Source organism: Myxine glutinosa, chromosome 6 (genome assembly GCF_964187855.1).
Source record: "Myxine glutinosa chromosome 6, kmMyxGlut1.1, whole genome shotgun sequence".
In the NCBI taxonomy this organism is placed as follows: domain Eukaryota; kingdom Metazoa; phylum Chordata; class Myxini; order Myxiniformes; family Myxinidae; genus Myxine; species Myxine glutinosa.
In genome coordinates, this window is record NC_136266.1 from 41,708,238 (window position 1) to 41,780,326 (window position 72,089).

The window sequence follows — 72,089 nt, forward strand, 5'->3', positions numbered from 1 at the left end:
GTTACCAAAAAGTTTCTTCACCAATATGTTTGTAAAGGTGTGTAATAACATGTGTTAAAATGTTGAAGGTCAACTCCCGTGGGAAACCCAGAAAAAAAGCTGTTGAATTCGGGTACCGAAAAATTATTTTCGAGAATTTTTATTTTTTTTAATCGGCCCTTAAGTAACTTATGAGGGGTCAAATAAGGGTTTTTCATGATTCTGAGTTGATTGTTAACATTTATATTTCAGCACAGACACTCCTTTGTGGAAAAATAATTTCTAAATATATGTCATTTTCTACTTTGCAGGACATGGAGTCTAGCAATATGGATGAAGACGTTACTCCACCTGTGCTCAATTGCTTCATCTGTGCACGCTCGGATACACCAGCTGAAAGGCTCATACAGGCAACTCCAAAGGGATACTCAACTTTATTGAAACAAGCAGAAACTGTCGAAAATGTTACTGTTGTGGAACGTATGAAGGAGGCTCAAAAGGAAGGAAAACTGAGGTACCACCAGAAGTGTAAAAATGATCTGTACAACAACTTTGTTGCAACCACCAAGAAGTCAGCTCAAGCATCAAAGGCAGAGAAAGAGTCATCAAAGTTGAAGAGAAGACGCACTACTTGTGAGTTCAGTTCATCAACTGGCTGCAGTTCTAGAAGATCACAGTCAGTTGACCTCCTGTATAAGGATGTATGCATTCTTTGCAACCAACCAGCCCAGCTCTACAAAAACAATCCAGCACAAGCTAGAAAGAAATACAGAGTGCCAGATAATTTGACTGCAGATACACTGAAGGCAAGCTTGCTGAAGACAGCACGGAGTCGCGGGGATGACTGGGGCACTGAAGTCACTGGACGCCTGGAAGGGATCAACGACTTGGTAGCAGAAGAAACACTGTACCATTTGCGATGCAAACTTATGTTTGCGAGAGGTGACAGTTTGTCCAAGACTGATGAGGAAGGAAAAAGGAAGAGAGGACAGAGGAGTATTGATGAGGAGCGAGAGGCAGTTTTTATTGAATTCTGCGAATGGTTAGACTCAGAATTAGAGCATGGGGTAATGAACATGGACCAAGTCCATGAAAAGCTGCAGGAGTTTGATCAGTCACCAGAGAAGAGCCTTTCTTATTCAAAGCATTGGCTAAAGATAAAACTTCTAGAGAAATACGAAGACACCTTGTATTTCACAACACAGGAAAGAAGGGCAGATGTACTCTGTCTCAAAGATGGCACCGACAATATTCTGCGAGAGCATCATGCTCATCTTGACCATGGAGATGAGAAGACTCAGATCATAAAGACGGCACTCAAGTTCATATCCAATGATATTGCCTTGATTGATTTAGGTCCAAAGTCATACCCCACCACACACAGTATGACTGCCATCGATAGTCAGCTGACACTCGTTCCTGCAAGCCTTCAGATGTTCTTGAGACCGATTGTAAAGACAGACGAAAGAGTTGCCGTTTGGGGGCAGAATTTTATTAAGGCCTGTCGACCTCGGTCTGGAGTATTGCCACACCAAATGGGGCTTGCCATACAACTTGATCATAGATTTGGGTCAAAATGGATGCTCAACAAGTTCCACCGGCTGGGATACACTGAGTCTTACACGGAGACACAAAACTACAAATACTGCTTTCTTAATAGTAGGAGTGGAGATGATGTTCCAGATACTTCTGGCACTCTTGACACCATTGTGGAGGAAACCGATGAACAGATCAATGATGAGGTTGCGGTTGATGCTGTGCTTGAGGATCAATCAGTGATGACAGCCAAAGTGCCAGCCAGTGAAAGTGAATTGTCAAGTAATGATCAGGTGGTCTTTATGGAGGTTGGGGAAACAAACAATGCAGTCACTCAGTTTGTTGGAGACAATATAGATTTAAACATTGTCTCTATTCACGGAAACACTCCCTTTCACTCAATGGGCTGGATCGAAGTCACCTCTCCGGCACCACCTTTGCCAGATCCACAGACAACAGCAGCTTTCCCACGGGTGAAGTTGAAGGCACTCGACAAAGCTAAGATCCTGAGAGGAACTGAAGTAAAGATTATTCCATTTACGAACAGGAAACAGATAGGAACGAACGCGATCATGTTTCTCCCCCTCGCTGAGCTTTCCTCCTCCCTGGCTCATGATCAGCCACTCCTCACTCCAGGTGACACACTCTGGGCAGTGGGGTGGGTGATCAAAGCCAACGATCCTGAGTTCCCACACTCCAACTGGAATGGCTGGATGAAGAGAATCCATGCTAATGATGCAAAGCAGAGCACACAGATCGAGTTCCTCCCAGTTATTGAAGGAGACCCTAATGACCTCAACACCACTACTTCACCACTTCAATACTCTGAAATTCGGTACAACATGTTCTCAAGGAAGGCAGCGGCAGGAGTGATCAAACCAGAGACTCTACCTCCAACAGAGGGTGCAGCTGCACAACATTCACTCCGTGCCTACCTGCAGACCCGGGACTGGATCCTTCTACAGAGCATGTCTCTGAACCCCAGTGACGATGGATGGACAATAGGTGTGCATGGGTATGAGCCAGTTCCAACACTGGACCCCATGGCTCCTGAGGAGCTATTGCAGTTAACGAGCTGTTATTGTCATGGAGATTGCAGCAACCGGCGATGCAGCGGCAAGAAGAATGGGGTCACGTGCATCTCGGCCTGTGGAGTCTGTAATGGCATTACATGCAGAAACTGCAGTCATGATGTTGTTGAGTCTGAAGAAGACATAGACAATGACTGTTGAAACTTCTGACATTGTGAATGAGAAATAACTCTTGAGTATTATATATGTATGTGAAATAAAAGCTACTTTGTGTGTAAATGTAAAAGTGAAAATATAAATGTTAACAATCAACTCAGAATCATGAAAAACCCTTATTTGACCCCTCATAAGTTACTTAAGGGCCGATTTAAAAAAAAAAAAAATTCTCGAAAATAATTTTTCGGTACCCGAATTCAACAGCTTCTTTTCTGGGTTTCCCACGGGAGTTGAACTTCAACATTTTAACACATGTTATTACACACCTTTACAAACATATTGGTGAAGAAATTTTTTGGTAACAATTTAGTTAACAGATTTGTGAAATATCTCATAAAATGCCCTTACTATTAGAACACCTTAACATGGGAAGGGTCTTTAAAACTTTCGCTTTGCATTTCCGAGCACAATCCACATTTCCTTTGAGCCGCAATTTTGTCTGAGCGTGGGCAGCAAATTTAATCGATCGAGATGGTATAACATTTTGTCCACGTACTGTTAAACTGGAGGTTTGTGGTAATAAAAAGGCGATTTTGTTATAGTGTTAACATTTATAATTCAATCGAAATAAAATAAAAGTTTTAAAGGTTTTGGATTTATTTTTTGGAGATTTACCACCGTTGATTCACCGTCTTTTACACCACCTTATTTAAAACATTAAATTACTTACTTGTGCCCGTTTGTGTCCTTTATGACATCTCTAAAACAGTAAGTTTCCTATTTGGAATGTTTTTCCATTTTGTTTGACTGACAGACTAAAAACTTTATCACTCTCCTCTCCACCAATGTGCACACGATCGGGACGAGATTCCATGTGTTTTGCCATTTTCAGAGCCAAAGTACTGCTAAACTGGAAGGTTGTGTTCCAAATCGTGTTCTACAGTATTCAAAATCTAAAATTCAATTCTCGAATATATAGCTGTTTATACCCATGTAATCTGTTGTGATATTGATGTGATCACTCCTTCATTCCTCTTTCCTCCCGTCTCTGGAACAAAGTCCCTCACTCTCTTGAATCCCACTCCTCCCTCAAGGTCTTTAAAACAACTGTTCACCACCATCTCTTATCTTCCCCCATCCAAAACCTTGAGTTCTCTTCTACCCCCGTTAATTCACCCCCAGACGCACTTTTATTGAATTACCGACTTATTTCCTGGAAGTTCTAGCAGAGTCAGATCTTCTGATGTCCCTGATCTCTGCTGTTGTACTTGCGTGCTTCCCTCTCTCTCCCCATCTTGTCTCCCGCTCCCTTTATTGTACGTTTTGTATATCCGTTTTTTTTTTTTTGGTGATTGATATTAGCTCTTACACAAGCCTCGATCTTGTATACAAAAAATTTTTTTGTGTGCTCTCGTTGAAAGCAATGTTTGTGTCATTGTCATCATACAAACACAGCAACATAAAATGGGTATTTTGAACATTGATTGCACTTTTGCACACTGGTGAGGAAACTGCTGTGGCCCGACATCGGACTTCATATATGCTGTATATTAAAGTAGCCGGATTTCTCCGTCCGTCCCTCCGCCTGTCAGGCTCTTTACACAGGGACGTCATTACGGCGTGACAGCTGGGACGTCATTACGTCTAGAGTTAAACTAAACCACGACATAATCATCCCAACGTCCAGCAGTCAACCCTCCCGTGCTTAAATCTATTTAAAAAGATTTTTGTTTGTTTACGATGGGTGCATTGGGGGGATGAAATGTGCATCGACCACGATATCTGGGGGGGAGGGGGAGGGTTCACATGGAAAGAGAGGGAAGCACAACAACAGCAGGAAACAGGGACATCGAGAGATCTGTGGAAGAGAGATGGCTGGGCGGGGTACACTGGATAAATAAGATGGACACTACTATGACTTTCAAGAAAGAAAATGGAATCTAAAGGAGGTGTGTTTTGGGTGGATTAACGGGGGGTAGAAAAGATCAAGGTTTGGATGGGGGAAGAAATGACATGGCAGTGAACAGCTGTTTTGAAGAGCTGGAGGGACGAGTGGGATTGAAGAGAGTGTGGAAGTTTGTGCCAGAAGTGGGGAAAAAGGGGAATGAAAGGGCGAAGGTGAGCCGAGTCTTGATTTTGGCAGTTTCGCCAGATGGTTGCTGTTATGTTTGAAGAGGAGTGTTATGTTTGACTATGGTGTTTGCTACTCCGAGAGCAACATGTTTATGAGCTGCCCTAGGGGCAGCGCTTTTTGTATGCACGCTTTGCCATCTTGATAAAAGCTCTCCTGCACGGTTTGAGTTGGAATTCAGATGTGGTTATTCTACCCTTGCAAATGGCCTCCCACTCCCCCTCCCCCTCCAAGGCACTAAGCAGCACAGAATGGCACAGGCCTGATGATGGCCTCAAAGGTAGACCCTGATGATGAGGCAGGAGAAATATGGCAACTGAGATGGGACGAAGTTTTCTCACCATTTGCTTGAAAGGCGAGAGATAATGGTGTTGTGTGTATCTCGTTGTTTTACTAGGACTACCATGTTATGATAAAATGAGTCCATATCCATATTCTTTCTAAATAAATGAAAACGCATCAAAATCTTCACCTTACAATAGAGCACACCACTTTTTCCATTACCAAATGTGCCAATATATCGACAGTTTGAAAAATGTAGTATCGCGTTGACGATAATTTTTTTTCAATATCTTATCTTGACGATAATATTGAGATACCACCCAGTCCTAGTGTCAACCCACTGTTATGTTCTATCTCACGCTGAAGGTCGATCGAGGTCGAGAGGGGTGTCGAGAGGAGTGTCGAGAGGGGTGTCGAGAGGGGTGTCGAGAGGGGTGTCGAGAGGGGTGTCGAGAGGGGTGTCGAGATAGAGAAAAGGCAGATAAGTAGAAGAGAGACAACATCAGATCTCAAGTTATGATCTGAAAAATTATTTTAGAAAGGCACATGACCTTTGACCTGTTCAATCTAAAATTGAATCGGTTAATCTTTGTACGACAGTCCATAATTGTGTCATGCATGTTTGAAATCTCTTGAGTGATTCACAAGTTAACTGTAGTAACAGATTTTCAATTAAAGGGCACTTGACCTCTTGAGCCCAACATTTAATCGGTTCATCTTTGTATTACAGTCCATAATTTTGCCACTTTTGTTCAAAATCCCTTCAGTGGTTCACAAATTATCACAGCAACGAAAATCTGCAACTTTCAGTGAAAGGTCACAAGACCTTTTACACTTTGAACCCAACACCTAACCAGTTCATTTTTGCATCATAATAAACCTTTTGTACCAAATTTGGTTAAAAGAAATCCCTTCAGTGGTCCACAAACAAAGAACAGGTAATTACCTCCGCCACCAAAGGTGGATGGAGGTTATGTTTTCACCCCTGTCTGTCTGTTAACAATATAATCTCAAAAAGTTGTGGATGGATTTGGACAAACTTTGGTGGAGAGGTTGTTTTGTAACAAGGACTAAACGATTCGATGTTGGTGAAGATCTGAATATGGATACGGATATGAGAATTATTTAATTTTTTTCATGATTCTTCACTATTGAGTGATAGGGCTAAAACCAACATTTAACATGATATCTCAAAAGGTTATGAATGGATTTGGATGAAACCTGGTGGACAGGTTGTGTGTGTGACAAGGAGGAATCGATTCAATTTCGGTGAAGATCCGGATCCAGATCGGACTAGTATAATTTTTGAAGTGATTCTTCACCACTGGGAGATAGGGGCAAAAACGATACAAAGCAGGATATCTCAAAAAGTTATGAGCAGATGATTTTGATTAAATGTGATTCTGTATTGTGATTTTCTGGTTTACTCTGAGACACAAAACGTAAACTGTTCACCTGGTGGAGGTATGCTCTCTACTGAGTACCGTTCTAGTTAGAGATTGCAATACTTTCCCTTCGTGAGATTACTCTCCTTGTGTTGTGGTGCATCTGTGTTTTTGTCCCATTTTGTCATTTGATCCACTGCTCCCTGGTGGTTGTTATGCTCTTCCATGAGCCTCGATACCTGTACAAAAAAAAGTAGAGAGATTCAATAAAAAGGGTCAATTCAATGAGCCAGAAATAAGGCACAAATATCAACAAAAGCTTTTATGTACAGATCTAGGTATACGAACACCTATACAACTACATTAGCAAACAGCGAATAATACCATTATATACAAAAGAAACATCCACTTGGATCAAAGGAATGCAATGACAAATGACTCAAATATAAGTTTATTAACATGGACGGAGTTGCTGCTGCTGATACAGCATTTCGTGGCAAGTTCTACAACTCGGGAACATTCCACTTAACGCTATTCAGCACCAGCGGCCGATTAAGCTGGAAACTTCTCGATGGCGTTAACAACAGACGCGCTTTGGATGGGGATGCGTGGAGCTTCAGATTCACTTGAACAAACCCAAGACGGAAGTATACCCGTAATTCAACAACTCTGTGGTACGACGTGGTGCATTAGACAATGCCATAATTGAACCATGTACACCTGCAAGCACACAGAGATACCAAAGATTTAGCTGTGAAAGGGGAAGTAGGAAAAGTGAGCAAGTAAATGCCATATAATCCGGTGATGCAACGAAGAATAAAATACTGCATGGCATTCTTGAAATAAATTTTATTGGGACTGATGCAGAAAGATTTTTTTTTATAAACTAGAAACACTCGCTCCATTTGGGAGCATTTGAGAGTCCTCCCACCCTTAATCCTCGCAGGGTGAGGGGGGTTTTGTTTTTGTGCCCATGATCTTACCCTCGGTACTATCACCACCTATGCAAAATTTAGTGGAGATTGGCCCAGCCCTATTTGATTTTTCTATGATTTTTCAGATGCACACACACCTTATTATCGTAGGATTTAAGTGACCGGCAGGATGGCCGAGAGGTACGCACGCTCGCCTCTAAGCTGGCTAGCCTGGGTTTGAACCCCGACCAAGCTATAAACGGTCTTCCTGGTGTTTCACAGGCAGGACGATTCATCAATGTGTCCCGTCTGCCGACATTAGTTGGTAGACTTTTAAGATCCTCCAGTGAAGAGTAGGCGAGCTATCGCTGGCACCCTGAACAAATTCCTGTCCTGACTTCCTGTGTGGGAGCGGCAACCCATCGAGGATTGTAAGCCTCATCATGGAAACTTCTCCAGCAGAACCGACACTGTATAGAGCATGGTCGAGCATGGTACATGAGGAAAGTGACTGGGATACACTTATATTATTATTACAAAACTAGTATACATCGGTACTTCTTTTTTAACTCCATAGCTGTAATAATATGGTGTATTCAAGATTTGCTCTTTCATAATTGTTGATATATGATGGAAAACATCACAACACCTGAACAACAGCTCACTCTCCACCCTTTCCTATATTGGGCTAATGTTGTGCATCTTCCATTAGATTCTTCCATTCAATTTGCTTCCATCTGGTTCTTGGTCGACCCACTGACCTACTCTTCCATCCTGCTTTGGTACATTATTTTCACCCTTCTTTCTTCCTCCATTATATAAATATGTACCAACCATTTTCGTCTAGACTTGCATATTCTTACACTCAATGGATTTTGTTTGAGTCTTTCTATCTCGTTGTACAGCAACACATGTTAGACATGTCAGAAAGTTTATTATCCCACAAGATAAAAAAGCAGATAAAGCGAAGCTTAAAATGTTCATTTTGAGCAAAACAAAGAATCACAAAATAAACACGTGTTTACCTACCCCAATTCCAGTACTCCCGAACTGTTTCACGAGATGAAGATGGAGATGGAGCCTGAAGGATCAAAATATAAAACTCTTAGTACGTAGACAACATACCTTAAAGTGCAGGTGCCTAAATAAACAGGTAAAAAATAATAATACATAAGTAATTTTGTGATATCCTCACTGTCACAACTGCCATCAACAAAAGCAGTTCCTCATTAAATATTTGATGTTTCTCTTTTTTTGCACAATGGCAGTCAATAAGGTATGACAATAGCTTCGAGCGAGGGTATTCATTGGTATTTATCAGAGGTTTGATCGCCTGCACCCTGCCCTCTCTGCGGTGTTCTGCACGAAGGCACCCCAACAGCAAGGATTACACTATGGTATACCTTTAAGCCTCTCATGGGATAGGGCAGGAATGCGCAACTTGCTCAGGGTATGGCAATAACTTGCTGACTCTGTGAAAGACAACGTGGGATCTTTAATGTCCGCCAACTTCTTCTTTTGTATAAAGCGCATGGCTAGAGGTAATATTTGCCGAGGGTGCAGCTCTTCCACTGATGCAGCACCCCCTGTAGGTTAAAATAGGTATTTGGAATTTGTTTAAATGCCGGCGGCAACTCAACTACTCTTTTGTGAAAAACACCGTGGGATCTTTAACATCCAGCAACTAACGCTGACAGATGGGGCACCAAACTTAACCTCCATCTGAAGGACGACACATTTTGTGATGGACCGGGCAGTAGCCGGGTCGGAATTGAACCCAAATTGAAGAGCTCTTGGGTACGTGCAACTTCTGCACCATCTTGTGAGACCTGCCCCGACACCAAGTGTATTGTTGCGGATATGGGACTTGGCCTCAATATCCGCTTGTAAATACTCCCCTATTTCCCCAATACTCCCCAACTATCCCCAATCCCCCATTCCCTAGTCCCATTGCCTGTAAATAACACTCTGTAGAACCGACCTTCCCTTTTTTCCCCCATTAAATGTCGTGCCCAGGTCCACCGCATCTCACGTAGACAACTTTCGGACATCTTGCTAGTTATTCTTAGTCTATGTCAGTTAAGGACTCGTTTCCATTAATTCTGACTCTTCGTTGCACCAGAATGTGATCGTATGGCACCAGTAGTGAGTTTAGGACCTCCCCTTACCTCCTCCCATCTTCCCCATGTCCACTGCAACAACAACTACAACAACATCTGCAACAACAACTACAACAACAACTACAACAACAACTACAACAACAGAGGGGCGCGGCGCGGCATGCGGGGAGTGTGCGTCCTCACACCGGCGTGGTTAGCCGCCATTGCCCATGCGCTCCACGGGGTTACCACGAAGGGGCTGGCTGTCAGCTCCTCGTCAGGGGCGGAGCCAGTAACCCCCCCCCGCACCCAATAAGAAGGGCGGACCGATTCCATCTGGGGCGGAGCTAACTAGCCGAGGGCGTGTCACTCCCCGCCGGATATACGCAGCGACTTACCGGACGTGACGTCAGATGCGCCCCCAGCTTGAGAAGACAAGTCACCACCTCCAAGCGCTGAGTGAGACCTCCCGCATCTTTGGACTGGACCGGGTCGATTTTGCCCCTGAGCCAAGGTGCACCTTGAGCCATCGAAGACCTGCCCCTCCTTGCCATCAATCCCCGTGTGAGTCAGTTTTGTCCCGTTTATCTGTCGTCTGTCGGGGCTAATATAAGAGTGTGTCTAAGTGCCTGCCTTTCTATGCTGTCCCTCTTGTCGTTGTAATCTGACCTTCCGCCCTAATATAACCTCCTCCGGAGGTCTTGAGAACCGTATCCCTGGTGTCGTGTCATTTTAATCCCAGCCGTCGTGTCCTTTTTCCTTCATTGATTTAGCGTAGCGCGACTCGGCAACGTTCGAGTATAATCGGGTAACTTGTGCGGACACGGCGGCCATTCCGCTCGGCCCACCATAACATCAAAGTCGTGTCTGTAACAATTGGTGTCAGGAGTGTCGGATTCGGACCTGGGACTAAATTTGTTAGGCCCAAATTTTGGGAAGTAGAATTCGATCCGGAGCGCGTTTACGCGCTCGAAATTATAAAGGCGAAATTTGATCGTGTTTTACAAAATATAAAAACCCGAATTTTGAAAGTCGCGCTATGGCGGATCAAGACAGCTGGGGTCCGGTAGAGGAGAGTGAGGCAGGGTCGGTCCAGGACCAAATTGAGGGACGCGAGGAGAGCGAAGCAGCGAGGGTAGCAGACGCACAAATTAGCGTCGTTGCGCCCGACATTGCGGGTGCGCAAAATGGCGCCTCGCTGGTCGCGGCGCCCGCGACCGTGGCAGCGCCCCTGGTGGATTCGAACCTTTTCCTCCTGCAAATGAGGGCCTTTATGGAACAAATGGGAGACCAAATTGGAGGTTTGAAAAACCGGATGGATGCTCAGAGTGAGCGATTGGAGGGCCAAATGGGGGTAATGGGAAACCAATTGGGGGTAATGGGAAGCCAAATGGGGGTAATGAGGGACGAAGCGAGGGGTACCGGTGAGGGGTTAGACAATAATTTTAAGGAGTTAGACAAGAAATTTGGGAAGTTAGACAATAATTTTGAGGGGTTAGACAATAATTTTAAGGAGTTAGACAATAAATTTGGGAAGTTAGACAATAATTTTGAGGGGTTAGACAACGGGATAAAAGAGGTGAGAAATGGGTTAATGGGGGTAGAAAACAGAATGGCCGCTCAAGAGAATCAAATGGAAGGGATGCAAAAGGGGTTAGAGGGGTTAGAAAACAGGATGGAAGGCAAATTGAGGGACATGAGGGACCAAGCGGAAAGGGAAGTTAACCAAATGGGGCAGCAGATAGAGGGGGTCAGAATGGGGGTAGAAACCAAACTGGATGCTCACAGGGAGGAAATGGAGCAGATGAGGGTGGCATCTGGGCAGGAGATGCAAGTGATGGGAGAGGAGATCAGAAGAGGAGTGAGTGAGGAGGTCGGAGGAGTGCGCGAGGAGGTGAGGCACTGTAAGGAGCGCATGGAGAAGGAGGTGAGAAAGGGGACTGTAAAATTGCAAAGTGGTATAGAGGAGTTGACGCTGGGAGTAGAACAACTGACAGTGGGACAAAAGGAGTTGGGGGACCAGGTAAAGAACACAGCGGTAATAGAGGGTTTAAAATCGACACAGAAGGAGATGAAAAAGGACGTAGGGGTAATTAAAAAAGAGTGTCAGACGGTACATGAGGACCTGACGAGGAAAATGGACAAGGTGGTAGAGGTGATGGAGGTTAAAGAGCGGGAGGTGCGGGAGCACATAGAAAAAAATAAAGGGGAGTTAGAGGAAGAACTTAAAGGGGCGCACGAAGAGATGAAGGAGGTGAAGCAGAAATTAGAAGAAGTGGAAGAAGGGGTGAGCGAAATTAAGAAGCGACGGAGAGAGGATAAGAAAGAGATAAAGGAGGAAGTAAAAGAATTGGTCCAAAGTCTGTGTTCGGATCGTGATGATGTGCTCATTAACCGGATGAGGGATTCGCAGGTGATGGAGGAGAAGCGAAGAGAAAGAGGACCCGGTGTAAGTGGTGACCAATATGGTCGTGCGTATGATGCGCCAGGTGATTTAATAAGCTTGGGGGTCGAGATAGACCCGGATGTTCGTGAGAGGCCACGAGTGAGGTGTATGGCTGGTCCGGAGGGTATGGAACGAGAGGTGCGAGGTGTGAGTGAGCAAGGTTGTGGTGGTATGGAATGGGTAGCGGGTTGCGGAGGTGTGACCCACGCATCGACACCAACAGGGGTAGTTGTTGGAGGGACCGGGGAGGCACGAGAGCCCCTTGGGGGTAATGTACTGTGGGGGCCCGGCCGGTTCGGCCCCGCGCTGACCCCGCAAGGGGCGACGCACGGGGTCCGGCAGGCGGGCAACGACTCGCATGCGAGGTGGTCCCACAAGGTCCCACTCGCGCCGTATGACGGCAAGAGTGATCTACGCGCGTACCTGGCGCAGTTCGACTGTGTGTGTAAGGGCAACGGTTGGGGTGAGGACGAAGGTGGAGTACACCTGGTGGCCGCATTGCGCGGCGCGGCGGCGGAGGTGCTGACGGCATTACCGGCGGGTGCTCTCACCCTGCCAGCCCTCCGCGACGCCCTAATTAATCGATTCGGCATAGAACAGCAGAGCGAGCTTGTTAAAGCTCAGCTCGCGCTGCGAAAGCGCAAGCCCCAGGAAGCCATCGGGGAACTTGCCCACGACATTCGCCGCGCAGTGGGGATCGCACATGCTAGCATGGCAGCGGATTCCCGGGAAAGCCTGGCGCTGGACCATTTTATCCAGGCCCTCCCGGACATTGAGCTCCGGCAACAGCTCGCCATGTGGCGCCCGCAGACTCTGAGCCAGGCGGCTGACGCTGCGGCCCGTTGGGAAGCAGCGAGGCCCCTGGCCCGGGGGGGCGAGCGTCTCGCAATGGCGGTCCGCCAGGTGGGACCCCCGATGGAGGGCGGACCCCTTAGGGGGCCCGCCCCCGACGTGGGTCCTGACCTGGCGGGCATGGTCCGGAGGCTGGTGGACCAGCGCCTGGCGGGACCTGGACCATGGCAGGCGGCCCCGGAGGTGGCCCGCGGTGGACCACGAGCGGGTAATCCAATTCGGACCTACAGGGGGGGAAATTTGGAATTCCGGAGACAAGCACCTTACCAGGTGAGGTGCTACACTTGCAACCGTCTGGGTCACCTGGCGCGGCACTGTCGAGCCACGCGCCGGGATGATCCCCGGCGGTTGAGGTCCTCAACTCCGCCCAGGGGGGAGCGGGTTAGCCGACCCCAGACACCCCCCCGCCAGACCCCGGGAAACTAGAAGGTGTCGGGCACGTAGGGCGGTGTTCGGCAGAAGAGGATGGAGGAGAGCCCTCATTGAAGCGACAGGTCATTTATTGTGGCCAAATTGGAACCGGTAGCCTGACAATTCGATGCAAAATTGCCGGCGTGGGGGTAGACGCCGTAGTGGACACAGCAGCTAGCGCCACGATCATCAGCCCTGTGGTCCTTGATTCGAGCGCAGGTGGCTGGGATAAGATCCAGCGCCTGCAAAATTATAGTTTGCAGCTTGCTACCGGGGTAACGGCCCCGATCATAGGGCGTGGTTCTGTGACCCTCAAGTTAGGGTCGGTAAGGAGGGAGATAGATGTTTGGGTGGCGGAGGTGTGCGACCCATGTTTAATAGGGTTGGACCTGTTGACTGCCAGCGGCTGTAAAATCGACTTGTGCCGGGGGATCCTGCAGGTGGGAGTAGAAGAGCTGCCGTTAGGGGGAGTGAGCACGGCCGAGAGAGCGGAGCTGGAGGCTTCCGAGGCCGTGACCATCCCCCCAAGGGCCGAGGCGATAGTGCCGGCCCGGTGGGCAGCTCGCCCAACATGGCAGGAGTCCTGCGGCCTGGTCGAACCGGTGGCAGCGCAGTCCATACCGGGTTTAATCGTGGGCCGCACCCTTGTAAAAACGGACGGACCGGTAGTGGCCGTCCGAGTAATAAATATAAGTACAGAACCACGCACTATAGTAAGGGGCACGAGGGTAGCTGGCTGCACCCCAGTTGAGGAAGTCGCGACAGTGAGGGGCGAGAACGTCCAGCCGAGCCGACCCCGGGGGGAGCCTTCAATAACAAGTAGGAATTGGCCCGATCCCATTTGCGAGATGGTAAATCGTAGTAGCGTAGAGTTGGGAGGTACCCAGAGGGAGGCCTTACACAAACTGGTTGGGTCCCATTTGGACCTCTTCTCCCTGTCCACCGAGGATATTGGACGTACGGGCCTGGTGAAACATCAGATCCACACCGGTGAGGCCCGGCCTATTCGTCAGGCCGCCCGACGGCTCCCTTGGAGCAAGAGGGCGGAAGCTGACGAGCAGGTTGAAAAAATGCTCGACGCAGGCGTGATCGAGCCCTCGGGAAGTCCTTGGATGTCACCTGTTGTGCTGGTCAAAAAGAAGGATGGGACCACGCGGTTCTGCGTGGACTATCGCCAGCTAAACAACGTGACACTCAAGGACTCATATCCCCTGCCAAGGATTGATGACACCCTCGATGCCGTTGCGGGCTCAAATTGGTTCTCGACTTTGGACCTCAAGAGTGGGTATTGGCAGGTGGAGATGGATAGGGCAGGGAAGGAGAAAACGGCATTTTCCACAGGTAAGGGACTGTATCAGTTTACTGTGATGCCGTTTGGTTTGTGTAACGCCCCCGCCACCTTTGAAAGATTGATGGAGCATGTACTAGGCGGCATGCCATGGCAGTCATGCCTGGTGTACCTGGATGACGTCCTGGTACATGCCCAAACGTTCCCCCAGGCAGTAGCTAATTTGGACCAGGTGTTCGGGTGCCTCAGACAGGCAGGGTTGAAGCTGAACCCGAGTAAGTGCACTTTGTTTGCAAGAGAGGTGGCCTATCTAGGTCACGTGATCGGCCGCGAGGGGGTAAAAACGGACCCAGACAAAATTAAAGCGGTAGAGGAGTGGCCCGCACCACGTACCATCAAAGAGGTGCGGGGATTTTTGGGACTCTGCTCCTACTACCGGCGCTTTGTGGCGAAATTTGCGGAGTTGGCCCGTCCCCTCCACCGGCTTACGGAGAAGGGGACGCGATTTAATTGGACACGGGAGTGCCACGAGGCCTTCCAAAAATTGAAGGGGTGTCTGACATCCGCACCCCTTCTAGCGTACCCCACTAGCAACGGGGCATTTACCCTGGACACGGATGCGAGCCAGGAAGGATTGGGCGCAGTTTTGTCTCAGACACAGGAGGGCGTGGCGAGAGTGATTGGTTATTATAGTCGGGCCTTAAGTAGGCCCGAGAGAAATTATTGCGTCACTCGCAAAGAGTTATTGGCTATGCTGGCTGCCATGAACCATTTCCACCCGTACTTGTACGGGCGGAAATTTTTGGTTAGAACTGACCATTCCTCCTTGCAATGGCTCCTTCGGTTCAAGGAACCAGAGGGCCAAATTGCAAGGTGGTTTGAAAAGTTGCAGCAGTACGATTTTGATGTGGCCCATAGGGCCGGGAAGGCCCATGGTAATGCGGACGCACTCTCTCGGCGTCCTTGTCTGGGGGAAAACTGCAAATTTTGTGCGAGACACGAGGAGAGGGAACAATTGGGCGATTCGGACCCGACCCTCGTTGTCCGGGCAACCCGGGTGAGAGGGCCAATTTTGCCACTAACCGCAGATGAGGAATTCGGAACTTTGGCATGGAGCACGGCCCAGCAGGAGGATCCTGTCCTGGGGCCAGTATTCAATTGGGTCAAATTGGGGCAAAGACCAAAGGGGGAAGAGGTCACCCCCCTCGGGGCACAAACAAAGGCATATTGGGCTCAGTGGCAGACCCTGGAATTGAAGGATAACATCTTGTATCGCAAGTGGGTGGAGGTTCCCTCTGATAGAACTTCCTGGCTGGTGATCGTCCCTGACAAATTCAAGAACGTCATATTGCAACAGGTGCATGGTACCCGCTCCGGCGGCCATTTGGGCAGGACAAAGACAATATCGCGGGTACGCCGGAGGTTTTATTGGGTGAATATGGGGCGCGACATACAGGACTGGTGTCGGAGATGCGACGCCTGTACTGCCAAAAAGGGACCAGCACGGAGGATGAGGGCCCCCCTTCAATTACACCAGGTGGGGGCCCCCCTAGAGCGGGTGGCCATGGATATCTTAGGCCCACTACCCCGCACCCGCCTAGGTAATAAGTACATCCTCGTTGTGATGGACTACTTCACCAAGTGGCCGGAGGCCTACGCCCTCCCCAACCAAGAAGCAGGGGTGGTAGCGCAGGCCTTCGTGGAAGGATTTGTGTGCCGGCATGGGATTCCACAGGAGTTGCACACCGACCAGGGACGAAATTTTGAGAGCAAATTGCTAAAAGATGTGTGCAGTCTCCTGTCAATTCGGAAAACAAGAACCACGCCCTTGCGGCCACAATCTGACGGGATGGTGGAACGGTTCAACAGAACATTGATACAACAACTGGCACTGTTCACCGCCACCCGTCAGGATGACTGGGACGAACATCTCCCTTATTTGCTTATGGCCTACCGAACCAGCCAGCACGGGGCCACCGCATGCAGTCCAGCGTTGCTTATGTATGGGCGGGAGTTACGGGCTCCCGCCGACTTGCTATGCGGTCCCGTGCCAGACACAGTGGTTAACCCGCCGAGGGAGGGGTACGCACGTCACCTAGAGGAAGGCATGGAGCTAGTCCATGCCTTCGCCCGCCGCCAACTCCATCTGGCGGGGGAAAAGATGAAGCGCAGGTACGACGACCGGAGCCAGGGGAGTCAATACGCTCCGGGGATGAAGATTTGGTTCTTTAATCCCCGGAGGCGGAAGGGAAGGTGCCCAAAACTCACCTCCCCCTGGCAAGGCCCAGGAGTCGTCCTGTCGCAAATCTGTGACGTGGTCATTAAGATCAAAATGGGGCCACGAGCCCTCCCTCGGATCGTCCACGCCGACCGGATAAGGCCTTACACCGGCGAGCAGGCGCCCCCGTGGATTGCCTCGGCTTTAGATGCCGAGGCGGGACCCAGTACCTCTGAATAAGGGGGGCTTATTAGTGCCAGAGGACTGGGGAATTGAGGAGCGATAGGCCCGGTGGGTAAGGGTGGCATCCCTGCCACCCTTCCCATGGTGGGGCAAATGCACAATAGATTATGGGGTGTATGGCAGTGAAAACTAGCCCGGGTGGGTTAGGTTATATTGTTAGGGATCTAGAAGAGATTGACATTAGGTGACGTTAAGTTTAGTTAGTGACTGATACCTGTAGTGGGGACGCAGGTAGATTAGTAGGGATGATAATGACGTGGGAGCGCAATAGTTTAAAGGGACGACTGGGACGCGCAAGTTTCAGAAGGGAGTAGTTAGCTGAGATGATGCCGTGTGTGTGAGAATTGAACAGGTGTGATTGCACAGGTGTGCAACTGGACAGGTGTGTGGAACAGTGTGTGAGTAATGAGTGTTGTGGATCAGCGCGAATGCGCTTGGGGAGAGAAGGGTGCAGGTGGCACCAGGTGTGAGAGCACAGGTGTGCAGGTACAGGTGTGTGGAGAGAGTTGGAGTAAGTGGTACGGAGTGGTGTGCATGGTGCGAAGGTGTGGATGGGGGAAGAGTGGACCCCTTTCACGAGTACCCGGGGCGGGTAGTGTAAGTGTTAGGTAGAGGGTATAGGTAAATTGTGGTTGGATATTGGCATCTGTGGTGCGGGTGACAGAATGGTATTTGGATGGGTGCATTAGTGTTGTGGAAATGGCTGGGCGTGTAGCCTGTTAGTGTGTGTAGTTGGTTGGGCACTCCACCACTGTGAGGATGTCGGCCAGGTGAGGCCGCAGGTGGGCTCTGGGAGCCGGTAGTTGTGAGTGGGTGCCTGAGGATCCCGGGTGTGGATCGGGCAGCCCAGTGCCAGAGAGGGCACCGAGTGGGGAGAGCGCCAGAGGGCCTTCCCCAGGTAGTTAGGTTAGGGTAAGGAGCAGGTAAGCTCGGAGGCAACTGCAGTGGTGGAGGTGTGCAGGTGGGTAGACCCACTGGGAGAGGTACACGCCACAGCCCAGAAATTGTGCGAGGGCACCGGGAGATGAATCGGGGGAGTGAGACCCCAAATTGAAAAGCACCACAGTTTGGCCAATGGGAATTGGTTTTTAGAACCCATAGTGTAAGAGGGCCAATGGTTTGGCCGGAGAAAGACCCCGGGAAGTGTAAAGTTGTTAAAGTCATTTAGGAAATAGTTAGGATTGATGAACCTGTCGCACCATACGCAGCCACTTACCTGTGGTGATGATGATGACTCCACACCTGTGTTTTCTTTGTTTTGGTGCAGGAAATGAGAATTGCTGTGAGGATTTGTGAGACGCATCACGACGTGGATGAGACATTGGGGTGATTCCATCTCTCCCTCCTTAGGAGGGACTGATGATGAATTGGTAATGGCAAATTTTGATGTTCAGTTGGAGATGGCAAATTTTGATGAGAGTTGAAAATGGCAAATTTGATTGGTTAGGAGGGAGAGAAGACGAATTTGGTTTATGGGAGGAACGGGGAAGACAGTAGGGATGTTTGTTGATTTGTAAAGTAGATGTTTATGGGTAGTGTTGTGTTTTGTGGATACAGTAAGGGGTAAGGGAGGGGCCATGTAGGTTACCTGGTGGGGGGGGGGGGGCATACGGTAGGAACGTACCTGTCTCACCTGGTTCCCATATGCCCCCAGTGTGCATTACCTTGTATTGCGTGCACTTTTGCGCCCTTACCACCTTACTCACTTGTCTTTTCTTTTGTCTCCCACCTCCGAGGATCTGGCTTTGGGGTAGAGAGAGAGGAGAGAGAGGTGCTGGCTACGCAGTTGTGGGCCTGCACTTTCGCTGCTTGCTGCCTGGATCGATACACCATATGGACCGCAATGTTGGTGGCCACCCACAATGGACCGCAGTTCTTTTGCGGCCAAGCACCACCCGTGGATGGACCTATGGGTCAACGTGGCACCTATGCCATACAGGTGAACCACTTTTAGTTGACACCACTGAAGGCCACAATACAGAAATGGACGCGGTTGGCGCCTTTCTTTATTTTTAAAGAAGCCAGAAGGCCAAGTGCACCACACGAAGAGCAAGAGACACCTGCAGGGTTAGGGGTTCTTGAATTTATTTTTATTCATTGAACAATGGTGACTGCACCGATTGGTGCTGGGGTGGTGTTTTTGGTGCTTGGAAGGGGTGCTCTGCACGTTATTAAAGGCCGTAAGGCCACAGAGCACTCGTGGGTTGGTGTATCGATGCTGGCATGCGTGCTCTCTCTATGCATAACATCTGCATGTGTTCCTCCAAAAACAGGTCCTGGATCGTAGTGTAAATATCAGCGTAGTCTTGTAAATAATGCTCCCTACCGGCTGTATGTTTAGTTTGCGAATTCTTTCCGGATTCGGTTATCCTGTGGGTGTGTTTCTGTGAGGAGAAGGGTGCAACGTCGCAGGGGGACATATTTACTCATTTGTGAATATCTGTAAAACTGTCGCACTCAGGGTAGAGTTAATAGTAGAGGGAACTACATCTGAGTGCCACACTAAAATAGGTAAAAATTTATCGGGTCGGGACGCCCCGAGGGTAGAGAAGGATGCAATGTTGCGGATATGGGACTTGGCCTCAATATCCGCTTGTAAATACTCCCCTATTTCCCCAATACTCCCCAACTATCCCCAATCCCCCATTCCCTAGTCCCATTGCCTGTAAATAACACTCTGTAGAACCGACCTTCCCTTTTTTCCCCCATTAAATGTCGTGCCCAGGTCCACCGCATCTCACGTAGACAACTTTCGGACATCTTGCTAGTTATTCTTAGTCTATGTCAGTTAAGGACTCGTTTCCATTAATTCTGACTCTTCGTTGCACCAGAATGTGATTGTATGGCACCAGTAGTGAGTTTAGGACCTCCCCTTACCTCCTCCCATCTTCCCCATGTCCACTGCAACAACTACAACAACAACTGCAACAACAACTACAACAACAACTACAACAACAACTACAACAACAACTACAACAACAGAGGGGCGCGGCGCGGCGTGCGGGGAGTGTGCGTCCTCACACCGGCGTGGTTAGCCGCCATTGCCCATGCGCTCCACGGGGTTACCACGAAGGGGCTGGCTGTCAGCTCCTCGTCAGGGGCGGAGCCAGTAACCCCCCCCCGCACCCAATAAGAAGGGCGGACCGATTCCATCTGGGGCGGAGCTAACTAGCCGAGGGCGTGTCACTCCCCGCCGGATATACGCAGCGACTTACCGGACGTGACGTCAGATGCGCCCCCAGCTTGAGAAGACAAGTCACCACCTCCAAGCGCTGAGTGAGACCTCCCGCATCTTTGGACTGGACCGGGTCGATTTTGCCCCTGAGCCAAGGTGCACCTTGAGCCATCGAAGACCTGCCCCTCCTTGCCATCAATCCCCGTGTGAGTCAGTTTTGTCCCGTTTATCTGTCGTCTGTCGGGGCTAATATAAGAGTGTGTCTAAGTGCCTGCCTTTCTATGCTGTCCCTCTTGTCGTTGTAATCTGACCTTCCGCCCTAATATAACCTCCTCCGGAGGTCTTGAGAACCGTATCCCTGGTGTCGTGTCATTTTAATCCCAGCCGTTGTGTCCTTTTTCCTTCATTGATTTAGCGTAGCGCGACTCGGCAACGTTCGAGTATAATCGGGTAACTTGTGCGGACACGGCGGCCATTCCGCTCGGCCCACCATAACATCAAAGTCGTGTCTGTAACAGTATGTAATAAATAGATGACCCTAACGTGTATCAAGTTTACCATGTTGGTGGGGTTGTTCTTGGGATGGACCATTTAAATAAATGTTGGCTTCAACTGACAGGTCAATCTAATTATTCTTAAATCAGTAATATTTTATTTACCAGAATTGTAAACAAAAAGTTGAGGTGGCACATTAGCTGTGAACACAAGACTGGTCAAATAGAATATATACTATGGTGATTGGGTCACCCCTCACCCACTCCCCTACACACCACACCTGTGGTCAGTTACATTTTTACTGTGAGTAAACCCGTACAACAATTCTGACAGCTCCTCAACCCCTGCTCCCCACCCCCACGAAAAGCCCTCCTCCCACACCCCCAAACTGTCCCATCTTTGCTCTTACCCGACCCACCACTCCCACCAAACCTCAGGTCCTCATCCTCCCCCTTCCAACACTAAGGGCATCAATCCCCTCCAAACTTCAAGCCTTAAAACACCCTCCCATCCACAGCAAAATGCCCTACTTGAGAGAATACCACAGTTATTTGGCTGGTGTATAGACATCAGACCGTTGCCTCGATCGCTGAGGCTGATCCTCACAAGGCCCGTAATGCCTCTCGGCTCAAAATCCTTTCAACTGTCGCTTTGATCATTTTACACAGAAGGGAGAACTTATAGGGAGGGTATGGGATTGTGCATATGATATCTCTGAAGATGTATTTGACTTCACATAGCAGTTTTGTAGAAAAAAAGGTTGCCACCTTAGATAACTTCTCCAAATATACACCATGCAAACATTTAAAAACAAGCACTTAGATCCGTGTACCTATATAGTTGTTTAGAGAGTGTGTTCTTATTGTCTGACAACAAAACAGATTTTGAATATCTCACTTAATCAAGTGGTGATAGATCTATGGTGATCGGGACAATTGGTGCGTTTTTAACCAAGGCCGTTACAAGTTCCCATTGGCTGTAGTTTGAAATGCAACCACTTTGCAACAAGGTGGGTTGTTTTGCTATAATAGAGTACTATATATAGCTCTCCTCCTCCAAATTGGCAATGGAAAAATTCCAATTGATCCTGCAGATAGCAAGATATCAATCCCAGTTGGCTGAGGCAATGTTGTACAATCTTTTGAGAACGTGCAATACTTACCCCAAAGAATGAATGTCATAAATTCCCAGCTGCTCCAGAAAATAACAGGCGATTCAAGGACACCCAAATCTGTTTACTCAGTACGAGAAATAGACCAAGCTTTGCATTTTCCTACTGAATTTTTCAACTCATTGGAACCTCCTGGACTACCACCTCAACTTTGTACCCAAAATTGGGTTCCCTATCATGTTGCTTATGCATTTGGATGTTCCAAATCTCAGCAATAAGGTAAGAGGGAGGCAGGAAAAGGGTGGAGGTGGGAGTCTGGAGGGAGGGGAACGGCTGGGGCATAAGGCTGGATGGAGGGGGAGGAGGGTGGGATGGAATCGTCCGGATGGTGGAGGGGGTGGAGGGGGTGGAGGGAGGATGGGAGGACGGAGAAGCACCACCAGGTACCTTTGCTAATGTGTGTGTATGTATGTATGTATGCATGTATGTACACTAGCGGTCAAAAGTTTTAAAACGCCTCAATTTTTCCAGTTTTTATTGAAATTTACACACTTTAATGTCTCAATGTACTCTGAAATTAAGCATAGAACAAATAAACAATTGGAGATAAAAAAGAAATCATCGAATCATTTTGTTTAACAAAATTTAATTTAAATTTTTGTCTCAGTAAAGTATCCACCTTTTGCAGATATAACCGCCGAACACACTCGTGGCATTCTTTCCACAATGGAAATCAAATATTGTTCGGGGAAGTTCTTCCCAACACTGTTGCAGAAGTTCCCACAAATGTGTTGCACTTGTAGGTTGCTTTGCTTTCACCCTTCTGTCCAGTTCATCCCAAACCAGCTCGATGGGGTTTAAGTCTGGAGACTGCTGGCCATTCCATGATTTGAAGCCTACCGTCTTGTTCTTTTCCTCGAAGGTAGTTTTGACATCGCCTGGAGGTGTGTTTCAGGTCATTATCTTGCTGTAGGATGAACCCATGACCAACTGGGCGTATACCAGAGGGTATTGCATGGCACTGCAAAATGCCTGCGGTAGCCCTTTTGCTTCAGGGTGCCAGTCACTCTGTGCAAGTCGCCGACTCTGAATCCAGGAAAAAGGCCCCAGACCATCATGCTTCCTCCTCCATGTTTGACTGTTGGTGTCACACACTGAGGAACTGTCCTTTCACCTACTCGACCGCATACAAAAACCCTGCATGATGAACCAAGGATTTCAAATTTTGATTCATCGGTCCATAAGACCTTCTTCCAGTCTTCAGTAGTCAGTCCACTGGCGGTGCTTCACGGCCCAGGCAAGCCTCTTTTTCATATTTTGCCATCTTAGCAATGGCTTTCTTACTGCCACTCGACCTGTCAAACCTGCAGCTCAAAGTCTTCTCTTCAGTTAAAACTGAGACTTTCTTACTTCGACCAGTGTTAAGCTGTGCTTGAAGCTGTTGTTCTGTGAGCCGCCTATCACGCAAGCTGTTGACTCTCAGAAACTTGTCTTCTCATTCTGTTGTGGCTTTGGGTCTGCCAGACCTCTTCCTGTCAGAGTTTCCTCCAGTTTCCAACATACTACTTCCTGCAGTGCAATATTGTCCAAATAATGCTTCAGAGGGTGTAATAACAGTGTGTTCCAATACTGCTTTTATAAAAACAGGGGGTTTGTAATCAAGTAATCAGCAGAGGTTGGGACACCTGCAGGAATTGTTTGCATCAACTTTCAAGGCTTAATATACTTACATTGCTGCAGAACAGCTGTAAGTTGTTAACCTATAACTTGTTCCCTGAAGAAGGCCTTTATTTTTTACAATATAACTGCAATTTACATTATTTTCCTGTTTTTGCAAACTAAACTTTTTTTTAACCTCGAGCAGTTTACTGCTTACCTTTGCACCATTTCAGGTTATTCACTGGACATTAAACTGTGTAAATTTCAATAAAAACTGGAAAAATTGAGGTGTTCTAAAACTTTTGAACGGTAGTGTATGTATGTATGTATGTATGTATGTGTGTATGTATGTATGTATGTATGTATGTATGTATGTATGTATGTATGTATGTATATACAGTCATGTGAAAAAGTAAGTACACCCCATGTAAAGTTTTGACTTTTTCAACATATTTCAACATACAGCTATTTGATCTTCATTTCAACAATATTGAAAGATAAAGGTGATATAATATAACAAATATCATGAAACATTTACATTTTGTCGTCCATTGTGTAATTTAAATAAACATAAATGCAAATTTCGCATGTGGAAAAGTAAGTACACCCTGGCTCTAATAGGTGGTATTGCCCCCTTTGGCAGATATAACCTCAAGTAGGCGTTTCTTATAACTGTCTACCAGTCTCTGACATCGACTGGGAGAAATTTTTGCCCACTCCTCTGTGGAAGTGTAACTCAGTGTAACGTATTGATTGGCCCTGGTAACTCATTGATTAAATCTGGTAACGAAGCAGAATGTGCATGAACATGATAATCTCTTGAAACACCTGGTCAAGGCCCCAGGCTAGAGCACCCTCCTACTGTGTAAATGGAAATCACAGCAGGAGGGGAGCGAGTTGATGCCAGGACTTGGTGCAATGCATGACCTCGGGGCATCAGCGGAGAAAGGATTAACGTTTCAGCGGACAGAGGATTAAGTCCAGTTCGTCCATAAAAACTAGAGCAAACGTGGAGTCGGGAGGACTTGCTACGAGAGGCGCTGACCGAACGGGAGTGTCGGATGAACGAGAAGGACCAGCGAAAAGAGTTAACCTGATCCATTATATTATGCGGTATCATTTTGGTAATTGGAATGAAGTAAATACAGTTAATAAACTAGACCTTTTGTAAACCTGTGTGCGGTCATTGGAGTCCTGTGAGTCATACACAAAATTCTTCCACACCTCCATGCAGAATTATTTCAGCTGTGTGATATTTGAGGGGTTTCTTGCATGCACAGCTCGTTTCAAATCCCCCCACAACATCTCGATGGGATTTAGATCCAGGCTTTGACTTGGCCATTCCAGAACCCTCCATTTCTTTCTTTTCAGCCATTCCTTGGTGGATTTACTGGTATGTTTAGGGTCATTGTCATGTTGCAAGGTCCACCTTCGGTTGAGCTTCAACTTTCCAACAGATGGCCTCACATTATCCTCAAGCACCCTCTGGTACAATGAAGCATTCATAGTGGATTATATGATGGTGAGCTGCCCAGGCCCTGATGCAGCAAAGCTGCCCCAAACCATAATATTTCCACCACCATGTTTTACAGTTGGTATCAGGTTCTTGTGGTCAAATGCTGTCTTTGGTTTTTGCCAAACAGTTCTACCTTTGACTCATCTGTCCAGAGCACATTTTTCCAGAAATGCTGGTCTATGCCTCGGTGTTCAGTGGCAAACTTTAGTCTTGCCTTGATGTTCTTTCTGGACAGCAAAGGTTTCCTCCTGGTACACCTCCCATGTAGATCAAATTTGTGTAGCCTCTTTCTAATGGTAGACTCGTGCACTTTGACATCAACAGTGGCAAGAGCTACCTGCACGTCCCGTGTTGACATTCTGGGGTTCTTCGAAACTTCTTTCAGCATCTTGCAGTCTGCTCTCGGGCTGAACTTGCTGGGGCGGCCTGGCCTGAACAAGTTGGCAGTTGTTTGGAATCTTCTCCACTTGTAGATGATCTTCCGGACAGTCGAATGATGATTGGTTTCAAATTGTTTGGAGATCTTTTTAAATCCCTTCCCAGATTTGTAGGCATCTATAACCTTCTTTCTGAAGGCCTCAGAGAGCTCTTTTGATCTCGGCATGGTGACGCCGCACACTTCAACAACAAAGAGCAAACCAAACTAAATGTCTGAGGTTTAAATAAGACAGGTTCCTCCAAGATCCTCTCTAACGATGTTCTCATCATTTGCACATGAGCTGGTACACTTGATTCTAATTTTAGGTATTTGAAGTAGTGATAAATGTAGGGGTTTACTTACCTTTTCCACATGCGAAATTTGCATTTATGTTTATTTAAATTATACAATGGACTACAAAATGTAAATGTTTCATGATATTTGTTATATTATATCACCTTTATCTTTCAATATTGTTGAAATGAAGATCAAATAGATGTATGTTGAAATATGTTGAAAAAGTCAAAACTTTACATGGGGTGTACTTACTTTTTCACATGACTGTGCGGCGGCGGCACTACTACTACGGTAGCGGTAGATTTGTATATATATATATATATATATATATATAGGTAGGTGTGTATATATATATATATATATATATATATATATATATATATATATATATATATAGTAAAACATCGGGGGAGTTGAGATGATGCATATTTAAAAAAAGAAAGGTGCATCCAACCAGAAAGTAAAATTAGATCTACTCTGCAAATTTGAGCAAATAAGCAAGAGAAGACCCGCTCTCAGGTGACATTTCACCCACTTCACAGCATACTTCTGCAATCCATGTCATTGCCTGCAATCTGGCCACAAATTTGACTTTAATGGGACCCGTGTCCTTCGACACAACGTCCAAGAAACGACACAGATCTTGATACTGGAAGGCAGGTGAAGAGCTGAGAGGGTGGTCTAACTGGGGAAACGGTTGACATACCCACATCTCATACAAATGGCAAAAAACTGGATGGTACAAGCAACTGGATAAGGTGAGCAACAAACAACACTCTATCCGAAACACCACACCCACGTGTGTGCACCACCCAACAGAAACCCCAACATTCACATGACCCACACCTCATCACCTCCAACCTGGACAGGAAACTGTCCAGGTTGGAGGTGATGAGGTTTTCGTGGTCCAGGAAACTGTCCAGGTGATGAGGAAACTGTCCAGGTTTTCGTGCCCCGGAAACAAAACACCAACAAAAAACAACAACAAACGCACACATGCTCACGCACACTCAAGCAACAGCAGATCACGTGTTAGTAATAACAAAAAAGGGCAAAACAACCCATCAACGATGTGCTTTGACGTTTATTTGCTTAAGGTTTGCAAAAATAAATAAAAAACACCTCCATCTATCTAACCTCAATCACTGACACGTCACTGGAAGCGGCCACATGGTGAATAAAAACGCGGTATGTGCCGGGCCTCGAAGTCGATTGGCCCGAGGCGATATACCTACACCCCAAATGGTCATCCAAAGGTGAATCAATTTTTTTATTTACCTCCAAGACTCACTCATAATGTAGCTTGGACACAAAACACACACAGGACAAAGATTAGACATTATTAGACACGAATGGTAAGGACATTAATTAATAGATAATGGAGAGATAAATAATAGTACATTGGATTTCAACCTGGGTTAAGAGCATTCACTACAAGGCATCCCAGGTTTAGATAGGAACGCAAATCTGGGCCAATACTGCTTGAATTTGAAAAAAGGTGAGTTTTGTACATTTGTGAGAAATTATCATCAGTGTTCAAGATAAATAACAAACCTTCACTCATCCCGAAATTAATTGGTCATTCGTCTCCAGCACGGCTTCCGAGGCCTTTTCTCACCTGTTCCCAATAACTGCCCAAGTACCGCTGTGCTACGGGTCTCACAGTAGCACCAAAGTGATGTAATATGGCTTCTGACTCCGCACCGCTTCCCCACACACCCTGGTGGTATGTGCCATACACCACACCACTCAATACACCAACCTTCATCATGATCCTGGCAAAACACGACACCATTCCGTCATTCGAGATACACAATCCAATACCATTATCACACTCTGCTTCGAGGTCAGCTCTACGGTCAGTACTATTTCAATGCTTGGCTGGTGTTGGCTTAGCGGTTAGGGTGCCGGCTTGGGATCCGAGGATCCTGGGTTCGAATCCCGGTCGATCGTTGAATTAACGCCAGGGGGGTTGACTCAGCCCGTCATCCTTCCGAGGTCAGCAAATTGAGTACCAGCTTGCTGGGATGAATGATCCCGGTGTGTACCCCGGTTTAGAATATGTACACCGTATCCCTGCGCATCGTAAGAGCGTGACCAAGGGTTGGCGTCAGGAAGGGCATCCGGTCATAAAAACATTGCCTCAAACAGGGAACCATGATTGTCATGGGGCCCGCAAGGCTAACCCCCGCTCTTGCGGGGAAAATGGCCTTAAAACGATCATTCATTCATTCATTCATTTTGAAAAATGTATACACAAGATTCAAAATTAACTAGAACCGCACTCAGTTGAGCGCATACCTCCACCAGGTCGAACAGTTTACATTTTATTTCCCACCGAAAGGCCGGATCTGGATCTGGACCTGAACCAAAATCGAAGCGGCTTGTTCTCGTCACCTAACCAACTCGTCCACCTAGTTTTGTCATAATCGCTCCACAACTTTGAGATATCGTGATGTATATCTATAAATATAAATATATAAATAGTTTCTGGCTTATCTCTTAATGGTGGAGAATCGCTCAAAATAATTATTGTATCCAGATCCGGATCTTCACCAAAATCCAATCATTTTGTCCTCGTCACATACTCAACCTGCCCACCAGGTTTCATCCAAATCGGTCCACAACATTTTGAGATATCCTGCTCACAGACAGACAGACAGACAGGGGTTAAAACATAACTTATGGCAGATGCAATACCAATCACTCATCATAAAAACAGAGACTTGGGAGATTTTTTTCGGCAACAATAGAACGATCTTGGGAGATTTGCAATAATAGTACGGTGTGGCATGGTTAATGATGTGACCTCCACGACGTGCCAGGCAAGCGTTCACTCCGACAGCGAAGTTCCGTATCACCCTCTAGCATGTCACATGGGAGCTCGGTCTTATAAACTCCTCAATAGCTCTCTTGAGCTGCTGGACGTCACGAGGGTAAACATTGGCCTTCGCTTAGCCCCACGTAAAGAGGCCCAGCGGGTGAGCTCTGGAGAACGGGAAGAGGTCTTTATTGAAGGAGATTTCCCTGTCGCCGAACTGTGAGAGCGATCTGCACTTTGTATGGATAAAGTTTCATGTCCTGCTTCAAGATCTGAAAGCCAGTAATGTGCGAAAGACCAAGCTCTTGTGAAAGCCGGCGAGAGGATCTCCTTGGACTGTGAGTGAAAGGACTTGGACACCTCAATGTTCCCTTCTGAATTCCCAATCTTCTTTCTCCCTGGTTTCTAAAGATTGTGAGCAGTTCCTTCTTTCTGGAACTTCATGACCTTGTGAAGAATACAGCTCTTGCTGGGTGGGTCTCTCACTTTGAAACGTTTGTGACAAAGCCAGAGTCTAATCACAGGCTTCGTCTCAAGGTACCATTTACTTCGTTGTTGTGTTGTGGTTGACATATTTACTCCAGACTAATGAAACTTGGTGGAGACAATTTCCCAACTTCCTAGAACATAACCTGAAAAATAAATAATAATTACAATTAATAATGTTCAATAGAGAGACCATTTAAATAGTACCAGGACTTTTGGAACACCCTGCACATTCAAATTTGAAATCAACAAGAATGTTAAATAATTGCGTGAAAACATTATATTAATTCGTAATTAAATAAATGACGGGATTAAGGATTGAATGAGGCAAATAAATAAATAAATTTGGGAATGATGAATAATGCCTAATGGATGTCACAGATTCCAAGAAGAATCAAAATAAATAAAAAGGTGATAAATCAAAATAAATAGGCCTATATTCTGTCTAAACTTGCCCAAGCGGATGTCTATGAAACGTATCTGTTGAGGTATGGATCCTCAACCCGTCGGATTCCTAATGTTGCGGCTCGCGCTCCGTGACCTCTGGCGATTCCACAATCTCATCTCGCGCACACATTGATCTCCATTAAAACATTCATAAATAATTTCGTCGTATTCGGGTATCAGCCTCAGAGTTAATTCACATTATAATATCGCCAAAAGCAAGAAATAAATAAATAAATAGCCACCTCGGAAATGGATGCATCCTCGAAGTCGCTTCACGATTCGGTAAAAATAAATAATTAATAAACCCACACACGCGCAAACACTTCCGGCGGCGTTCCTTTGGTTTTACAACTTATAGAACCTCTCACATATATCGGTATTTCTACAGGATACACTGAATCCTCGGCTTCGTTTTACATGTTAATCATTGTATGCGGTAAGCGGCATGTAAAGAGGATAACGTAGCGATGGAAACAACGTCCTCAACTTGCGTACATCGCCTAAGCATATACCATGGAGCAATAAAAACGTCATGCCATTAAAAACCAAATTCGGAAATAAGACATTCCTTTAAATCATGTATGTAATTTATATTATTTGGCGTTCTCAATATGACGAAATTGAAAGGGAAAACAATAGTCAATAGCCTAGGCTACATGGATATTGACAGGAATGTTAGACCAGAACACTGTATTTTCAGTCATGATTGTGGCGTCTTCGAGAGGGTCTCATTAAAAGGGCAATGAGTTTTCTGTTCTTCATTCATTAATCATTACTATACAACTGTGTTAAACCCACAAGAGTTCTATAACAATAATCACCTCTCTGCCAATAACCTGTATGAAACATTCCAATCCGGATTCCGCTCCAACCACAGTACTGAAACTGCTCTCCTCAAAATCACCAACGACCTTCTCCTCTCCTCTGACGCTGGCAACCTCAACATTCTCGTCCTCCTCGACCTCAGCGCCGCCTTTGACACCATCGATCACACCATCCTCCTCACCCGACTTGAATCCACCTTTAACATTACCGGCACTGCCCTCTCTTGGATTAAATCATACCTCTCTGACAGACGCCAGTTCATCTCCATCAATAACTGCAAATCCCCCACTGCTCCCCTCCCCCAAGGTGTCCCCCAAGGTTCAGTTCTTGGCCCCCTCCTCTTCATCCTTTACCTGTCCCCCCTCGGTCACTTAATCCGCCGTCATGGTCTCCAATTCCACTGCTTCGCCGATGACATCCAGCTTTTCATCTCCACCAAGTCCGTCTCCACCGCCACCCACTCTATCCTGACAAACTGCATCACTGAAATAAAATCCTGGCTTCAAATCAACTTCCTCAAACTTAACTGTGATAAATCTGAAATAATCATCATTGGCCCAAAAACGCTCACAAAATCCACCCATAACTTTGCCCTCAACATCGACGGTTTCCCAGTATCCACCTCCCCTCACATCCGGAATCTTGGCATCATCTTTGACCAAACCCTCTCCTTCGACAAATACACTAAACAGATCACAAAGACAGCCTACTTTCACCTGAAAAACATCGCCCGTCTCCGTCCATCCCTCTCCTCCGTGGCTGCAGAAACCCTCATCCATGCCTTCATCACTTCCCGTCTGGACTACTGCAACAGCCTCCTTTATGGTTCACCCTCAACAATCACCAATAAACTCCAATACATTCAGAACTCCACTGCCCGTCTACTCACCCATTCCCGGACCCGTGACCACATCACCCCCGTCCTTTACAAGCTTCACTGGCTCCCCATCTCCCAGAGAATCCAGTACAAAATCCTCCTCTTGACCTACAAAGCCCTCCATAACCTGGCCCCATCCTACCTGGCTGACCTCCTCTCCAGACACACTCCCACCCGCAACCTCCGCTCTGCTGGTACCAACCTCCTGACCCCCCCCCCCCCATCCGGACCAAATTTAGATCCTGGGGGGACAGGGCCTTCTCCATCGCTGCTCCCACCCTCTGGAACTCGCTACCTCACACCATCAGAGACTCCTCCTCACTCACCACATTCAAAACATCACTCAAGACCCACCTGTTCAACACTGCATTCAACATTTAACCCACAGCATCTAACCCCTGACTATCTCCTCTCCTTCTCCCTCCTTTGTGCTTTGAATATTTCCCTATTGATTCTTCTTTTTTTGCAATTGTTTTTATGTTTTGCTATGCATTATGTTTTGCACTCTGTCAAAGCGTCTTTGGGCTTCCTGAAAAGCGCTATATAAAATAAATGCATTATTATTATTATTAATAAACAAGAGTGCGCACCTATCACGTGACCCTGTGCCGTTTGGAACTGGAGGAGTGAGCCGCCATTACCAAAGAGGGCAAATCAGCGCTGTTTTACGTCAGCCGGCCGCGACATTCAAAACACCGCAACGGTAAAGTTTTGCTGATGTTTTACCACATGTGAGGCACTAAAGCTGCAAGAATATTGCCAAAATTCCACATTCCTGTGTCGTTTGGCGTTGCTACAACAGAAGAAAAATGGGGATAAATATTTCTTACCACAAGTATTTCGAATATTTTTTAGTGAAAATTGACTTCATTTCGTGACTTTTCAGCACATAATCGGTAGCGCAATGTAAGTCAAATGCACATCATGATGCATAAGCTCAGGCCTATTTCAGTCACGTCAGCCCGACACTCGGCAGGTAGTTTGACTGTTTGATGACATCAATAAACCTTTCTATTCACAATCTTTTTGTCAAAGTTCTTTCCTCGAAAAGTGACAGACTTTACTCTGAGCAAGCTTAAAATGATAAATATATAGTTAGCAAGAACATGAAGAACGGCAATGATTATGAATATGATTGAATGCATGAATAAATGAATGAATGCCGGAAATGAATGAATGAATGAATGCCTAAATGAATACGTGAATGAATGCACGAATGAATGCGTGAATGAATGCATGAATGAATGAATGAATGAATGAATGAATGAATGAATGCGTGTCATGACCTAACTAAATTCATGTTAGTTTAGCTAGGACTTTAACTAAACTTACTTTTATGTCCCCAACTTCAGTCCATGCATGCAAGAAATCTATTTTATCTATTGTGGTGCTGTGCACACCACACGACTCGTTTGCCAAGAAGGTAGGCCACAACGCGTTGTACAAACCAAAACACTTTATTAACAGCTCGCACGCAAGCACTGGGCGGGCTCGACTTTCGAGCCCGCATATATGTCCCGAGGCCACGCCTTGCCCCCGGGCGTGGCCGGTCGGCCGAAAGGCGGGGCATGTATCTCAGTTCCACCCTGCGCCTCGTGACGCCTTTGCTCCGGGCGTGGCCCGAGCCGCGCTTCCACGCCCGGACACTCGCGCCACCCACTGGTGCGCGGAATTATTGCCCACTGGCATTGTGTCCGCCACACGCGCCCCCCCCAGAATTCCCGCGCACCTGAAGGGTGAGCTTGCGGGGAAGCCGGATGACCCCGCCGAAACGCCCTCTGGCGATGCGTGCAGGGCTGGGGGGTAGCGGGACGGCGGGGATGGGGGGTGCCGGGGGTCTGTCCGCCGGGGGGCGGCCTCGATGCAGAGGCAGAGCTGCTTGCTGGGGGTGGTCCAGGTCGAGGTGGGCCGGCTTGAGGCGGTCCACGGAGATACGATCCGGAGTACCGCCGATGTCCACGGTGAAATGCTTGTCCCCGGTCTCCAGCATGCGGAAGGGCCCGTCGTACGGGGGCCGCAGCGGTTGTCGGTGCGCGTCGTGCCTGACAAAAACGTACTCCGCCGTGCGAAGCTCCGGGACGACGTGGAAGGACGGGCAACCGTGGTGTGCCGTCGGCACCGGGGCGAACCTCCTGGCAGTCTCCTGAAGGGTGGAGCGCTGTTGCGCCGCGGACCAAGGTGCCGTGAAGTCAGGGATAAATTCGACCGGTACCCGCAGTGGTTGTCCAAAGACCAGCTCCGCCGAGGACGCGCGCAGGTCGTCCTTGGGCGCCGTCCTGAGGCCCAGCAGGACCCAGGGGAGCCTGTCGGCCCAGCTGCCGTCGCGGAGGCTGGCCCGGAGCACGGCCTTCATTGAGCGATGGAAGCGCTCGCACAGGCCGTTGGCCTGGGGGTGATAAGCCATGGTGCGGTGCAGCTTGACGCCGAGCCCTTGCGCCACTGCTCCCCAGAGCTCCGAGGTGAACTGGGGGCCGCGGTCGGACGAGATGTCCGAGGGGACGCCGAACCGGGCAACCCAAGTGGCGATGAAAGCTTGCGCGACGTCAGCCGCAGCCGTCGCCGCCAATGGCACGGCCTCCGGGGCCACCGGGTGGTGCGGTCCACCATGGTGAGGAGGTGGGTGAAACCCCGCACGGGGGGCAGAGGTCCCACCAAGTCGACGTGGACATGGTCGAACCGACGTTCGGGCACCGTAAACGGGGCCAACGGGGCTTGGGTGTGGTGGTGGACTTTCGCGCGCTGGCACGCGAGGCACGTCCTGGCCCAGTCGCGGACGTTCTTCCGGAGGCCATGCCAGACAAACTTTGCCGCGACGAGCTTCTGGGAGGCCTTCGTGCCTGGGTGGGACAGGCCGTGGATGCCGTCAAAAACCAGGCGCTGCCAGCCAGTGGGCACGATGGGGCGAGGCCGGCCGAGGGAGACGTCGCACAAGAGGGCAGTGCCCGCGACGTCGAACAGCACCTCGGTGACGCGGAGGCCCGTGACGGCGGTCCGCAAGGCCTAGACGTCGGGGTCGGCGGTCTGGTCCGCCGCCATCCGGGCATAGTCGATCCCGAGGTGGACCGCGTGTGCGACGGACCGGGAAAGGCAATCCGCCACCGGGTTGTCCTTACCCACGACGTGGCGGATGTCCGTCGTGTACTCGGACACGGCAGAGAGGTGATGTTGCTGCCGGGCCGACCACGGCTCGGCGACCTTGGCCATCGCGAAAACAAGGGGCTTGTGATCGACGAAGGCCGTGAACGGGCGGCCCTCGAGAAGATGGCGGAAGTGTCGGACCGCCAGGTGGAGCCTGAGCAGCTCGCGGTCGAAGGTGCTGTACCGGCGTTCGTGCGGGCGGAGCTGCCGGCTAAAAAACGCCAGCAGCTGCCAAGCACCACTCACCCACTGCTCGTGCACCGCGCCCACCGCGTAGTCCGACGCGTCGGTGGTGAGGGCGATTGGTGCATCGGGTGCCGGGTGCATCAGCATGGTGGCGTTGGCCAAGGCCAGCTTTGCGCCCGCAAACGCCGCGGCCATCGGCTCCGTCCAGGCGATGTCAGCTTTGCCCGGCTTCCCCCAGAGGGCCTCGTGCAGGGGGCGCAGGAGCTGGGCGACGCGGGGCACGAAGCGGTGATAAAAATTCACCATGCTCAGGAATTCCTGGAGCCCATTGATCGTGCGGGGGTGCGGGAAACTCCTGACCGCCTCCACCTTGGCCGGCAAAGGGATGGCCCCGTGCCTGGTGATGCGGTGCCCCAAGAAGTCGATGGCGGTGACGCCGAAACGGCACTCTGCGGGGTTGATTATCAGGCCATGCTGGCCCAGGCGTTCGAAGAGCATGCGGAGATGGAGCAGGTGCTCCTCCCGGGACGCGCTCACGACTAGGATGTCGTCCAGGTAGACGTAGATGAAAGACAAGTCGCGCAAGACGCTGTCCATGAGCCGCTGGAACGCCTGGGCCGCATTTTTCAACCTAAAAGGCATCCGCAAGAACTCGAAGAGGCTGAAAGGTGTGATGACGGCTGTCCTCGGTACATCGTCCAGTTGTACGGGGACCTGGTGGTAGCCCCGGATGAGGTCCACCTTGGAGAAAATGGTCGTTTTCGCCAACCGGGCGGAAAAGTCCTGAATATGCGGGACCGGGTAGCGGTCGGAGGTGGTGGCGTCGTTGAGCCGGCGGTAGTCACCGCACGGCCGCCATCCGCCGCCGGGCTTGGGCACAATGTGCAGAGGAGAGGCCCATGCCCTGTTGGAGCGCCGTACGATGCCCAGCCGCTCCAGCGTGGCGAACTTCGCTTTCGCCACGGCGAGCTTCGTGGGGTCGAGGCGGCGCGCCTGGGCGTAGACCGGTGGTCCGACGGTGGGAATATGGTGTTCCACCCCATGTTTGACGGCCACCGCTGAAAAGGTGGGCCGTGTGAGTGCCGGGAAACTGGCGAGGAGGCGGGTAAACTTGTCCGCTGCCGGAAGCGTACAGACTAACCTCGCCGGGACGGAACCGTTCAGCAAGCCGCTTGGTAAGCCGCTCGGTGAGCCACTCAGCGAGATGCTCAACGAGCCGCTCAGCGAACAAGCAAGCGAGCTGAAGGTTTCGGCCTGGACGAGACGTCGACGCTTAACGTCCACCAACAGCCCATGCACACAAAGGAAGTCCGCACCGAGCAGGGCCATTGGCACGCTGGCGGTGATGAAAGACCATTGGAAGCGCTGTCCTCCGAAACGCAGCGAGAGGCAACGCTTCCCGAATGTGCGGATGGGAGTTCCGTTGGCGGCGAGCAATGCGGGGCCCCGGCCTGCGGCTTGCTTGTCGGACGCGGAGGCAGGGAGGACGCTTACCTGCGCTCCAGTGTCGCACAGAAAACGGCGACCAGACGAGGTGTCTGTGATGAACAGGAGGCTGCTGAATGGCCGACGCTCATGGCCGCAAGTGAGCGCCGGCCCGGTCGTTTCCTGACCCGTCAAAAGAACACGGCGGGCGGCACGCCCTAGCCTTGCGGCCGAACCTGGCATGATAGTAACACCAGGTTTGCCCCGGTGGTGGCTGCCGCGTCGGTTGTGACGGCGGTGGTGGACGGGGTGTAGCAGCGGCCACGAGGGGGCGCGGCGCTGAAGCCTCCGCACTGGGATCCAGTACGGCAGCGCCATGCATCAGCCGCGTGTGCGGCGCTGAAACCGCCGCACCGGGATCCACTACGGCAGCGCTATACGTAGGCCGCGTGTCGCAGACCGCGAAAAATTTGTCCGCCTCTCCGGCCAGGGCGCGGGGTTCCATTATGTTCGAACCGGCCAGCGCGAGCCGCACCTGCACAGGTAGCTGGCGGAGGAAAAGTGCGCGGGAAAGGAAATCCGGGCGCTGGTCTCCAAGAAGGGACAACATGTAATCCATCCAAACGGACGGTCGTGTGTCGCCGAGGGCGGGAAGGTCCAGGAGGCAGTCGGCGCGGTCGGCCTCCGTGAGCCCGAACGTGGCGAGGAGAAGACGTTTGAGCGCCGCGTACTTGTGGGCACCCGGCGGGCGCCGAAGGATGGACACGACGCGGGCGGCAGTGCCGGGCCCGAGTGCGGCGACCACGTGAAAGTACATGGTGTCGTCCGCCGTGATGCCCCGGAGCTGGAATTGGGCTTCGGCCTGCACAAACCAAATGTCGGCTTGCGCTTCCCAGATCTCAGGGAGTTTAACGGCGACAGCGTTGGTAGCCATGGCGCGTTCAGGGGTCAGCTACGGCTGAACCAGTCGGGGTCACCAGTGTGGTGCTGTGCACACACGACTCGATTGCCAAGAAGGTAGGCCACAACGCGTTGTACAAACCAAAACACTTTATTATCAGCTCGCACGTAAACACTGGGCGGGCTCGACTTTCGAGCCCGCATATATGTCCCGAGGCCATGCCTTGCCCCCGGGCATGGCCGGTCGGCCGAAAGGCGGGGCATGTATCTCAGTTCCACCCTGCGCCTCGTGACGCCTTTGCTCCGGGCGTGGCCCGAGCCGCGCTTCCACGCCCGGACGCTCGTGCCACCCACTGGTGCGCGGAATTATTGCCCACTGGCATTGTGTCCGCCACACTATCATAGCACGCCTGGAGGTAGATTGGTAGAGATTACAAAATATTATAGGCCAAGCCCTCGACCAAATATAAGGCTATTATTACATGATTAAGCCCTTACACTCTCACACTTGTGCCAAATGTACCACGGAAGCAAGGCCTACAGTGGAAGGAGAGGGAGGGGATCGTGTCGGCATAATTGTGAGGTTTGGGTGAAGTTTTTCAACAGCATGAAAATCTAGTGGGAAAAAATAAACTGGGATAGGGCCTAGGCCCTATGGCTATGCCTATCCCCACGCTAGGCCTGATGATACAAGTACCGTGAAATGGGATGAATAGGGACAGCAAGGTGAATAGGGACACAAACTGAAAAAAAGTTCGGAAACTTTTTTCGCTGAAAATAATTGATAACCATACTGATTTGTTGATATTTGGGTTGAAAGTGTTCTCTTGTTTTTTTAAAAAGCAACTTGTAGTCCCTATTAATCCCATATATGGGTTAAATAGGAATAAATAGGATTTTTATGGCTGTCCCTATTCACCCCGTTTTACTGGTGAATAGGGACAGTCACTAATACAAAAAAATAATAATCAAGAAATAGGGACAGTTTGGAGAAACTTTTTATCCCATATTTTTTTTCATTGGCACCGTGGTTTATATTATGGGTGCATATTATGTGCATCCATCTGAGCTATCAATTTAGCAATAAGTTGGAAACTCAGGATTGTTTCTTGATTTTTGTTTTTAAATATTTACAATTTTATTGTTTGCTGCCGAAAAGTGATGGTGAGGACACGGACTCTTTGTATTCCTTATGGTAAATATCATTTGTCGTTTTATTTTCAGATTCTCCCTTGAAGATCCAATCCTATTGCAGAAGTGGAAGAACAACATTAAACGAAGCAGCTTAACTCTGCATTATAACTGTGTATATCGCCGACACAAATGACTTCTGTTCAAAGCTGTACATCGGCATTCAGCCCGAAATTGTCAATTTAAGGTAAGAAAATACACTCTTTTATCAAATGCATTTGTAGGAAATACTTTTTTCTTATTTATTTCCGTAATTTGGCTAAGATAAAGCTACGTACGGTTTCGTTCACGAGTGACAGTTTTACGTATTGTTTACATTCAAACTCGTACGCCAATGCATGTACATCCGGGTTATCCGAGCAATTTTTGCCCTCATCATCGTAACGTTAGCTATCCCATAATGCTCCTCAGAGCCTATCCCATAATATCCCATAGTCAGAGCTATCCCATAATGCCGTGCGCGCCACCATGTTGGTTGTACGCTTCCCTGGCAACGAGAGCATCAGTAGCTCTACAAGCTAACACGTTTATCTCGTTATTCCGACTTACTGCAATGGGAGGTTCAACTAATTATTTGGCCTTGTTAGTTGCTGTTTACCATTTCTCGCTTGTTGAGCTTGCCAACCAATATGGCGCCCGCGCACTGCATCATGGGTACTGAAACATCACGATGATTTGCCGGCACATTCAACACTCCACATGAGAACGTTTGGCCAGGCACAGGTTAGTTACAGGCTAGGATTCATGCATTAGCAGAGATCAATTCTAAAATTTCAAATCTATGAATTATTTTTGCAGTCGTTTCTTTATTGGCCAGATGTTGTGGGTTATGGCTTGTCTGGGAACCACCACACACTGGCTACAAATTTTTTTTGGTTAATGCTGGTCTTTTGTATGCAGCACAAGGCTATGGGGGTATTGGGGTAGCATCATTGGGTGAGGGTGTGGGTGTTCCACCGATGCAATGCCGTAGAAGTTAGAGCAGGAATTTGGTCATGGTGCTCACCTACTCTTCATGAAGGATACCGTGGGATCTATTACGTCCACCTGCTGATGTCAGCAGACGGGACGAAAAGCTTAACGTTCATCCTAGGGACGACACACACATTGACGAATCACCCTGGCTGTGACAAACAGATGAATTTATAGTCGGCCTGAGTTTCAAACCCAACCTAGTCGGCTCACAGACAAGTGTGTGTACCTCCAAGCCTTCCTGCCAACCTGAAATGCTCTGGTTGAGCACTGGTACGGTTTTCCAGAGGACCTGGGTTCGATTTCTAGTCTGGGCATGTAATTTTCCCACAAATATACATACATACATAAATATATACAGGTTGAAACCCCTAACTTGACGAGAAAGCAAGGCACAGATTGTGTCTCACCCCAGCAATTGTTGCACAACCTGTTAGCAACAAGTGTAGCCTGCCACGCTGACAGTGTCTCTGCCCTGCTCATCAACAATTAGGAGGTTTGCAGTCAGGAACATTAAATTTAACTAAAGAAGCACACTGACCCTATGACATGACGCCGACCTCATGTGCATAAATTATACCAACACATCACCTCCAAACTAGAAGGCATCCGTGTGGTACTCAAGTCTTTGAAGTCTGAGATTAAAGCTCTATGGTCACAACTAGACAAAAGCAGAGATGTCGATCTAGATTTCGCCCTCATTATGGGCTCATCAGGACAACATACTGCAAATTGTTTATTTGTGACCAATCTAAGCCGTTAATATACACAGGTAATGTGTGTAAAAAATTGTGCGTGTAAAAGTGCGCATGTAAATGTATAAAAATTTATGTAAATATAAATATATATATATCTCCTTCCACAGTTTTGCTAAAGTGACAACAGGGGACACAGCACACAAAGGGGAAATAAGCAAATTGTGCAATCAACAATGTATAAGTTTGTACGATAACTATTGTACGATAACTTGTGCAACTCAATCCGAAAGTTGAGGCTGACAAAAGTCGTCAAAATATTCACATGGAGCAATAAGCATGAACTACAAAACCACAAGAAGGATTTCTTTTTTTAATCTCTTATTAGGATGTGGAAAAGAGCAAACACGAAGTTTTATGTTATTGACATAAAAACAAGCCAAGTCATATAAATCATTTTTATCAACAAGTAAGGCATAACCTCAAAATCACAAAACATTTCAGAGAGTTTTGTGCAGAGCATATTGGCATATCATGTGGTTGCAAAACACAGGCCTGCATATTACGTGTTGCTGGGTTGTTGAGCCAATCAGAGCATTCCGCACGTGGGATTCACAAAGTGATAGTTGAAGGGTACCCAGTTTCCAAATGTCTGGAGATAATATTAAAAAATACTCTCCGAGTGTCTCGTTTTCAGTTCCAGATGGAGTCGAGGCTCGAGTGAATGATCTCACGGTTTTCTCTGCGCAGTTTCGTTACCAAGCTTGACTCTCCCTTTTGCAGGCGGCGTCGCTGTGCCACACGCTGCCGTTTGCTCAATTGCTGCTTCACCTTCTGCTGGATTACTTCCTGTTGAATGACATGACACATGCCATCATTATTATTACAAATAAGCAAAGTCATTACACGTTAATGATGCTTTTATTTATGGTGTCTGGACAAACCTAACCTAGTAGTTCCTCTTCCAGCAAAACAATTGTTGGTTCTTTAACCTCTCAGCCTCACGATCAGCCATGACCTTTCCTGGGCTGACCACAAAGCAAAGCTCCAAAGCCAGCTGCAGAATGAGCATCTCATGTTCATCCAAGTCATTCCTTGGAAAATCAGAGCTACTCACCATCTCCAAGGCCTTTGTTCATAGCTCAGTGGAGTTCTGCTCTCCGCCATGGGTTGGCGAATCACCTTCAAATCTGCCTCTCTTGGATTCTGGGGAATCTAAAGCTCTCAAATTTATTGGAATTTCTCGAGATGAGGTAGAAACACGGGTCTGTTGCTATCACATCACAGGCAGGGCAGTGGTCTCTCTGTTTTCTTCCGTCTATTTTCTGACATTGCTCTCCCCTTCCACTATCTTAGTCCTCCGACCCTCCCCAGCTACTCCAGGATACACGCATTCTTACAATATCGCCTTCCTGGTTAAACTTGCAAAATCCAGGCTGACTGCACACGTTAATTCCTTTATTACGCACTTCTCTCGTCTCTAGAAACACCTTGCAGAAGCTGTTCTGCCTCACTTTTCATTCCAGGGCTTTCCAGTGGAGTTACGGCTATTATGGGGAGCACAACATAAGGTTAGGACATGGTCACGATGCTGCATGACCAGTTTGGTCTGGATCCGGTTGTCGGTTTCTGAGAAGAAGAATTTTAAATGAAATACCAATATTTGGGGCAATACCCCCCCCCCCCCCCCATTTTACACCCTTTAAATGGGCAGATTCAGCTTAGGAGCACAACCCCATGAGACCTTACTGTCCTGATGCATTGTACCAAATTTGGTCCATATCGCTCAGGTAGTTGTGGAGATGTTTTAGTGAAAACAAGGGATTCACAGAGGTGGCCCATAGTACCATGAGAAGCACAACTGAAGGTTCGGGCATGGGCCCGATGCCTCATGGCGAGTTTGGTCCAGATCTGTCTAGCGGTTTCTGAGAAGAATATTTTTGAATGAAATGCCAATATTTGGGGCAAAACACCCTTTCTCCCCCTTTATAGGGGGTGCATCCAGATGTGGAGCACAGCCCTATGAGACCTTGCTGTCTTGATGCGTCATACCAAATTTGGTCCATAATTGGTCAGGTAGTTTGTGAGAAGATGTTTCAGTCAAATGTTAACAGGCGTACGTACGTACCCACACCGCGACCCACTCCATGAGTATTACCAATTAACAACAAGTCTGGAGAGACAAGTTGTCGAAACAATGCGCCCACACCTTCGATGCAATATATGCACCGAAACAAAATAAACAATGCAAGATACCATATCCAAACAATCAAACCAAGTAGAATCCAAATGAAGTAGATGGCTGAGATAGTAGTGTCGGTTGGCAATTTTGACTACAGCCTGTGCTCATGATATCCTTGTACGTGTCCCCTATTTCACACAACGAGTGCCTCCTAGTTGGCTCTCTGATCATCCCTGACAATGAGAGGCTCCAGTTTCAAGTTAAACCCATCTGAGTATCGGACACATAGTCATTGTCAAACATTTTGTGCAATAGCAACCAAAAGACAACCTCTGAAAATGCACAAGAGAATGCGAGACAGGAATATGTTGGTCTATTTTTTTCAATTGCTGCAATCATTTACACCATGGAGAGGCCTGCACACATATAACATGTAGGACAAAAACATTTGGAGACATTATTGTACTTTGACATTAATTTCTAGAACAGCACTTTGTGGAGCGCATACCTTCGCCAGGCTTAAAACAGTTTAAGTTTTGTATCCCACTAATAGGCTGGATTTGCATCCGGACGTGAACCAAAATCTAATCTGCTTGGTCTTGTCATCAACCCAATTCACCCACCAAGTTTTGTCATGCTCCATCCACAACGTTTTGAAATATCATGTGTCATTTGGCCCCATTTCTCAATGTTGAAGAATAACTTTTTTAAATTGGAGTATCCAGATCCAGATCCAGATCTTCACCAAAATCTAATGATTTCATCCTTGTCACACACCCAACCTGTCTTCCAAATGTCGTCCGAATCCGCCCATAACTTTTTGAGATATTGTGCTCACAAACAAACAGGGGTGAATACATAACTTCAATCCACCTTCAGTTGTGGGGTTAGCAAGAATGTTGGGAAACAATGGACAGATCAACAAAGTGTGATCCCAGTATCGTGACTTGTGCTCGGAGGGGAAACCCAAACGATGCAATCTTACTGGAGCAATGGTAGAGTGACTTCCATCACTGCAGTTCGATTCGCTGTGTGTGCGCTGCCGGAGATGGCTGTTGACATGGAGCAAACTGACTTCGTCACTACAAAGACAAGAAAATGGCGATAAACATTTGCATTTCATCGGTTTTGAATTGCAGGCTGTGGTTACTTATCAACTGAGGCAATGAATACTCTATTAAGATCCAAAAATTCAAATGAATTGAGATGGAAACTCCAAACAGCTTCCCCTTTCAGGTTATTGTTACCGGAGGGGTTTGAAATCTTTGTTGATGTCCGACAAGTGCACAAGTTCATCACAGCTGTCATCCTCTGAGTGATGGTTATCTGCCAGGTCATGTTCCTTTCCATCATCCTCTCCTTCCACCAGATTTCCATGGCAATCTGAAGAATGGTCAATCACAAGACCGGCTGCACACACGGCAAGTTGCTCCATCGAGACGCAGTCTTTATCTTCCACAGATGGCGATGACCCTGAAGCTTCATCCAGTAACCCTTTCTCTGTAGTGTTGGCTTCAACAAAACAGTGCTTGTCTCGCAGTTCTGCATTTTTCGGTTCCTCGTCATTTTCTTCCAAACAATCATCATCCTCATCATCCAATGTTTCAATTTTCTCCTTGCCATCTTTAAACTGTCGTTGCTCTTCAAGATCACCATCAGTACTGCCACAAGAGAGGTCATCTTCCAAGGTCTCCTCATCACTCTCCGGCCCCAACGGCAGTAAGAGATCATCCTCATAAGGGCAGAGTTGTCTAGAGAAGCCACTCGCTGAAACCTCAACATCCAAGGTCGTTTCACGTCTGAGTGGAAAGGGCGACAAGACAATATCGTGACATTTATTTTCAACGCAAGGATGGGGACTGGTCATATATTCTGCCTGAAAGTTTGATCCACAGTCTCGGCTCAAATGCACATTGTATCTATCACCTACATTCCACCATTTGGCAAACATTTCCAGAAGAGGTCACCAGAACAGATGGAATGTGTTGCACTTATTTTACTACATTGCGATGTAAATAATGGATGCATTCATTAAAATAAAAGACTGGAGTGAAGTCGATGGTGTGCCATCGCAAATCCCCATGCTTCCCATCTAAAGCAAGGTTGAAAGATGGCAAAATTTTCCACCAGGAATGACCCAATATCAAATTTTGAGTTAAAAAAAAAAAATCTGTTTGACCCATGTGAGCCTAAATCCCCACCCACTGGGATTTCACCTGCGGTCAAATCCAAAAATTTCGTTACATCTTTTATGCGTCTGTCTCTCAATATTGAGTGCATATACAAAGCTTCATTTAAAAATGAGCCCGTAATTGCATTTTTGGTATTTGACCTTTTGACCCCATTCGATGGAGCAGAGACAAAAATGATACCATTTTCATACCTTCTTGCCATGTGGTGATTACAACTAACAAATTTGGTGAATTTCGACAAAACTGTTTAGGAGGAGATAGCATGATGGACAGACAGCCAGCCAGCCAGACAGAGCTGATTACAATATCCCCCTGTTTTATTGTCAAAAAGCATGGGGACAATTATCTACAGGAAAAATAAGACCGAAAGTCTAACAACAGTGTAGCCGGGCTTGTATCTGCTGTTCCCATGTCATATGACCAGATCCTCAGCTCTGATTGGTGGTCGTCTGTGAAGGGCATACATACATACACCAGATGGACAGACAAACGCTGTTCCAGACGGCATTGTCCTACGGGCTATGCCATTAAAAAATATCTACCTAAGCAAGTGACCAATGACGTCACTTTTTTTTTTCTCGACCAATTTATCCCTAGACCATGCTCAAGAAATTTCATACTGATCGGATCAAACGTTCTCCTTGTCGATTTATGATGTCATCATGAAAGTACCTATGACATCATCAGTACCTCCACCATCAAAGGTAGATGGAGGTTATGTTTTCACCCCTGTCTGTTTGTTTGTGAACAAAATATCTAAAAAAGTTATGGACGGATCCGGACGAAATTTGACAGAGATGTAGCGCATGTCACAAGGACGAAATGATTATATTTTGGTGAAGATCCGAATTCGGATCCGGCTACTATAATTTTTAAAGTGATTCTTCACCATTGGGAGATAGGGCCCAAAACGATACACAGCAGGATATCTCAAAAAGTTGTGGACGGATTTGGACGAAAATTGGTGGACCAGTTGGGTGTCTGACAAGGACAAATATATTCGATTTTGTTGAAGATCTGAATATGGATTCGGATATGAGAATTATTTGATTTTTAAAAGTGATTCTTCACCATTGAGTGATATGGCCAACCAGGCGGAGGTATGCTCTCTATTGAGCGCCATTCTAGTTAACATATGTTATTCCCCATGGGGAGTACTTTACAATGAGCCACCTTTCAGTTTTTTTTCAATGGAGCGGTGGTTTTGGAGATAGAGGTGCAAGTTTTTCGGATTTTCCGAGATGGTCCCCGTACCATGTGAACTATGACATCATAATTATCATTATCCTATGGTGAAAAATTTGTGTCAATCGGACAACCGGTTGTAGAGAACAGAATTTTTAAGGAAATAAACCTGAAAAATGTCGGCAGAATTGACATACATACATACATAATGACAGAAAAACGCTGTTCCAGACGGCATTGCCCTACAAGCTAGTCGTAAAAAGAAGATAAAATGACACAAAAGGCAGACACTAAAGTTACTCACTTGATTTTGGCGAAGACAGGAGCTTGCTCGCTCTCAAAGCCAAAGCGTTTCAAAAAGAAATCTTGTATACATTTTACATCACGCTCAAAATACCTGTGATGACAACACATAGCATGATATAATCAAGGCAAGGTAACATAATGTATCAGTATCAAGTATGATCAGGTAATAGCTCGAAGGGGAGGTTGGAGGAATATGGTGCTGCAAGTTTAGGTGGAATTCAGTAAACACTCATCAAACTTTCATTCGACACACAATTTAATGCACAAACGCTTTGTCTTGTTGTGTTTGTGACCAAATAAACGAAGCCAAAACGATAAATGAACAAACTACGAGTAGAACGGCCCTTGCTGGAGCGCACACCTCTGCCAGGCTGAGCAGTTTACGTTTTGTTTCACACTGATAGGCCAGATTTAGATCCAGACTTGAACTAACATCGAATCGGCTTGTTAAAGCCACTTTACCAACTAATCCACCAAGTTTTGTTTGAACCCGTCCATAACATTTTTAGATATCATGCTATATATCGTTTTTGGCCCAATCTATCAATTGTGAAGATTCACTTATGATCTGAATCCGGATATTCACCAAAATCTCATTAATTCGTCCTTGTCACACACACAGTGTCCACCAAGTTTCGTCCGAATATGTCTATAACTTTTGAGATATCCTGCTCAGAAAAAGACAGACGGACAGACAGATCGACAAAACCAAAAAGATGTGAAAACAACCTCAGTAACAATACATGTTCTATCGCTTTATGACAACCATCAGGATGTTAAAAAATTACGATCGACTGTTTTAACTAAAATGAAATGTTCCACTGGTTCTCAAACAATGCCAGCTCGGTGCTGTAAGTTACTCACACCGAGCTCTTCAAAAGGAGCGAATGCTGTACGAACTTGTTGCACCCACCATTCAGCATTCTCATGAGAAGTGGAGACCATTTGAGGGAAATCTATGAGTGTGGCACGACCATCCTCATTCACCATCACATTGAACTCATTGAAGTCACCATGGATGAGCCCATACTGAGCAAGTCGCTCGAGGAGTTCCATAAGCTCCACATACAGGGTAAAGGGTTCTGCCATTGCCTTGACTTGGTATCTGTCAAAAGTGCAGAAAAATCACCCACAATGCCATTTACAGCGCTCAATTATCCGATTTGTCAACAAAGGCTGTGAAATGCAGTACGTACTAGAATATCTGCATCGGGAAAAGATCGCTGGCCTGAACAAAGCTGGAAAATTATATTCAAAACCAGTGGCACAAAACTCAAAGAAGTGTTTGTAGTTTTTCAGCACCTTCAAAATGTAGTGAAAGAGAATTTGCTGTCTTTTATCATACCATGTATTAAAGCAGTCGGATTTCTCCATCTGTCTGTCTGCCACACTCTTTTCACTGGGACATCATCATGATGTAACGTCCAGTGCTAGACTAGACCTCTACGGACATGCATGCCGTGCCGGCGTCCAGCACGCAACCCGTCCCATCACTGAAAGCATTTCAACACCATTACCCATATATCTGACTATCAGACATTTGTAGGTGACGGGCTGAATGTCAGGCATGAAGCGTCAGCATGACGGCCTCAGTAAGATGGCGTTATGGCTGGGTAGTACATGGTGTTATGTAGAATTATTATATGTACGTGCAAAATTTGCTACACTAGTGGAACCAATATTTTTTTGCATCTATATACCCTTGGCAACAAGACCTGAGTTGGTTCCATTTTTTTCAATGGCGTCTTCGTCCCTAACCCCAAGCCAAGTAGAAGTCCATGCTATGAAAACTTTCAACTTGGTCAGTATCAAGATAAAGTTGTTAATGCAACACAGCAAGACTTTGCATGGCTACTTTCACGGTATTCACAGAGGCACCATGAAAAGACATCAGACGGTATACCAGTTTGGTCAGCATACAATTCTCGTGTGTGCACTCCAGAAGAGAACAAGACACCCAACCTTGATCAAGATCACACAATGCCTATCATTAAGGCACCAGCTCATGAGTGGACAACACTGGTGACAGTTCTTGAGAAGCTTTCGTACCTCAATAGTGTTGTGTGTCCAGAAAACACTGGAACGATCTTAGTTACATTTGACATGGATCTTTACAAGAGGGCCCTAAAGTTAGAATATCTTCATGACCAATATGCTGGGAAATGGATGGTATGCCCTGGTGGTTTCCACACTGTCTTGTGTGCACTAAGGTGCCTTGGGAGGACTGTTGAGCACAGCGGGCTTGATGAAGCTTGGAGCAAGGATACAGCACTGTGACAGTAAATCAGATACTCAATGGGAATCACCACAATCGTGCTGTTCAAGCTCATGAGCTCACATTAGAGGTATTCTTTGATCTCTGCCTTTCAGATTTTCTGAAAGAGAAGCCTGCAGTTGTAGAAGCTCTATCTGCCTGTATGGATAACTTGATAGAAGCAAACAAGAAAGAGGTAGGCATTCAGGAAGCCCATCACCAACTTCTAATGGAGATTGAACATCTAAACTTGGAAAAGCAGCTGAGTGATTTTGACAGGAGCCACAGTAAATTCCCAATGTATCAATGGGCACGAATGTACATGAGGCAAGTGTTGGCGCTGATTAACTTCACACGTTCACTGAAGCAGCCAGATTTCTTCCTGTACTTGGCGTCTCTAGAAAATTTGTGCATCTACTTCTTCAGCTACAACCCACTAGATTATGCTCAAAACAAGTTGTTAGCCAAAGATATTTCTCAAAAAACGTCTGTTAACTGGATATAAGTGTTCTGGTGGATTTTCTGTACAAGGAATGACAAAAATGCCAGAAACAATGGTTAATCAAAGCGTTTTATGTGAAAAGATACATACAAAATTGCAAAAAATGGCGGCCATTTTGAAAGTCAAAATGGCCGCCAAAGACGCCATTGAAAAAAATGGAACCAACTCAGGTCTTGTTGCCTAGGGTATAAGGATTCCAAAAAACATTGGTTCCACTAGTGTAGCAAATTTTGCACTACAATGACACAACACCATGTACTAGGGACGCCATTACGGCTGTTTCTGGAATTGCAAATATTGACTGTCAATAAACTGTATTACTGTGACGCCTGGTGTTGGCTTAGCGGTTAGGATGCCAGCTTGGGATCCTAGGATCCTGAGTTTTAATCCCAGTCGATCGTTTAATTAACGCCAGGGGGTTGACTCAGCCTGTCATCCTTCCGAGGTCGGCAAATTGAGTACCAGCTTGCTGGGATGAATGTGCTGTGTGCCCCGGCCTAGAATAGGTACACCGTATCCCTGCATGTCGTAAGAGGCGACTAAAGGTTTGGCGTCAGGAAGGGCATCTGGCCAAAAAAACATTGCCTCAAAAAGGGAACCATGATGATTGTTATGGGGCCCGCAAGGCTAACCCCTGCTCTCGCAGGGAAAATGGCCTTAAAAGGGAATAAACTGTATTACTGTGTTGTAACACTTACAAGTCAGAAAGAACATTTTATAAAAATGAAAAAACATGTCGAGATGGAATCCCCAAAAAACAACCAAACAAGGTAGGAAGGAATTTTTATAAAACGTTTTTTCTGTCTTTTTAAACTTTATTTTTCCCAATATGGATGCCAATGGCATCATCATCTCATAAATTATTTTGAGAGGCATTTACATGGGGAACTTCCTGACCCCCACATCCTCAGCGATATACTGTATCTCCGACATGTCTCTTCCGTAGTTCCCTTAATGTTCCAGACCCTTCTGTCCCCACACAGACATTTTGCTACCCTATTGTCCTTCAGTTTTGGAATCATCTATTTCTTTTGTATGCGAACATAGCAGAATTACTCTTTACCCTCTCTCCTTTCTCTGTTCCTTCCCTTATATTATATCCCCATATCCTTCCTTCCATTCTTTGCAAAACTCCACTCATCTTTTTTTCCACACAATCAAGAGATATCTCAAGTCCTATCCTCTTCCCTTCTGTTCTTTTACTCAATGTTGGCATTTCTTCTCTCCTTCTCCCAGATCAAATCTACAGTCGAGGCCAAAAATATTGGCACCCTTGCACATTTTTCAAATAACTCACAATTTTCTCCAAAAATAAGTTGAAATTGACGAAAGTATTTGGTCTCCACAATTCTTTATTTCACTGTTAATATTACAAACCTTTGCTTTTGATTCAGAACTTAATATATCCTTTTAAATCAGAAAATTTAAAGAAATGGCATTGACCAAATTATTGATACCCTCGACTTAATATTTAGTAGCACACACAGCCTTTGGACAAAATAACTGCAGTCAAGCACTTTCTATAGCCATGAATGAGCTTCCTACACCTCTCTACTGGCAGTTTGGCCCACTCTTCTTGTGTAAACTGCTCCAGTTATCCCAGAATTGAAGAGTGCCTTCTCCCAACTGATGTTTTCAGATCTCCCCACAGGTGTTCAATGGGATTTAGATCTGGACTCATTGCTGGCCACTTCAGAACAGTCCAGCATTTTGTCTTGAACCATTGCTGGGTGCTTCTTGAAGCGTGTTTGGAGTCATTGTCCTGCTGCAAGACCCATGACCTTTGACGGAGATGCAGCTTTCTGACACTGGGTTGAACATTGTGCTCCAAAATGCCTTGGTAATCTCCTGATTTCATGATGCCATTCACACATTCAAGGCACCCAGTGCCAGAGGCAGCATAGCAACCCCAAAATATCACTGAACCTCCTCCATGTTTGACTGTAGGGAAGGTGTTCTTTTCTTTGAAGGCTTCATTTTGTTTTCTGAAAACATAGAGATGATGTGCTTTACCAAAAAGCTCTAATTTGGTCTCCTCTGTCCACTGGACATCCTCCCAAAAGGATTTTGGCTTGTTCAGGGGTGTTGTGGAAAACTCAAGTTGGGCTTTCTTGTGTCTCTCAGCAGTGGGGTCCTCCTGGGTCTCCTACCATAGAACCCTCTTTCATTGAGTTGGCAATGGATGGTGCGAGTGAAACTGTCATACCTTGTTTCTGAAGGTCAGCTTGAATCTGTTTGGCAGTTGACCGAGGTGTTTTCTCCACCATTCGAACAATCCTTTGCTACAATCTTCCATCTAGTTTTCTCTTGCGGACACATCCAGGGAGGTTGGCTACAGTGCCACGGGCCTTAAACATCCTGATAACACTGCGTACGGTGGACACAGGAACATCAAGGTTTCTGGAGATGGACTTGTAGCCTTGAGATTGTCCATGATTGTCTACAACCTTGTGTCTGACCTCCTCAGACAATTATCGGGTTTTCTTTCTTTCCTCCATGCTCATTGCAGTACACAGTGACACAAAACAGCAGAATGACTCCTTTCCTCCATTCAAACTGGTTGAATAAGTGATTTTTATATTGCAGGCACCTGCAACTCACCACAGGTGAGTTCAATTCCAAAGTAAAGGAGAATTACCTGCTTGAAATCTTATTATTTTTAACAACTTCTAAAACGTGCCAATAATATTGTCCGGACCATTTTAGGATTTCTGTGTGGAATAAGCTAAGATTTAGTATTTTTTCAGGGTTTTTTTTTGTTTTGTTCCACTGAAAACCAAAGAAATACATATGTGGATACCAAAATATTTTTTAATTTCAACAATTTTCTGGAAGAAATGGTGCATTATTTGAAAAAAGTGCAAGGGTGCCAATATTTTTGGCCACACCTATTTACATGAGGACGACGTACTGCATGATTTGCTTGAACAATAGTACACATATGGTATATGGAAAGGTGACTTTAGAATGCTCTTTTTAATAACCGGTATGACTCCCTGTGAAACTCAATGAAAGCATCAGCAGAGAAAGCAGTTTCTTGGTAAGGTTTATACTGGGTGGTTTGCCATTGCTTTCCCAGCGTTGTTTGTCCATTCTCTATCCTTTTAAATGCTGAGAGTCAAGCAAGGGAGCAGCACATACCGTTTATCAAGTTTTTGGTATGTCTCAGATGGGGTTTGAACCAATGACCTCTCAGACTTAGAGTGAAAGAATTACATGGCAGCTACATACACGCGAACTGGTGCTTGGTTGTCTGTCTGCATGCATCTGTCAGAACAGAATTGGAGAAATATAACAGAGCAAACAGCAAGAACTCACAGTGGGAATCCGTTAATGAGTTCCATGACAACAGCATGGCGGTTGAAGTCCACGGGTTTTGGGACTGGAAATTCTCGGTCATACAGAGCCTGAAACACAATACCACAAGTGTTCATATTTTACCTTGATTGTGTGTTATAAGTTATAACTGATTTGAAACACGGGGGTCAGTTTAAGAACAGCACAGAATTTAAAGCCGAGCATGGAACGTTGGATCAACCCATAACATTGGTGATGTCCAACCAGTTTGCATACATGTATTATTGGGAGGGCACATGGTCTGGTCTACCTTCATATATGCAAACTCCTTGAGGGCGGCAATGCGTGAAAGGTAAATCCACGACACATGCCTCCTGTTATTGTGGTAGTCACGTTTATTCCGCAAATTCCTGAAAGATGTGCGGCCAAGGCGGTGCAGCTTGAGTGCCAACTGAGTCCCTTCACCATTTGCCACGATGTAAATATCTGCACCACACGAGGAGGTGGTATGTTCCGGCTAAAACAACCAGGCTTTCTTGCACGTCACTAACACACACACACACACACACACACACACACACACACACACACACACACACACACACACACACACACACACACACACACACACACACACACACACACACACACACACACACACACACACACACACACACACACACACACACACACACACACACACACACACACACACACACACACACACACACACACACACACACACACTTCAAAAATATTTTCAGCAAACAACTCGAAACAGCTCACAAAGAAAAGCGAAGTAGATATTGACACAATTCAAAGCAATACATATTAAAGTCGAATAGACGCTGCTTTTGATGTGAACATATGGGCAATTATGATGTCACAGCATCCACCTGATTCTTTGCCGACACCAATCTGGTTTCCGACAGATGACAAAGCCTCACGTGCCGCCAGCGTCCTGAGCGCCAGGTAGTCGTAACCAGCGAACGTAAGCCGATAACCCTGTACCACTGCATACAAACACTAATCTTGTATAAGCATTTTATTTCACAAAATTTAAAAAGGCTTCAAAAGTCATAGTCTAGTAGGAAGACTAGGTCCCCCTGCACCCCCCGGAGATATACTTCTAATCAGTGTTTCTAGATTGGAAAAAATGTGTAGAAAATGACTAGCTATGGCCCCAAGCTGAAAAAATGTCCCACATACCATTTTTATGCAAATTACTGCTGCAAATTTTATGCAAAATTATGCAAATTTTATGCAAATTTTTGATGAGGAGTAGAGTTGAGGGGTCTTTGAGGGCTTCATCGAGGTGCTCTCGGTTGCAAGACTGGGTCATTCTGAGAAGCACAGCAGGGTCAGAGATCATGATGTTCTCCTCCTCAGTGAATCTCTCCATCAACAGCCTCTCCATTGCCTCACACACTGTTTTGAGGCAAAAGAGGGACTTTGCGTAGGCCTTTCCACTGAGAACACCTTTGAGAGATCCACTTGTTACTAGTTGTGCCTCAAAGAGAATCTCTGCATATCCAGAACCACGCATCTTGTGTCCAGTGAGCATCCCGATGTAGTTCATGGATGTGTGGAAGGGTCCAATCGTTACTACATGACTAGCAAATTCATTTGGCCAGCGCCAGATGATGGGAAGGGCTTTCATGCAGACACCCAGATCAAATGTATTCAGGACCCATCTCTGACCCACCTCAGCAGTTGCTGCCTCGGAACGCTTCAGTAGCTCACGAACAACTGCGTTGTCTGTGATCGGTCTGTGCCTGGTGCCTGCATGGCATGGCAATGGCCTGCAGCCTGTGCCTGGGCTAGGGGGTTTCACCTCTGCAACTGGTTCTCCCCCACCCAGCAAATCAACAGTCGACTACTGCACGCCTATCCACCAACCGATCACAGACAACGCAGTTGTTCGTGAGCTACTGAAGCGTTCCGAGGCAGCAACTGCTGAGGTGGGTCAGAGATGGGTCCTGAATACATTTGATCTGGGTGTCTGCATGAAAGCCCTTCCCATCATCTGGCGCTGGCCAAATGAATTTGCTAGTCATGTAGTAACGATTGGACCCTTCCACACATCCATGAACTACATCGGGATGCTCATTGGACACAAGATGCGTGGTTCTGGATATGCAGAGATTCTCTTTGAGGCACAACTAGTAACAAGTGGATCTCTCAAAGGTGTTCTCAGTGGAAAGGCCTACGCAAAGTCCCTCTTTTGCCTCAAAACAGTGTGTGAGGCAATGGAGAGGCTGTTGATGGAGAGATTCACTGAGGAGGAGAACATCATGATCTCTGACCCTGCTGTGCTTCTCAGAATGACCCAGTCTTGCAACCGAGAGCACCTCGATGAAGCCCTCAAAGACCCCTCAACTCTACTCCTCATCAAAAATTTGCATAAAATTTGCATAATTTTGCATAAAATTTGCAGCAGTAATTTGCATAAAAATGGTATGTGGGACATTTTTTCAGCTTGGGGCCATAGCTAGTCATTTTCTACACATTTTTTCCAATCTAGAAACACTGATTAGAAGTATATCTCCGGGGGGTGCAGGGGGACCTAGTCTTCCTACTAGACTATCAGCAGTTCTAAAAAATTAATCTCCTCCAATAAATCTTATGGTGGTGTACAAATTACTTTCACGCGTGTTAAAAGCTACCAGCACATCCTAAATGATCACCAAAACTTGGCGAGGCCGTATTTTGCCTCACAGCATCAGGTGTTTTGTGAAACTCCACTTTGGCTTACGCTTGCTGCGCTCATAAGCAATCAACTTGTTCTTCACCAGTTCCCTGAGAATCTTGCAGGCTCCTCCATGCTTGAGACTTGCAATGGAGGCTACCAGGCTAGCCGGCACCATATCGTGGTTCTTCATGCCCATTTCAACCTGCAGCATGCACTCAAAATAGTTAATGATCATACATCTAACATCGAGATAATGCGTTAAGCTTTACAGGTAATGTGCGATGAACAAATACAGATCATACTAACAATTCAAAGTTCAATAAATTTCAAATCAAAAATCAAAAAAATATAAATGAATAAAAAAAGATTGAAATTAAATAATTAAAATAATTAAAAATTAAAATAATAATAAATAAATAAATAAATAAAAATTTATAATTAAAATAAAAATTCAAAAATTTTGAAGTACATTCGAAAGATTTCCTCCAGATCCAAAGAAGATTGAAACTGTTGTGCAATTTAATTACTAAGTCAAATGTCTTCGAAGATAAACAAGAGTATTGCTTACTGCCGTGGGAATCAAAGTGTGGGCGGCATTCCGAGTGTTAATGCTTCGGCAAAGAAAAGTATGAAAAGTATCTGAAAACTCCTAATTGAGGTCAAGGGTAACACGAAAGGAATTTAAACTAAATTAACTTGTCAAGCTCTTGACAAATGTCGGATGTTGCACCGATACAGAAGTCTGTGGATCGTCAAAACATTCTGACGTCGGATCACTAAAATGGATCAAACACACGTTCTTCTAGATAATCAAGGAAAAGGTTAGCATAAGGAGTGCAATCCGTTTTGGTCAGCCCATTGGTATTCTTAAGTATCCTTGAAGATACAACAAACCACTGGCCTTCACAGGGACTAGTATTACATTGCATTTTGACAAGACACTTGTGATGAAGTAATGATGCCATGAAGCAAATCAAGTCACGTGAAGGTTGGTGCTGTTGTTGTTGTTGTTATATAGCCCCGGACAGTTCTCTCGAGCAAACCCGCAGCACCGTGACAGCCGATCAACCTCCAGCGAGCACTTTTAGGTATATAGATAAATCAATGATAAAACTTTCACTAGGTCTGTGTGCTCTCTACCTCTCTATGCTCCCCCCCCCCCAAACTAAACCAGCAAACTAATCGAGAGAACTGTCCTTTCACTCACTCACCGCAGGCAGGTTGGTGGTCTTTCCGTCTTCTACCGACTCCTCTCTGGCCTTTCCCCCCCAGCCCTCTCTGGGCTCTGTCCCCCAAATATTCCTACAGGTCGCACAAGATCTGCCTGCAACCCTCTTATGGTTAAACTGCCAAAATCAAGACTTTCTGCTCACCTTCACTCCTTCATTCCTCTTTTCTCCCGCCTCTGGAACAAACTCCCTCACTCTCTTCAATCCCACCCCACCCTCCAGGTCTTTAAAACAGCTGTTCACCACCATCTCTTATCCTCCCCCATCCAAAATCTTGATCTTTTCTACCCCCACTAATTTCGGTCCCCTTGTGTTTTATACCTCTTCCCCCCCCCCCTCCCCTTCCCACGCCTCCTGCCTCCAAGCCCTCTCCCTCCCACACTTCTCCCTGCTCTCAAATGTTGTGGTTGTGTGCTTCCCCTTCTCTCCCCATCTTGTCTTCCGCTCCCTCTTTTTGTATATTTTGTTTGTCTGGTTGATTTGTTTGTGAAATAAATGTTAGCTCTTTCACGAGCCTCGATTTCAGTATACAAAAAAAAAAAAAAAAAAAAAAACGTTGGAGACACAACAGTGAGACTAAAGTTGGGTGTGGAGGGGGTGGCTCCCATAATTTGGTAGACAGATTCAGACAATTCACACTACGGCTCATGGTATTGGGAACCCATGTCCAAATCCTAAATATCGTGTCGATTTGTCAACGTCCTTGTTACCACGGCAACGGAAAGTGGATGGAGGTTACATTTTCACCCCTATCTGTCTGTGAACAGGATATCTCAAAAAGTTGTGGACGGATTCGGACGAAACTTGGAGGACAAGTTGGGTTTATGACAAGGAAGAATTGTTTATATTTTGGTGAAGATCTAGATAGTGGGGCAACTTAGCATAACAATTGTGCATTTTGTGAGGAAAGCACCAAATTTGGCACACTAGTAGACTATCATATTATGAAAAGATCTGGATATTGGGCCATCTCAGATTCAGAGATTTGATTTTTGCAAGATTTCGATTCGATTGGGATCGAAGAGAACACCTTCTTCGTCTTCTGTACAGTGAAGTTGCCAGCCCTGAATTCTCTGGCTACATCTGGGTGCTTCATTGGGAGTGCAACCGTGTCCCTCAGGTGAACAGGGACCCACCTGGCATAGTGTGTGTGGTCTAAGGCATGGAACCATGGGACCAGTTCCGTCAGGGCATCAAGGTACGTCGTGAATGAAGCCTGCCGCAGAGAACGCACGGAGACCAGTACCAACATCTCTAGTTCCAGCACAGTTGCCCAGTACTGAAAGTTTGGAATGTCTTCTCCTCTCTGGTGACACCAGTCTTCGAACTCAGGCAGGTCTTCTGCATCATCAGCATATGTCATACAGTGGCGTTCATATGCACGGTGTTGCAGGATGTGCAGTGCCGCTGCAGTGATTTGATGAGCGCTTCTTGTGCGGGTGACGTGGGCAGCTCGCAGGAAGGAGTCGGCCGTCCCTGGCGTTGCAATCTTAGCTTGAAAATCTGCAAATCTTGCAAAAATCAAATCTCTGAATCTGAGATGGCCCAATATCCAGATCTTTTCATAATATGATAGTCTACTAGTGTGCCAAATTTGGTGCTTTCCTCACAAAATGCACAATTGTTATGCTATATTTAGCTTAGCTGCGGGACTAAGATCCAGATCAGAGAATTTTAAATTTTTTTGAAGTGATTCTTCACTATGGAGATATCGGACCAAAAACGATATACAGTATGATATTTCAAAAAGTTATGGACGAGTTATGACAAAACTTGGTGGATGACTTGGTTAGGTGACCAGAACGAGCCGATTCAATTTTGGTTCAGGTCCGAATCCAGATCCGGTCTATCAGTGGTTACAAAACGTAAACTGTTCACCGGGCGAAGGTATGCTCTCTACCGAATGTCGTTTTAGTTAATACTGTAAGTAAAGGCGTGTGTGTGTGTGTGTGTGTGTGTGTGTGTGTGTGTGTGTGTGTGTGTGTGTGTGTGTGTGTGTGTGTGTGTGTGTGTGTGTGTGTGTGTGTGTGTGTGTGTGTGTGTGTGTGTATATATATATATATATATCAACCATCATTTTGTCTTGCATGAGATCTACAAACTCCACCACGAGTCTGATACCAGCTTTTGTTTTGATACCACATCATTGTTTCTCACAACATCCAGAAGGGATTCCACCATACAGTATTTCGCACCCCCTGGACTGGAGTCAGGGTGGGCGATATATTCAGTGTAATTGCACGATTCATTACGATGTAAACCAAGAGCTGCAGAGAGAGCCGAACGAAAATAACATGAATGATTCATGAAGAAGGTAGTTTGACGTACCCCGGTGAGGACTCTAAAATCATCCTTGGACAGATACCGAAGCAGAACGACGTTTAACTTCCCCATGATGTGAACCTGAAATCGCGCAAACGCCAAGGCTGAACACAAACTGTACGTCACATGGTCAATCGAGCAATCCCGGAGTTTATACTTCCGGGTTGTTGTTGTTGTAATTGTAAAGGAGGATGGTGTTTGGCATTTTAAAATCTCCCTATCTTGAAAGTCCAGTAAATATTCACTAATAAGGAGTGTCTTGGGAAATGAAGTGCTAAACTTGCAGGTTTTTTAAGAAAACGAAGACGTTGAACAAGGAAGGAGGAGGAGAAGGATGAGAACGTGAAGAAGACGAAGATACGGACGGCATGGTGAAGGAGGAATTGAGATTCCCGTGAAGAAAAGAAAAAAGTGTAGCGGAAGAAGAAAACCCTCATTCACAAAAAGACCATTTCTGTCCATTATGACTAATTTGGGACAAAAAATATCCTCGAAAAATCCAATTACATCATTAAACCACCCTCTACAGTGGTTCTCGGCAACCGATTTACTCCTTCGTCCCACTCGCTGGTGCTCTTGTGGCGGACACGAAATCGCTCACACAGGCCGTTAGCTTGGGGGTGGTAGGCCGTGGTTCGGTGCAGCCGGACCCCGAGCCCCTGCGCGACCACCCCCCAGAGCTCCGAGGTGAACTGGGGGCCGCGGTCGGACGAGAGGTCGACATTGCGTTGTTGGCAATGGCGTCGTGTGTGGAAGGATCGCTCCGGCAGATCCAACGCCGAGGGTCACCAGTAAAGCGCGGCGTTACGCGCGCTGCTTGCGAGCAAGGAGGAAGCGGACAAGCGGTAACTTATAAGCGTCTTTATTTCAGGAGCTCACTGTAACACTAGCGCGCTCCGGGCTGCGCGCCCCGTGTATATCCTCAGGCCACGCCTACCCCTCGGGCGTGGCCGCCGCCCACTTGGTGCGCGGAATGATGTCACCACGCCAGTGGGCTGAACGTCTCGGCCTGGACAAGACGTCTGCGCTTTACGTCGACCAGGAGCCCATTTGCGCACAGGAAGTCCACGCCAAGCAGTGCCATGGGCACGTCGGCGGTGACGAACGTCCATCGGAAAACCTGCCCTCCGAACCGCAGAGAGAGGCAGCGTTTTCCGTACGTACGGATGGGCGTCCCGTTCGCGGCAAGCAGCGCGGGGCCCCCGCCCGCGGCGTGCTTGTCTGACGTACCGGCGGGAACGACACTCACCTGCGCTCCCGTGTCGCACAGGTAACGGCGCCCGGATAAGGTGTCCGTTATGAACAGCAGGCTGCTGGAACGGCCGGCGCTCATCACCACTATTGAGCGCCGGCCCGGGTGTTTCCCGACCTGGTGAAGGAGCATGGCAGATGACATTGCCGAGCCTCGTGGCCGAACTTGGCGTGGAACCAGCACCAGGTGGTGGAGCTGGAGGAGTGCGGCTGGCTCCCCCAGGCCGGTGGAGTTGGCGGTTTTCCCCGCGGTGGCGGTTTTCGCGGCGGCGGTGGGCGGGGCGTGGCGGCGGTCACGAGGGGCGTATCAGCATGCTGCATATGCTGTGTAAGCTGATGCTGTGGATCAGCATCATCAGCAGCATCAGCCTCGAGGTCCGTGACGGCCGCACTGACTCTCGCCCGCGTGTCCAAAGCCGCGAAGTACCTGTCCGCCACGGTGGCCAATGCTCGGGGATCCGTTAGCACGGTCCCGGCAAACGGTGAGGCGAACCTGTGCTGGAAGTTGGCGATGGAAAAGCGCCCGGAATAGAGAACCGGGGGCTTCGTCGCCCAACAGTGACAGCATATGGTCCATTCGGACCGACGGGCGCGTGTCGCCGAGCTCGGGGAGATCCAGGAGGCGGTCGGCCCATGCGTCGTCCGTGAGGCCGAACGTGGCTAGGAGTAGCCGCTTGAGTGCCTCGTACTTGTGGCCGTCCGGTGGGTGGCGAAGGACGGACACCACTCGAGCGGCCGTGCCGGGCCCGAGGGAGGCGACGACGTGGCAGTAGCGCGTGTCGTCGCCGGTGAGGCGCCGAAGCTGAAATTGGGCTTCAGCTTGGACGAACCAGACTTCGGCCTGGGCCTCCCAAAATTCGGGAAGTTTAATCGACATTGCGTTGTCAGCCATGGCAATGGCGTCGTGTGTGGAAGGATCGCTCCGGCAGATCCAACATCGAGGGTCACCAGTAAAGCGCGGCATTACGCACGCTGCTTGCGAGCAAGGAGGAAGCGGACAAGCGGTAACCTTTCAGCGTCTTTATTTCAGGAGCACACTGTAACACGAGCGCGCTCCGGGCTGCGCGCCCTGTGTATATCCTCAGGCCACGCCTACCCCTTGGGCGTGGCCGCCGCCCACTTGGTGCGCGGAATGATGTCACCACACCAGTGGGCTTTCGTGTCCGCCACACGCGCCCCCCCACAATTTTGGGCCCGGCCCTTAAATTTTGTTTCTCTCTCCGCCACGGAGGTATATATAGAACCTATTCTTATAACTCTGTAGTCTCCGCACAATACCGTGACTGGGTGGTGTTGCTTTCCCCACCAGATTCTCCCTCCTTTAACTCTAAACCCAGCAGCAGCATGCCACTGGCGTCACCACTACCCGAGTCCCGAGCTACCACACTCCTCTAACCTATCAGGGGGAGGCCTCTCATGCCTTCAGCCTTCCCCTTCTGGTGCCCGAACCCCTCTCCTTGGGTGTTCGGCCCACCTCACTGATCTCTATACTAACTGCCCTATACTATACTGATCTCTATACTGGAGGCTCGACGCCAAATCAACGCTAATCGGTCCATTCGCTGTGAAGTCACCGGAAGTATATTCGTCGCCATATTGGTTCCCCCAGAAAATCTCCGTCCGTTCATTCAATCATTGTCAAAAGACAATGCCTGCTATATTTTCTAAAATAATTTAATCGAAATTTCAACAAAACATTCGAAAATTTGTTTTCAAAAACAAAACAAAAAAAACAAAACATTGTTTTCAGCGACTACTGAAGACGACAAATGGGAATCTTCCTCAAGGATCCGGAATTTCAGCTGCAGTATCCATGGCTGTTATGAGCAATACTGTTCATATGGACGTGTTTCCTGAACTGCACTCACACCAGTTTGAAACTGCAGTGGAAGATAATCATATTCACAACCTCGTGAAGATAGCAACTTCTTGCTATTGTCGAATCAAACTCTTTCATCTTGGGAAAAACGGAGACGGAAGCCATCACCGGAGAGAAAGTCAGGAAGCAGATGTCCAAACTGATTTTGTTCAAGCACCAGTGAGATTATGGAACACACATGATACAGTGTACACACATGTTGCTATTTCATATTCTGTAATTATAATTTATCATAATTTGGCAATATCCTGACATGTCTTGGAGGAGAATAAAAAAGATATTTACTATGACCATCATGTTTCTCTGCCCAGAAGTACAACTCAGAAGTTTGTTTTCACTATACTCTTCTGATTCTGATTCTTTGATAAATGGATGCAATTTATTTTCAATGGTACTCACTTCAATAAGAATATTGTGCCATGTGGAATGAAAAAACAAAACAAAACCAACACTTGACTGCAAATATGGTATACAAGTATTCACATACCAATTTATTTTGCAGATCCATGTTGTATTATCAGCCATGAAAAAGTAAACGCATTCCTATTTTCCTATTCTTTAAATTTTTAAAGAATATTTAATTACTATTAATATTTAAAATTAATATTAATATTATTTAATGTTTTATTATATTTAATTATTTAATTATTTAATATTTAATATTATTATTTATTATTAGAATATTTAATTAATTTAATATTTAATATTTAATTAGAGGGAATTTAAAGAATTTAATATTTAATTATCAGCATATTTCCTACGAAAATTCCACCTTCCCACTTTATTTTATTCCATTCCGAATTGATTTTAATCCGTTCCAGGGTTGAAAAAGCATTATTACAGGATTGATGAAATGCCATCGTACGCTGCTTACGGTTATAAAAACCGCAGCGGTCGATTTGAATGAAGAAGAGGAATCACATTATATTGGTAAATGACATTCGTTTTGGGGAATCGTGGGGGAGCAAAGATGGCGGACAAATAGCTTCAAAAAAAGAGCTTCCCTTCCTATCCAGTTAGTATAGAGATCAGTGGCCCACCTCTACTCACTCGCCTCTGGGCTTATGCTTGGTTCGGGCCCAGTGTGCCATCACTGGAATATGCCACTTTTCCAAACCTTCTCACAACAAAGCCACAGCCCGTCAATGAACTTTGTCTGAACCCCTTAAAAATATAACGCCAATGAAGGCAAGGGTTTGTCTCTGCAGGGGGGTGGGAAGAGAAGGGGTGTACTCTGCGTCTCTTCACACACAAATACCCTCATTGTATACTCGATCTTCAATGTTCTTCACTAAAAAAAATTCACCACACACCTCATTCACACCTCATCATAACAACTCATCAGACATTCCTCCATCCATCTCTCAATCGTTGTGGTGATGAAGAAGAGCGAGGAAGGCTCTAATCTATGTCTGCCAATTCAAAAATTATTACGACCCACAAATTGTCAATTTAAAGTGTCACTAATCCCTTGAAATCCTATAGCTTGGTGTTGTACGTATATTGTGTCCCGACGAAGATTTTTCGGTGCAAATCTTTCATACCTGTATTGAAAATCGTGTTAATTCGTGTCGTGTCTTGAGGCCTTGTACAGTGTGCACTGTACAACCTTGAGGCTTTGTTTTTCTCTCAGCGGTCCGTCGTTTGTGATCCAATAACTTTCGTTCTCTGTATTCCCATCTTTTCACCCATAGCCAACTTCCTTGTGTAAATCTCAACTCAAAAAAAAAAAAAAAAAAAAAAACATTTCCTTCTCAGTTCTCATTCGTTTATTCATTCTTATTCGTTCGTTCGTTCTTCGACCACGTGTTTCTCCCCCATTTCCCCAGATAGTTTTCACTCATTAACCTTCAATGTTTACACTTTCCCCTCAAGTTATGTATTCCGTCATATTTTATAACACCTTTTTCTTCTTCTTCTTTAAAAGGCTGCTTTCGACTTGCTCACCAAATCAATTCATCCCAAAAAAAATATCCATCTCCTATAGTGCCTTTTTTCTACATTCCCTAAACTCTCCTGCACTCCATCCTCCATCCAGCGTCCTTAAACGTATTTTTAACTCGAAGGTCACAAGAAACTCATTTTGCAATAAATGTTCGTTTCCCATTAATCGTACACTTTCAAAAATCCAATCTCACCCCTCCCCTCCAAATCTTCCCCATCACCCCTCCCCTCCAAATCTTCCCCATCACCCATCCCTTTCAAATCTCCCCCCTTGCCCCCTCCCTCCTAAACTACCCCCTCACCCCTCCCCGCCAAGACGCCCCCTCGCCCCTCCCCTCCTAGACTCCTGCCTCACCCCTCCCCTCCAAATCTCCCCCATATCCCATCCCTTTCAAATCCCTCCCCTTGTCCCTTCCCTCCCAAACTCCCCCCTCACCCCTCCCCTTCAAATCTCCCCACCCTCATTGCTTCTCAATTTCCCCCCTCTCACTCCCCCTCCTCAAAGCGTCCTCCCCGCTTCTTCCCCCTTCAAACTCTCACCTCCATCTCCCCCAACCTTCTGCCTCGCTCTTCCCCCTCCTCAAATAACACCTCATTGTGGCTCACCCAATCACCATCAAACCTTTTGTCCGCCCCATCCTTCCCTTTCTCCGAGCTATTCTGAAATCTCTGACACACCTTCAACAGCTCTCCCTACCTCTTCCACCTCTTCCACATCTTACCCTACCCCTCCTCCCCCCTGTTCTGTATCTGATGCTCCCCCTTCCTCTTCATTAACGGTATGGACCTCAAACATCCGGGGCCTTCGTTCAAACTTAACTGATCTCTCCATACAGGTTGCTTCTGTCAAACCAGACGTGATCTGCTTAACAGAAACTTTCCTCCTTTATGATGTCTCTGATTCCATAGTATCTCTCCCGGGCTACTCCCTCCTCCGGTATGATAGACCTGAGCCTCGTCCTGGAGGCGGGGTTGCTATCTTTATCAAAAACTCTCTTCCTCACTCGCCCTGCACTGCACTCTCTCCACCTCACCCCCAGGAATACCTCTGGCTACGGCTTCCCCTTCGCTCCCACCTCTTGTTCATATGTGTGTTGTACCGTCCACCAAACAGTGATGACTCCATCTACATCTCACTGTCTGATGATATGGACCAACTTCTATCTACTCATCCCAACTCTCTCTTCCTCATATGTGGTGATTTCAACTGTCATCATGCCAGTTGGCTGGGTGTGGGTACCTCTCTCACCAGCCATGGCTCCTCAGCAAAGGACTTCTGCGACTCACTGGGACTGACACAATCTGTCAATTTCCCGACCCGGATCTCAGTCAACGGAACATCTTCTCTTCTGGACTTGGTTATGACTAACTTCCCTGAAAATGTCTGCTGCTCTTCTTCTGCTCCGATCGGATCATCTGATCATGTCCTTGTTAAAGTGGACATCTCTCTGACCATCCTCAGGGAGCCTGCTCAGCGTCGACGAGTCTGGCATTTCACTCAGGCCAACTGGCATGGTCTTCAAGCAGCCATCAATCATCTGGACTGGTCTCCCATCTCTACCACCTCTGACATCAACTCATCCTGGGAATTCTTCCAAAGTAAATTGCTCTCTCTCATGCACAGATTTATCCCATCTCGTCTTCAGTTGTCATACCCTTCCTCCCGTCCATGGTACACGGAATCTTGTGGTGAGGCTGTTGCCCAGAAACAACTTGCCTTCGTCTCCTGGAAAGCAAATCCAACGGAAGGAAATCTCATTTCCTTTCACAAAGCCCGAAACAAGTGTGTGTCCACCCTCAGGAGAGCCAGGAAACAATATCCCTCCGTTCTCAAGACCGAACTCTCTTATCTGTCTCCCTCTTCCAAATCCTGGTGGCGTCTGGTCAAATCCGTTTCCGGTGTTTGTTCCCCCTCCATCCCCTCCCTTACCTCAAACGGCTACACAGCTGACTCCGCACGTGAAAAAGCTGAATGCCTCAACTCTGTGTTTGCCTCTAAATCTTGTGTCCCAAACCCATCCCTCTCTGTACCCACCATACCCAGTCGTACCCTGCTGCTCCTGGACTCCGTGTCCTTTCCTCCTGACAAGGTGGAAAAGTTTCTGTCAACCCTCGACTCTGATTCTGCAACTGGACCCGACGGCATCAGCCCACGGGTCCTAAAATCCTGCTCTGCTGCTCTATCTCACCCTCTCTCTGTTCTCTTCACCCTCTCTTTTGCTCAAGGTCAACTGCCATCTGCTTGGAAATCAGCCAACATCACCGCTTTGCACAAAAAAGGTGCAAAAACAGATCCTAGCAACTACAGACCAATCAGTCTTCTCCCAATTATCAGCAAAGTCATGGAATCCATCATTGCTTCGGATATGAAATCTTTCCTCTTCTCCAATGGCTTGATCTCTGATCATCAATTTGGTTTCAGACCAGGTCACTCTACTCTGGACATGCTGCTTCTGCTGTCTCAACAATGGATGGAGGTCCTCAATGCCAAACAGGAAATTAGAGCTGTCTCCCTCGACATATCACGTGCCTTCGACACGGTCTGGCACCCCGCTCTGCTCACCAAACTCTCCTCCTTTGGTATCCATGGAAATCTCCACGCATGGCTGGCGGACTTCCTCTCTAGTCGTCGTCAACGTGTGGCTCTGAATGGGTTTCTCTCATCTCCTCTTCCTGTTCAGGCTGGAGTTCCCCAAGGCAGTGTTCTGGGCCCCGTGCTTTTTCTGGTCTTCATCAATGATCTCTCTGACTCTCTCGAAAATCCTCTATATCTCTTTGCTGATGACTCCACTCTCTGCCGCTCCATTCCTCTTCCCTCAGATCGGCAGTCTGCTGCCTCCTCACTCTCTGAAGACCTGGACAAAATCACAGACTGGTCAAACAAGTGGAACATGTCTTTCAATCCTGACAAATCTCACACTCTTACTATGTCTCTCCGAAAAGATCGACTGGACAACCCTCCCATCTACTTTCTCAACAATCCTCTCCAAGAAGTTCTGTCGCTCAAGATTTTGGGTCTCACTATCTGCCATGATCTTTCTTGGGAAAACCACATTTCCAAGCTGGCCTCCAAAGCCAGTCGCCGACTGGGCATCCTCCGTCGTGCGAAGTCCTTCCTCGGCACACCTGAGCTCCTCACCACATACAAGGCTTTCATCCGCAGCTCAATGGAATACTGTTCTCCCCTATGGGCCGGTGCTCCTGCCTCACACCTAGCTCGGCTTCACGCTGTTGAAACCAAAGCTTTCAGAATTATTGGAATCTCCCGTGATGAAGCTATCTCTGAGGGCCTTTCACTCACTCACCGCAGGCAGGTAGGTGGTCTTTCTGTCTTCTACCGACTCCTCTCCGGCCTTGCTCCCCCAGCTCTCTCTGTGCTCTGTCCCCCAAATATTCCTACAGGTCGCACAAGATCTGCCAGCAACCCTCTGATGGTTAAACTGCCGAAATCTCGGCTCTCTGCTCACCTTCACTCTTTCATTCCTCTTTTCTCCCGCCTCTGGAACAAACTCCCTCACTCCCTTCAATCCCACTCCTCCCTCCAGGTCTTTAAAACAGCTGTTCACCACCATCTCTTATCTTCCCCCATCCAAAACCTTGATCTTTTCTACCCCCGCTAATTCACCCCAGATCCACCTTGTTTGAAATTCCAACTTCTTTCCTGGAAGTCCTGGCAGTGTCCATATGTTTTATACCTCTCCCACCGCCCCCTTCCCATGCCCCCCCCCCAAAGCCCTCGCCCTCTCTCAGATCTCTCGATGTCTCCATGTCTCTCGGTCCCTGCTCTCAAATGTTGTGTTTGTGTCCTTCCCCCTCTCTCCCCATCTTGTCTACCGCTCCCGATGTTATATGTTTTATGTGTCGGTTTGTCTTTCTGTGTGATTAATGTTCGCTCTTTCACGAGCCTCGATCTTGTATACAAAAAAAAAAAAAAAAAGCTGTCTCCCGTCAAACTGCCTGCTGTCTTCTTTGTTGTCCTGCTAAAATCATTGTACCTTCTGGACAACGTGGTTCCTCCATGACTCGCTGAGCCAGGCTCCAACCTTCACACCAGCACCTGTGTACTTCTGCGCAACTCGTCAGACCTGCTGTGACCCTCCTGTAGTGTGGGACACACACGGAACTTCCTACAGAGCTCCCGCGAGCTCCAGTAACTGCGGTCACCACTTCAACTCAAGGCGTGCCTCCATTGAACGTTTTGTTCTAAATTCAAACAAAACGATACATCTGGTGCAAGCCTAACACTGCACATCACCCAATCAACACCATCCCTACTGTCAAGCATGGTGTTGGCAGCATCATGTTGTGAGGCTGATTTTCATCAGCAGGGACTGGGAAGCTTGTCAGGATAGAAGGAACAATGAATGTTGCAAGTCCAACATTGCACATCACCCAGTCAACTAACACTGCACATCACCCAGTCAACACCATCCCTACTGTCAAGCATGGTGGTGGCAGCATCATGTTACGAGGCTGCTTTTCATCAGCAGGGACTGGGAAGCTTGTCAGGATAGAAGGAACAATGGATGGTGCAAGTCCAACTTTGCACATTACCCATTCAACTAACACTGCACATCACCCAGTCAACACCATCCCTACTATCAAGCATGGTGTTGGCAGCATCATGTTATGAGGCTGCTTTTCATCAGCAGGGACTGGGAAGCTTGTCAGGATAGAAGGAACAATGGATGGTGCAAGTCCAACATTGCACATCACCCAGTCAACAACATCCCTACTGTTAAGCATGGTGGTGGCAGCATCATGTTATGAGGCTGCTTTTCATCAGCAGGGCCTGGGAAGCTTGTCAAGATAGAAGGAACAATGGATGGTGCAAGTCCAACATTGCACATCACCCAGTCAACTAACACTGCACATCACCCAGTCAACACCATCCCTACTATCAAGCATGGTGTTGGTAGCATCATGTTATGAGGCTGCTTTTCATCAGCAGGGACTGGTAAGCTTGTCAGGATATAAGGGACAATGGATGGTGCAAAGTACAGGAGAATCCTTGATGAAAACCTGCTTGAGTCAACCATGAATCTGAAACTAGGTAGGAGATTCACATTTCAGTAGAACAATGATCTGAAGCATAAAGCTAAAGCTACATTGGAGTGGCTGAGTAAGAAGATAAGAAATGTTCTTCATCAGTCCAGTCAATGTCCTGACTTTAACCCAATTGAACATTCATGGCAAGACTTAAAGATTGCAGTCCATTGACGATCCCCAACAACATTGGCAAAACTAGAGCAATTTTCACATCAAAAATGGCCAACGATCTCACCATCTCACTAATGCAAAGCTGGTAGAACGTACCGAAAGAGACTCATAGCAGTCATTGCTGCAAAATGTGATTTCACCAAGTACTGGCGCAAGGGCCTGAATACTTTTACAACTGGTGAATTTTCATTTGGACATGATTTTTTCATGTTTCTGAACCCTTTAAATCTGACTTATCATTGTCATGAACCCTTTAAATCAATCACATCCCATTTAATCGATCGTCGTGGTCAACCACCTATGTGCACGCCGTACCAGACCAGTATAAAATGCTTGGTGATGCCGCCCCCCTACTCCCTGTTGGTATGCATCAGAATGTAAGTTGAGAAGCTCAAGCTTACGGAACCTTGAGAACTTCGAGGAGAGTATAAACTATAAAGTACATTGAGGGGCGTCCGCTAATACTGATCCAGACGGTGTTCGACGCACCACCGATATTGTTTACCTTTCCGCACACCTGGCCTGGATTTGACGCGCCTAGCAGCGTCTCACCGGGTCAAGTCAAAGAATTCGGCAAACAGCCATTGAGCTGTGCACATGTGACACATTGAACGACTAAAGTACAGGCTCCAACTTCTGGCTTTCAGGTGCCTGTTTGTTTGAAAATGCCTTCTTAAGATCAGGAATGCGTGAAATACTACATTGTGGCATTTGGAGCACGTGGGCAGCTGGTTCTGTTGCTGTACGACCAGACAGACTCGATTGTCGATGTTTCATTGTTGAAGGAATCATCGAAATGGTACTTTTACAATTCCCACCAATAAGGTGGGGTTCAACCCTTTACTTGAGGTCATAGATTTATTACTTGCATTATCGAAGATTTTTTAAGTACTGTATGTATATTGGTTGGTCTTGTGCGTTATTCAGTGTTTGTCTGCCAACCGCCTACAGGTCACAATTCTAAACCGATCGTCATGAAACTTTACCAAGATGTAGAGGTAGTCACAACTGAGAAGCCAATTGATTTTGAGGTCAAAGGGCATCTTGAGGGAAGCATTATAAAAACGTCATTTTTCATCCGATGGACTTCAAAATTAAACAGCAATTGGATAGTGCATCAATTAATTGGGAAACCAAGTATTTTAAGGTCAAAAGGTCAACTCAAGGTCAAACTTCTAAAATCATAAATTTTCATCTGTAAATAGGCATTTTTTTATCCTATTAACTTCAAAATTAAACAGCAATTGCATAGTGCATCACTGAATTGGGAAATAAACTATTTTATGGTCAAAAGGTCAAAGGTCAACTCAAGGTCAAACTTCTAAAATCATTAATTTTCATCTGAAAATAGGCAATTTTTCCTATTAACTTCAAAATGAAACAGCAGTTGCCAACTGCATCACTGAATTGTGAAACCAACTATTTTAAGGTCAAAATGTCAAAGGTCAACTCAAGGTAAAACTTCTAAAATTGATGATTTTCATCTGTAAATACGCTTTTAAAAATCCTATTAACTTCAAAATTAAACAGCAATTGCATAATGCATCACTGAATTGGGAAACCAAATATTTTAAGGTCAAAAGGTCAAAGGTCAACTCAAGGTAAAACTTCTAAAATTGATGATTTTCATCTGTAAATACGCTTTTAAAAATCCTATTAACTTCAAAATTAAACAGCAATTGCATAATGCATCACTGAATTGGGAAACCAAATATTTTAAGGTCAAAAGGTCAAAGGACAACTCAAGGTTAAACTTCTAAAATCCATTTTCATCTGAAAAATAATAATCAATTTCAATCCGATTGACCCGAACTTTGATTAAGCTCATAAATTTTAATCATAATGCAATGGACAATTTGTATATATTTTAAACGGTGATCTAAAGCTCATGGAGGTGTTTCTCACTATGCCAAATGCAGGACACAGTAATGCATCAGCGGTACAGCCACATTCCCACCAATGATGTAAACAGCAGCTACAGGCTTTTCATTTCTATTTAATTTTTGTAGATATTGTCGAGGCTCGTACAAGAGCTTTAAAAAGCCATAGGCTGCATACAAAATATAATAATAATAATAATACATTTATTTTATATAGCGCTTTTCAAGAAGCCCAAAGACGCTTTGACAGAGTACAAAAAACAAGTGCAAAAAGACAAAAATAAATAGGTAAATAATCAAAGCAAAAGGAAGGAGAAGGAGAAGAGATATGTGTGTGTGTGGCATTGTCTACCACCTCCACACGTGGGGAGGAGGGGTGGGGAGGGTGGAGGCGGTTCAGGAAATGGAACGGAGACCTATCAGGTCTCAAAGCATCAACCTGTGTCGTTGGTTGTTATTTTCATATGCGGGTTTCAGAAGGTGGAACAGAGTCCTCCCAGGTCTCGAAGTATCTGCCTCCGTTTGTGTGTGTGCAAGTGCGTATATGTGTGTATGTATATATTAGTGGGCATGTCTGGATGCTACAGATCGCCTTACACTCCTGTTGGGGAGGTGGGGGGTGGGGGAGGTTGGATATGCTTAAGTTATAATGCTCTCATACCAATATGCAGTGTTTGAACAAATTTGTTGACAAATTGCTCCCCTCAACACTAATCCTCCCCAGGGAAAGTCTCATTTATTGAAATGTATTATTAATTGCAAAAGGTTAATCGGACGTCATCCATTATTTTATATTTATTGTAGTCCTCTGTGTTGTGTTTTGTGAAACCATCATATTAATGGATTCCTTACACATACCAGGTGCTATAATAAAGTATACCGCCCGGGGTCACTATATTAAAGTGTATGTGCGTGTGAAGGGACACACGAAGACACACACTAGCCTTGGGAGGACGCTGTTCCACCTTCTGAAAATCACACATCAAAATAACAACCAACGACACACACCGTACATTGGACTTGTGCGTACATGGTGCATAAGGAGGAAAGGTGGAGGCGTCAAAAGATCATAAATAAATGGTTCTCAAAAACCAAACGTTCATTTTGGTGTTTGTTTGTTTTTTGGTTTTTTTTGGGGGGGGGGGGCGGGTGGGGGTTTTGTATGCAAGATCAAGGCTCATGCAAGAGCAAACATTAATCACACAAAAAAAACGGACACACAAAATATACAATAAAGGGAGCAGGAGACAAGATGGGGAAAGAGAGGGAAGCACACAAGTACAACAGCATAGAACAGGGACATCGGGAGATCTGTGGGAGGGAGAGGGCTTGCGGGGCGGGTGGGGTAAGGGAGGTGGTGGGAGAGGTATGAAAAACATGGACATTGCTAGGACTTCCAGGAAAGAAGTTGGTATTTCAAAAAATGGATCTGGGGTGAATTAACGGGGGTAGAAAAGATCAAGGTTTTGGATGGGGGAAGATAAGAGATGGTGGAGAACAGCTGTTTTAAAGACCTGGAGGGAGGAGTGGGATTGAAGAGAGTGAGGGAGTTTGTTCCAGAGGCGGGAGAAAAGAGGAATGAAAGAGTGAAGGTAAGCAGAGAGTCTTGATTTTGGCAATTTCACAAGAAGAGGGTTGCTGGCAGATATTGTGCGACCTGTAGGAATATTTGGGGGACAGAGCACAGATGGGGGAGCTAGGCCTGATAGGACTAGAAGACAGAAAGACCACCAACCTGCCTGCGGTGATTGAGTGAAAGGCCCTCGGAGATAGCTTCATCGCGGGAGATTCCAATTATTCTGAAAGCTTTGGTTTCAACAGCGTAAAGACGAGCTAGGTGTTAGGCAGGAGTACCAGCCCAGAGGGGAGAGCAGTACTCCATTGAACAGCAGTGAAAGCCTTGTATCTCGTGAGGAGCTCAGGTGAGCCAAGGAAGGACTTCGCACGACGGAGGATGCCCAGTCGGAGACTGGCGTTGGAGGCCAGCTTGGAAAAGTGGTTTTCCCAGGAAAGATCATGGCAGATAGTGAGACCCAAAAGCTTCAGTGAAGAACTTATTGGAGAGGATTTTTTGAGAAACTAGATGGGAGGGTTGTCCAGTCGGTCTTTTCGGAGAGACATCGTAAGAGTGTGAGATTTGTCAGGATTG

At 46.8% G+C, this 72,089-nt stretch overlaps 2 protein-coding genes across 7 annotated transcripts; both read right to left on the bottom strand.

The window, feature by feature from the left end:
* Positions 1 to 6,807: 6,807 nt before the first annotated feature.
* On the bottom strand, positions 6,808 to 31,021 carry MICOS13 (mitochondrial contact site and cristae organizing system subunit 13). 6 transcript variants are annotated; one of them, XM_068119890.2, is made up of 4 exons: positions 30,938 to 31,021; positions 27,261 to 27,417; positions 8,444 to 8,495; positions 6,808 to 7,220 (listed from the first exon to the last, which is right to left on the bottom strand). In XM_068119890.2, exons 1-4 carry the CDS (start codon positions 31,006 to 31,008, stop codon positions 7,123 to 7,125), a joined length of 378 nt encoding a protein of 125 aa, XP_067975991.2. In that variant the 5' UTR covers positions 31,009 to 31,021; the 3' UTR covers positions 6,808 to 7,122. The 6 variants fall into 6 exon arrangements, with proteins under 6 accessions (XP_067975991.2, XP_067975995.1, XP_067975997.1 ...); XM_068119894.2 differs by lacking the exon at positions 30,938 to 31,021 and adding an exon at positions 29,639 to 29,698; XM_068119896.2 differs by lacking the exon at positions 30,938 to 31,021 and adding an exon at positions 29,405 to 29,598.
* An 8,943-nt stretch (positions 31,022 to 39,964) lies between these two features.
* On the bottom strand, positions 39,965 to 57,935 carry RIOK2 (RIO kinase 2). Its single transcript, XM_068119897.2, has 10 exons — positions 57,773 to 57,935; positions 54,279 to 54,417; positions 52,420 to 52,536; positions 51,834 to 52,009; positions 51,545 to 51,633; positions 46,384 to 46,575; positions 45,469 to 45,561; positions 43,035 to 43,586; positions 42,773 to 42,869; positions 39,965 to 40,454 (listed from the first exon to the last, which is right to left on the bottom strand). Exons 1-10 carry the CDS (start codon positions 57,836 to 57,838, stop codon positions 40,299 to 40,301), a joined length of 1,677 nt encoding a protein of 558 aa, XP_067975998.2. The 5' UTR covers positions 57,839 to 57,935; the 3' UTR covers positions 39,965 to 40,298.
* Positions 57,936 to 72,089: the final 14,154 nt, after the last annotated feature.

What these genes read in the sequence shown, in the direction of transcription:
- RIOK2 (XM_068119897.2), bottom strand. Translation starts at nt 57,838, where the DNA reads ATGGGGAAGTTAAACGTCGTTCTGCTTCGGTATCTGTCCAAGGATGAT. An exon ending in TCTCATGAGAATGCTGAATG is followed by an intron (nt 45,562 to 46,383) that starts GTGGGTGCAACA and finishes TTGTCATCACAG; the next exon opens with GTATTTTGAGCGTGATGTAA. An exon ending in CCTGTCTTCGCCAAAATCAA is followed by an intron (nt 43,587 to 45,468) that starts GTGAGTAACTTT and finishes CTTTCCACTCAG; the next exon opens with ACGTGAAACGACCTTGGATG.
- MICOS13 (XM_068119890.2), bottom strand. Translation starts at nt 31,008, where the DNA reads ATGAAGGCATGGATGAGGGTTTCTGCAGCCACGGAGGAGAGGGATGGA. An exon ending in AGACGGGCGATGTTTTTCAG is followed by an intron (nt 27,418 to 30,937) that starts GTGAAAGTAGGC and finishes GTGTTTTGCCAG; the next exon opens with GATCATGATGAAGGTTGGTG. An exon ending in TGGGCAGTTATTGGGAACAG is followed by an intron (nt 8,496 to 27,260) that starts GTGAGAAAAGGC and finishes TTGATCCTTCAG; the next exon opens with GCTCCATCTCCATCTTCATC.